The sequence below is a fragment of the Sorex araneus genome, chromosome 2 (genome assembly GCF_027595985.1).
Source record: "Sorex araneus isolate mSorAra2 chromosome 2, mSorAra2.pri, whole genome shotgun sequence".
Taxonomy (NCBI): domain Eukaryota; kingdom Metazoa; phylum Chordata; class Mammalia; order Eulipotyphla; family Soricidae; genus Sorex; species Sorex araneus.
The window spans coordinates 24,720,723-24,783,774 of NC_073303.1; the positions used below are offsets into that span (position 1 = coordinate 24,720,723).

The following is a 63,052-nucleotide window of genomic DNA, read 5'->3' on the forward strand; positions in this document are numbered from 1 at the left end:
AGAGAAGAACAAGATATAGCCCCTCTCTCTGGAGCTGTTCTCTGAGAGAAATAGACAAAACAAAGCATTTTATACCATACAGAAAAAAAAAAAACTAATAATGGGTCTGTGTCTAAATACAATGATTCATTGTCATGGGAGGGAGAAATTAGTTCTGAAAGGGCAAGGTGGGAAGCATGAGGGTTGTGTACAAGGATGCACAACAGAGTTGGTATTGAGTCTTGATTTGAAAGCCAGAGTGAAAAGCCAGCATCCTCCACAGAGGGTCCCATCCATGCTAAGTCAGGAAGATAGAGAGTCTGGGATAGGTGAGTCTCCTACAGCAGGTAATGTGGATTTGGGGGATGGTGGGAAATGCAACCTTACTTTAGAAATTTCATAGGTCATGGAAAATAAATGAGGACAGGAAGCTATTTCAGGCAGGGAAACTAATAAGAATGACTCAAATAGATGTGACAAGGGCTGCAGAGTGATAAACTAACACATTAATCTTTGATATGATTCGATCTGTGTATTGTAGTATTCTTCCAATGCCAGAAGCACAATTCAGAGCGTTCTCTCTTCTCTGAGGGACAGCACCTGGTGATTTTTGAGGGTATTTCTTGTGCATATATTTCTACCTTGCCCATACTCTTAGAAAGTAATCACATGGTGTATTCCAGGTTGTGGATTGATGAACCTTTCTCTAACAATCCTGATTTTTCACTGTACTTGTGTCAGTGCTCAGGGGCAACTGGAAAATCATTGTAATAGAAAAATGCTACTTGATACCACTATAAAATAATATATAATAAATAGTCATATTAATGGTGATTAATATGACTAATATTAAATGGTACAAGCAGCTACCATTTAAGTTTTTATTACTTGCCAAGTACTATCATTAACATGTATCTGTATTTTCTAACTTAATCTTCATGATAACCTTAGCAGTAGCTATTATTATTTTCTTTATTTATACTTCAGAATACTTAACTAAAAACTTAAGAAATCTATTGAGATTCTAACAGACTCAAACAGGGCCGAGATAAACCTCAGTGGTTGAGCACCTGCCTTCCATACGTGAGGCCTTGGTACCAGAGAGACAGAGGGAGAGAGAGATTCTATAAATCTTATTGATTCAAATAATTTTCAACTTCAGGTAGATTTAAAGTATCTTCATGTACAGAACAGAAAGAGGAAAGCAAAGAGGTTATCCTGGTGTGAACTGAGTTTTCTAGCTAGTGAATGAAATCACATAAACACTAGCATAATTTGGGGAACATGGAAGAATTAAAAGGCGGTGGGATAGTGTTGACCTACTCAGTGGTACTCATCACACAACACAGCAGCAAAGGGGGTGTTACTGAGACCTCCTGAGCTACGAGATTTCTCTACAAAAGGAAGACCCTTCACTTACCTAGACTGACACCAAAATCAATTTCCTATCAATTAATAACTCTCCTAAGGTCTGTGGGACTGTTAGGAATATTCTGAAAGTACACTATGCTGCCTGCTTAATTTGTGTCTAGAAAGACCTTGTGACCAAACATGATAACCTTTCAGTGTCTGTATTGCAAACCACAATGCCCAAAAGTACAGAGAGAGTATGGGGGAAATTGTCTGCCATGGAGGAAGGGGGAGGGTGGGAAAGGCAGGTTGTACTGGGGAGATTGTCAGTAGGGAATGAGCACTGGTGGAAGGATGGGTGTTTGATCATTGTATGATTGAAATTCAAACATGAACGCTTGTAGCTGAATGTCACGGTGCTTCAATGCACTGCACTGTAGCACTGTCGTCCCGTTGTTCATCTATTTGTGCAAGCGGGCACCAGTAACGTCTCCATTGTGAGACTTGTTGTTACTGTTTTTGGCATATCAAATACGCCAGGGATAGCTTGCCCATCTCTGGCTGGAGCGATAGCACAGTGGGTAGGGTGTTTGCCTTGCACACGGCCAACCCAGGTTCAATTCCTCCATCCCTCTCGGAGAGCCCGGCAAGCTACAGAGAGTATCCCGCCTGCATGGCAGAGCCCGGTGATTAAATAAAATAAAAAAATAAAAATAAATAAAAAGAGAGAGAGACCTTCTACAAGCACTTGGGGTCATTTTCACTCTAAGAGTAAATGAGGAAAAGCAAGGCCAAGTGGAGGCCTGAACAAGTGTCTTACCCTGGCTTTGACTATTTGTCTACATGGTCACATGTCAGGGAACCAGCGCCGTGAAGCGAAACAAATCTCTATCTGGAGAACACTCTGTAAATAGCCGCGTGCTATTTATGCTTAGATCACAGAAGTAGTTTTAAACCTTTGGTACTTGGGGGCTGGGAGGAGGCAATGAAACTGATTCAGATACAACTCCATCAGAAAAATATCCAAGGCTGAATTCTTCTGTCCAAGTTGTGTAGACTGGTTGCACTACCCAGGGACAGAGATTGCCTGCATTCATCAAGTCTCAATTCTGAGATCCAGCGAGGAGGAATTTTACTTCTCCTCACTTAATCCTTGAGAGGAGTTGCCAGTTCCGTCAGTTTCTGGTTCATCTCTCATACTCTCTCTCGTTTAAAACCATGACTGAGCCTAATGGTGTGTGCCACTGAAGACAGACTGGCCTTTTAAATCAGATTCATCAAACAGTGGCCACTGTTTTTTGTTCCTCTGGATAATAAGTGTTGATAGGTTAACGGGTCATCTTCAGAGAGAGAGAGAGAGGGGTCAGCAGCAAAAACTATGACCGCTCAAAGCTGGACCTAGTAGAGGGATGCTCCCACCCCAGTACTGCCCAGTGGACAGCGCTGATGTGCGGGATGTGCACTGACCAGGCCTGTTTCAGGCATTCACAGGAAAACCTATGTCCTAGCAAGGCTCGAGAAGGTCGCGGAATGTGGCTAACTCCCCACGCCATGAGGCCCCGGGAGAGCTCAGCCAGCGGAACCCTGGTGCCCGCGCATTGGAGTTCTCACTAAGGGCGAATTGTATTCTGGTTCCTGGCAGACTGACCTTGCAAGTACTTTGAACATTGAAAAGAAAAGGGGGAGGAGGGGGAAAAAAGAAAAAAAAAAAGCAAACAGCCACACAAAAAGGGGAGGGGTGGGGAAAGAGAAGGGAGAGAAAGAAAGCCATCAGCAGGGGCAGTTGGTAAAAAAAAAAAAGGGGGGGGTGCCTGGAGACAGAAAACCTTTTGTTCCCCCGAGTTCCTTTCATGACTGTGAGGTGAATGACTTTGAAATGAAATGGGTTTATGAAGGAGTTGCTAGGTCACAGGAAGCCCGAAGTCAGCTTACTGAATTAGACCTCTTTAAAATTTAGATTACTCCAAAAAAAAAAAATTACGATGAAATACTCCTAGAATAATATGTAGAGGGATGGTATTAAATTGATGTCAAAAATTTTTAAGTGGATGACTCTTTCAAAGATTTCTCTCCTTTTCGGCTTAGTTTTGGTGGACGGAGTGAGCTTCTGAGCCGTTGATCGGCCCCGCTCCTTTGTTTTATTTCCCACCCCTTCTGATAACGTAAGAAATGATCACGTTACAAGTTCTTTGTCAGTTTCCGAAGGCCGGGAGTGGGCGGGGCAACCCTAGTACCTTGGCTCGCTAGCCAATAGCGGGGCGGTATGTAAATCGGCCCGTGAGCTGCGGCGATCAAAACAGCCTGCTCGGCGCGTCTGCGGCCGCTCGGGGACCCTGGACCCGCCGTTCTCACTCCGGGCTGGCGCAGTGCTCCATGGAGGGGCGGCCACGCCGGTGCTCACTGCAGTCCAACTAGTGCAGCAGAAGAGGCCAGTGACCGCTGCCGCCGAGATGAAGTATAAGGTAGGGGAGAGGTTTTCCTATCAGGTTTGCGCGCGCGCATTTGTGTGTGTGTGTGTGTGTGTGTGTGTTCTTCTGTAACATTGCTACAGAGCCAGTTTGTGTGTGTGTGAGTTCCTCTGTAACATTGCTACAGAGCCAGTGTGTGTGTGTGTGTGTGTGTGTGTGTGTGTGTGTGTGTGTGTGTGTGTGTGCGTGCGTGCGTGTGTTCACTGAAACATAGCTGCAGAGACCGTCTCTGCGCTCCAGAGGGTACCTTGATGCGTCTCAGTCACTGCGGCTGGCACCTAGTGACCAGCAGGCAGGCTCTGCGAGCTCACAGTCCCCTCCTGGGTCCTCCTCTCCGCTGTAATTTGGTGGTGGTGGTGGGGGGGGGGGTCGGTCTGTTCCCCGTGATCCCTGTAGACCGGCCGGTGTCTAACCTGAAACGGAGTCTGCGTTGGCTCTGACCCCGCGGCTCCCTGAGTCCTGGCCTCTTGGGTTCTGACCCACTTTCAGAGGGGGGCAGCAGGCTGCAGAGGCTCCCAGGCTCGTTCTGGGAAGCAGTCTGCCATATGTGCTTTTGCTGGAGACGCCAAGTCAAAGATACTATTATTATGCTGACACTGGAGACTTTTGACATCCTTAAAGGATGTTGGATGAAGAACAAATGGGGTTTTGCCACTTCTTGAAAATAACTTTTATTGGTGTTTGAAAGAATTAAGAGTCTAAAGGCTCCGAGGAGTTTACACTGTCCTGATACATCATTTTCCCATGCACCATGGCTGGTGTGTTTATTCTGGGCCAAAATATTATCACTTTGTTTAGCATATTCTTTATCATTTATGTTACCCCCATCTCACTAGGCAAATCAATTCCAAGGACACTGTACAAAAGCAAATGATTGGGTGTGAATTCCCTTGGATGATAAGTAATTCTGTTTTTGAATAAATGGTGACTCCTGCTTTCAAACAAACGTGATGTTTTGGCAAGGTGGCAGTGCTCCGGGATTGTGAGTTACCTGTCTTTAAGATTATGTTAGCTGGATGCTACTTTTCTTTTAGAAATTATCTGGGCCATTCTTTAATGTGAAGCTATAAATACTCAGTTTTGGCTAACAGCCACTAGCTAGGCTGAGCAATAGATCTTACATCTTTTGTTCAAAGTCATAAATCTTGGTCAAAAGTTCCAAATCTTCTGTCGAAAGTCTTGGTTGTAATGCATGAGTTATACTTCTCCTTGAAAAAGTTACAACTGTTTGAAGACACAGATACCAGGTATCACTGTATTGTAAACTTTTCAGATTACTCCTCAATAATAAAGACTAGAAGAAAAGATAACCTTGAAGATTCTTATTATTATGTATAGGATGTAACCAAAAACAAATCCTTCTAATAGAAAAACTCTTTCTTGCAGAGGTTTGCCCTGTTTTTCCAGTTCCCTTATTTAGAACAGTAATAAGACATAATATTACATAATATTACTTAGCCTGCAGTGATTGTTTTTGCCCCACCTCTTCTCATTGCTTAATACCTTTCTTTTCTTAAAAACTGATTGGAGGGGCTGGAGCGATAGCACAGTGGGTAGGGTGTTTGCCTTGCACTCGGCCGACCCGGGTTTGATTCCCAGCATCCCATATGGTCTCCCAAGCAGGAATTACTCCAGGAGTAATTCCTGAGTGCAGAGCCAGGAGTAACCCCTGAGCATCACCGGATGTGACCCAAAAAGCCAAAAAGAAAAAAAAAACTGTTTGGAAATGGGGGAGTATTTTATGCACTTATTATTGGAAAGTATAAATGGCCAGAATTAACATTGAGTGCTGTAATCTAGAAAAATCTGAAGCAGTGATTTCCAAAGTAGGAGATTCTGGCTCCCAAGAGTGCAGACTTGTAACAGGGAGGTGGTTGTCACCTCTCCTGCACTTGGAGAACACTTTCTCTTTATTTCCAGAAGTTTGCTGAGTGCTTCTCCCCCCCCACCCCAAAGGGAGGCAGTAAGCCAACTGAGGTTAGGAACCTCTGGTAAACTCACTTTTATTCAGTGACCTCATCAAATTTAGCCTTACTTAAATGGAAAAAAAAGCATCATGGCTACTGGCAATGTAAATATTGACTGGCATTCATGGAGAAAAACTGCCCTTTTACTGGATCTCATCAGTGTTGAATTCTGTGCTAACTGATATACCAGCATGACTTTTATTAGCTTATTGACACCACCATCAGCAAAAACTATTAACTCCTGCTATGGAATAAATGACAGTCTGTATCTTACAGTGAATATATTGTTCAATCTACTTGAACACTTACTGTAACAATACAGGATTGACGTTTTTAAGTCTCCCCAAACTGTGAGGTGGTTGTTATTTCAAATGTGGAAATTATAGAGCAAAGACACTAAGCAATTTATACAAAGCCAAAGAGATTTTAAAAACAGTAGGGTTGGAATTTCTACTAAGAATGGCTCCAGAATTTGTGACTTAAGCCACTATGAACGATAAAAAAAAAAAAACAGTTGGATCCCCTTGAATGATCTTTGTAAAGGGTATTTTCTTTTCCCAGGAAGTTTTAAACTTTTAAAAATATATATTTATATTTTACAGTTATAACTTATAATTATGTTGCATTTAATACAAATTTTATGTGTATTGTATTATATGGAATGTAATTATAGGTTGAGTTTTGGGGAGTGACATCTCCCAAGCAGTGGTCAGAGGATCCAGGGTTACATGTGGCAATATTTGGGGGATAAGGATGAAATTCAAGACTGCATATGCAACCCAGGTTCCATCACCAAGCTCTCTTCCCCTTGCAATCAGACTCTGTTTTATCCTGTGTGTTCTTGAAGGTTCAAAGACAGTAACTCTATATAGCAAATTGAAATGTATGCTTCGAAGTTATTTGTGTCATTTGAGCCTTTTAGGTAGTAAAAGCCAGATACACATTATATTGTAAAACTCTGGAGTCAAAAGTTATCATTTAATCTCTAAAAATTTAGCACAGTTAGACTTAAAATGTTCACTGAGAGAATTATAATCCTGGTACCAGAAGGTGTTTTCTAACCAGATTATCTGGTTTGACTACTTCACAATCGGAACCAGAGAACAGCCAACCCTTCACTCATTAAGTACTTATTATATACAGCTTCAGGTCCGCCAGCTATGTATTTATATATTTACTTATAATAATCTTGAGAACTGTGGAATGTAAGCTATTACTTTGGATAAACTGTTTTGGTTAGAACATGTGCAGTCTAATTTTTGTTTCCTTTTTCTTTTCTTCATGGAACTATTGCATATCATTCCTTGTGTGTACTTAGTTTTCTTATAAAGGGTTCAAACTAGGACTCGGAAAGATAGTGCAGCAGGCAAGGCCTAGCCTTGCACTCAACCAACCCAGGTTCGATCCTCTGTACCCTCTATGGTCCCCTCCCCACCCTCTATGGTCCCTTGCAGCCCACCAGGAGCCATCTGTGAGCACAGGGGCAGAAGCAAATCTGTCAGTTATGAATATAGTCAGGTGTGACACAGAAACAAGAAAAAAAATTAAGGATTCAATCTAATATTAGGAGATACTAAAAACTTGAGGATATTCACTAATAATTTTTTTTGTCTGATTATACTGAACATGAGATTGAGGGTGTGGTTTGCTTAATGACTAGCTCCAGTAAGGGCTCCTCTCCTTAGATTCTATAAGTAGTATGTTGCTTCTTTTCTGCCAGGAGGATGACCAGAGATTTCCTGCTCAATAATGTTAAAATGAAGACCCCATCCATCCTCTTTGTCAGGCACATGTCTAATGAGTGCTCGTCACATGCTGCCTATTATATCTCTAATAGCTAAGCAGCTTGTGTGGCATTGTCAAGTTTCCAAACTTATGTGCCTATTACCTAGTCCACAATTCCAAAAACTCATAAATGTTTTGGTTGAAGAAAAATCACAATACAGTTCAGAAAACTACATGAGGGGCTGGAGCAATAGCACAGCGGGTAGGGTGTTTGCCTTGCATGCGGTCGACCGGGTTCGATTCCCAGCATCCCATATGGTCCCCCAAGCACTGCCAGGAGTAATTCCTGAGTGCATGAGCCAGGAGTAACCCCTGTGCATCGCCGGGTGTGACCCAAAAAGCAAAAAGAAAAAAAAAAAAGAAAACTACATGGGAGGAGGTGAAATAGGTGAAGAGACACAAACATTCAGTTATAAAACTAAGTCATGCTGGTTAAGCCCTTTTGGAAAACAGTGTGGACATTTCTCAAAAAATTAGAAATTGATCTCCCATTTGACCAGCAATACCACTTCTAGGAATATATCCAGAAGATGCAAAAAAATATAGTAGAAATTATATCTGCACTTGTATGTTCATTGCAGCACTGTTCACAATAGCCAAAATCTGGAAAAAAATAACCCGAGTGCCCGAGAACAGATGATTGGTTAAAGAAAATTTGGTACATTTACACAATGGAATACTATGCAGCTCTTAGAAAAGATGAAGTCAAGAAAATTGCATATAAATGAATCAACATTGAGAATATCATGTTCAGTGAAATGAGTAAGAAAGAGAGGGACAGACATAGGAAGATTTCACTCATTTGTGGAATATAAAGTAACAAAATGGAAGACTAACACCCAAGGATAGTAGAGAGATAAGGACCAGGAGGATTGCTCCACGGCTTGGAAGCTGGCCTCACATGCTGGGGGAAAAGGCAGCTCAGATGGAAAGGAAATCATCATGTAAAGGATGCTTGGAGAGCCCACTCGGGATGGGAGATGTGTCCTGAAAGAAGACTAGTGACCAAACATGATGGCCACTTAATACCTGTATTGCAAACCACAACACCCAAAAGGAGAGAGAGAGAGAGAGAGAGAGAGAGAGAGAGAGAGAGAGAGAGAGAGAGGATTGGATCTGCTACAGAAGCAGGGGTGGTGGGGGTGATTGGAGGGATACTGGGAATATTGGTGGTGGAGAATGGGCACTGGTAGAGGGATGGGTACTCAATCATTGTATAACTGAAAAGTAAAAGCACGAAAGTTTGTAAGTCTGTAACTCTACCTCATGGTGTCATGGTGATACATTAAAAAAATAATAACAAAACTAAGTCATGGAGATATCATATACATTAGAAGGACATAGTCACTAATATTGCTGCGAATTTGAAAATTGTTAAAATGACAAGTAGACATGGTGATCTTTTCCCAGTGCACACAAATGTCAAATTATGCTATTGTTTGCCTAAAACTAATATAATGTATGCCTATTATATTTCAATTTTTAAAAAGGAAGAGAAACTAAAGGAACAGAAAAGAACAAAAACTGCAGTTCTTATGTGTTGGTTAAATATAGGTAAGGTAGTTTGGAGAACAGAAACATGTTGGTGGTTTAGTGAATGTGATCCTTTATAACCTATAAAATTTCTAATTCTTTGTTTACGTTGACATTTTGGTTCTACATTATTTATTCTTTTTTCAATTATTTGTTGCACTCACTCCAAATGAAGAGATTTGTAACCTCCTTAAAAATATGCAATATGAATTTAAACAAAAGCACCCAAAGGTGCTTTGCAAACATTAATTTTTTTCACTTCTAAATTGATTCCTTTATTGAGCAAAACCATTTTCAGAGCTAATTGTCTTACCTACATAAAAGTGAAAGTCTTTATATAACTGAAGACCCTTGATAATACCAAATTTAGCAAGTTGCACATACCAAGTATAACATACCAAGGATTCCTTTAGCATTCATCCTTCCTTGCAGGAATACTCATCAGTCCACTTCTCAAAATTTATCGGTAACTTCCTGCCTGCCTTCCCAGACTTCTAAAAAAGAAAACAAAGAGAGAAAAAGCTTTTTTATTACTTTTCAAACCCTTCCCTTTTTATGTCTTCATGGTCCCTCCATTTTTCATTCAAAAATCCTGTTTATTTAATACCAGACCTTTTGCAGGACCGTCTGTAGACCAACCATACAAATTTGACACCCATGTAGAACAACCCCTGTCTCTCATCCCTCTTCTTGATTCTGCTGTGGGAAATCTTGGTCCCTTGACGCTCCCATTTATTTGTCCCATTTTCTCTGTGCCACTATATCTAGGTTAGTCTGTCACTTTTCTTTTCTTTTTTTTGTTATAATTTATTTATTTTTTAATTAGTGAATCACAGTGAGGGTACAGTTACAGATTCACACATTTTCGTGCTTGTTTTACCCTCATGCAATGTTCGAGAGAGTCTGTCACTTTTCATAGGTCAAATTTACTCTATAAATCAATCAAAAGCCCAGACCTTTGCCTCCTTGTCTGTTTTTCCACCCTTAAAATTGATTTTGCTTTTCACGTTCACCCTACTTTGTTACCAGTACCTTATTTTGCTTATTAATCTCTTTTGATCAAGTCACTACCTAAATGATATATACCTGTAACTTGCATAGTTACACGTATGTTACCCATGGAAGCTGCCCAGTTCTAAGTAAACTTTATTCAATTCAGAAGACCCATGGTGGGTCGGGGGAGAGGGGAGGGGGGGGAGCCAGTTAGATGACCCCCTGCGATGACCAGGGGTTACTCCTGCATCCATACTTAGAAATTACTCCTAGCTTGTGCTCAGGGGGCCGTATGCTGGACATTGAACCTGGGTCAGCTGCATGCAAAGCAAATGTCCTACCCACTGTATTGTCCCTCTGGCCCTGTTTTTGTTGTTGGTGGTGGTGGTGGTGGTGGTTTGATTGATTTTGTTTGTTTGGGGGGAATATTTTTGTCACACTGGGCTGTACTTAGGGCTTACTTCTGGCTCTCCCTGCCATGCTTAGAAGATCACCTGGGATGCCTGAGATCAAACTTGGGTTGGCCACGTGCAAGGCAATCACCTCACCCTCTGTATTATCTCTTTGGCTTCTAAAAGACCTATTTCTTACCTGTATGTCAAAACAGACTGTTGGCCAACTCTTAGGATAAAGAGTATTATCCATCATCAGTTAGGACTCTGAAGGAGCAGGGACTTGGTCTTATATGTCTTGTAGTAGGAACAAGTTATAATGGGGACTCTGAAGAAAGACATTTCTGTTTTGTAGGATTTAATGCTCTGTAACTTTGGACAAGTTAGGCTGAGTTTCCATTTCTTAACTGTAAATTAAGGATAATAATTATTCATTTGATTGCCTGTAGACCTAAACAAGATAGTGAGTACAAAATATTTATAATGACTCCCAACATAAAAATAAGATTATGCTAGTCAACTCAGTTCCCCTTGTATAGTAAAAACCCCAGTAAATATTCAGAGGATAGTATGGACTCAAGGCAGTGACAAAATTATGTTAAAAACCCAGTTACTAGGGCCAAGCAATAGTACAGCATGTAAGACGCTTGCCTCGCATGTGGCTCACCCAGGTTTGATTCCCAGCATCCCATATGGTCCCCAAGCACACCAAGAGTAATTTCTGAGTGGGATTATTCTAGGAGTAACCCCTGAGCATCACTTGGTGTGACTCTAAAGCCCAAACACACAAAAATTTTAAAAAAAACAAGCCCATTACTAAGTTCAAAGGGTTGAATAGTGCTGGGTTTCCCATGGATCGAGATGAGTATTATAGAACTGCAAGACTCAAACTTAGGGATTTACCAATTACTACTATATTGATGATTTATTATCTTTTTTTATTATTATTTGCAGCCACACTACATCTTATAGCCTACTTCTCCCTCTTGGAGAACCTGACAAGCTACTGAGAGTTTCCTGCCCACATGGGAGAGCCTCACAAACTCCCCATGGTGTATTCATATGCCAAAACCAGTAACAATGCTGGGTCTCGTTTCCCTGACCCTGAAAGAGCCTCCAATGCTCATCGTTTGGAAGGACGAGTAAAGAGAGGCTTCTAAAATCTCAGGGCTAGGACAAATGGAGATGTTACTGAGACCGCTTGAGAAATTCAACGATGATGATGATGATGATGATGATGATGATGATGATGATGATGATGATGATGATTTATTCATTTTAATATTATTTATGTCATTGCAGGACCTTACTTTTTGAAAGTACTCAATAGATATTGAACTGAATCTTGAAATACATGAATATGTACACAGAGCCACTAAAAATGTTTTAATGCTATTAGCATATTATAAAGTATATGGGTTTGTTTCAAACCCACTTGTATTACTTTATAGAACTCTCTTTCCATTTTCTTCAGCTATTAAGTAGCTTTCTCCAGCACAGCTAGTAGGGCGTTTGGCTTGCACGCAGCCAACCTGGGTTCAATTCCCAGTATCCCATATGGTCCCCCAAGTCACCGCCAGTGCATGAGGCGGGAGTAGCCCTTGTACATTGCTGGGTGTGACCCAAAAAGAAGAGAGAGTGAGAGAGAGAGAGAGAGACAGAGAGAGAGAGATAACACCAGTGAGAAAGCTGAGAAAGCTACATGAGACCTGGACATAGGATATTTGGGAGACCAAAACCCACCTTCTTTTTCTATATTTTAAAAGGTGAAAAAATAATCCTGTCTTATCAGATAATTTAAGGATATATTATTATTATAATCGACAGTTTTTAGAGCATAGTAATTTTTTAATGGCAGCTTCAAGATGATTCACACATATATAGATATAGAAGCATTATATAGATACAAATTTAAGATGAAATCTTCAATAGAATTGTTTCCCCAAGGAAGAACAATCATTGAGAAAAAGATAAAGTTTCAATTTTAAAGAAGTCTAAGGTGAATACAAAGGTGGTGAGTTGGAAAGGATACAGCTGAGGTGCCCTATCAATTATATCTTCTATTCTATGTAATTCAGTGAGAGGTCCATAGAAGAGAGCCATAGAAGTCTCCGTTATGTATTTTAAGTTATTTTAGAATTTGAAAGAAACCTATACAAATTGGTTTACAATGCCAGTCACTAAGACTATGACATTACTTTGCAGGAACTATTGACTTAATTACCAAGTCCGTATGCCAGAATAAACAAAACAGGACCACTGGAAAGAAATATTATATTTCCAACTTAAAATGCCAGAGACTAGCTATTGGTTTCCTAGGCAACGGATGATAGCAAAGATTCCAGGCTTAGAAGAGAGCAAAACAAAACAAAACAAAACCTATTTATTCTTGGTCAACAACACCCCCCTTCATTTTATTTACTTTGAACATTCCAGTCATGTTCCTGTGGTAATTCTTACTGGCTAATGAGGACTCTCAGAGCCTGGAGAACATTACAGCTTGCTTATAGAAGGCGATCTCCCTGAGGAATCTGCTTTTCAAGATAAATTGTCCTCGTGGGTGACCTTTTCCACCCTCCACTGGAAGGAATTTTAGTTGATATTGCAAATAGTTTCAGTTGATGTTGTAATCTAGGTGAATCCAATCAGATTCTTTAAGGAACAGAATAAACACTCCAGATAATACAAGTGATAATATACTCTAGACTTTTTGTGATTGAGTTAAGGGTGGGACCACTGATCATAAAGATAATAAAGTTGCCAATGCAATATTTTCAAATGCATTTGCTAGGACCCTATACCACGAATAGAAAATTCCTGTCTATTCTTATAAAAAACTAATCCTTCCCACCCATCTATTAATGGTACTAAATAGTGTTTAAGTAGATAGCTTGAGGTCATTAATCAAAGGATATAGTCTTTCTTTGCACATCCTGTATGTATTGCAAGAGAATTCCTCCGGTTACTTCTAATATGTCAGGTATTGGTTAAATTTCTCAAAATGTTCCTTAAGCAGAATGTTGATATTTATGTTTACCAGGAACAAAAATTTGCAAGCCTGAGTATTTAGAAACACAAGCACTGAATTAAAATACACTTTGTTGTTCCTTTTTAGTTGGAACATAACTCCTTTCTCTACTCTTTATGAGTGTGTGCATCTGTTGGAGGAGTACTATTTATGAAACTCTAGAAAGTTTTAGCAATGAGATATCTTATAAGGTTAATATTTCAACCATATCTATTTTCTATTTAATAAAACAGTACGTATTTTGACAGTACAATATGACATGAAGAGCTTTCTAATTTTTTTTGTGGAAGCCCTATGTATTCACTTAATAATTATTAATTAACCTTACTCTTATTGGTTTATGCTTGTTTATTGCCTTTACTTTAGAACTTCATTCCCAAAAGAGATGTGGCTATCACAGAGCTAGTCTGCGCTTCTCTTTCCTCAGACTCTGTTCTCTATTAAAAGAATGAGCAGGATTCAATTCCGCTCCTCTCCCTTAGACGTCAATAACTGAAAACACAAAGTTAGGAAACTGGCAAGGCACTGGAGTCAACTTCTAGATACAATATGCCTTCTGCAGTTCAGTCTTTAGTATCTAACAGAGTAAGTCATTCATCTGTCAGGGAAATTTTTGAGGGACAGTGGGGGTGAGTTATTTAAAATTTGTGGCAAGATTTAAACTTTGGCAGGAAATGGGTTTGTGGGCCAGAAATATTTAATTCCTAGCACAGCATCATTGACAAAAACGAAAACAATTTAAAGTCTTCTTTCCCGTGAGCATTCCTCTGGGATAGAACTTCCATAATAACCTCTTATCCTTCAACATTTTTAGGTTCAGTGTAATGATCATAACCTTACATGGTGGTGTGGGAAAGGAATAGAAATAGGTATTTCAATAGAATTCTTTCTTTTAATAATCTCATCAACTATGAAGCTGAATTTCTAGACTGTCTCACAGAGCTAAAGAGATGCCTTTAGAATATACGTAGTTCCCTTTTAAAAATCATATTGCCCAGTAGAAAACATATTTATTTACTGTATCAAACTTTCATTTACACTTATTTTTTTAGTCTCCAAAACTCTCAATTCAAGCAAGATATATACTTCATGCCTGTCTTTTATTTTCATTTAAATTCTTATATAAGAATTTATATAGAATTTGCAAGATACATACTTTATGCCTCTCCTTTATTTTCATTTAAGTTCTATATAATTTCTTTATGTGTATAGCAAAGTCAAACCCTAAATGTTTGACAACTTCTTGGAAAGTTCAAGAACACAGTGATCACTCTAGACAGTCAGTAGAACTGCTCTAGCGATCAAGACATTGCTGTAACCTTGGCAGAAAACTTTCTAAAAGATTTTTTTAAGTGCATTCAGACAAATTTTTCACTGTCATAAACAACAGTCACTTGAAATAATAAAATTGTGCTTTTTTTCTTGAAGAAATATGCTTCTTTAGAAATGAAGACTGCATTTTGAAATCTCTGCTTGTATAGAACACCTAAGAACCTTAGCAGAGAGGATGATTGGATTTCAATTGTTCTTGCATGAAACCTGGCAAGATAGTTCTGTATGTCATAGCCTGCAGCACCTGCATCAAGCCTCCTGCCTCCCTTATTAAGCTCTTAATTACAGACAAAGCTTACTTCATTGCTGGAGGGAAAGAATTTTGTTTCTCTGAACTATGTCTGTTTTTTGGTGTGGCAGGTGTAATCATGATGAGATCATTCCTAGTTTGTTTTCTTCTCCTGGAGGAATTATATTTTAAAGGGAGGAGTACAGTTCTTCAGACACAACTTCATGAGCTCATACTAGTGCAGAAATAATAACCGAGCTTTGGTTTTATAGTGAAACTTTTTTTCAGAAGAAATAACTATTTTTCATAGACATTATGATGACTCCTCAGAATATTATGATAAAGAACATGCTCATTATCCTAACTGTGGTAGGAAAACAGAGGCACGGAACACAATGATTTCTTTGCCAATTTCTTAAAGTGTCAGAACTCAAACTAGAGTCTGCTAATTCAGTCTGATGTCCGTTCCTTTATCCAGAGTTCTTCCTCGGCATTATTGATATTTAGGGCTGGGTAATTCTTTGATGTGGAGGCTGTCCCATCCATTAATAGACTTTTAGTAGCATCTGTGACCTCTACCCACTAGTAGCACATGAGTGTATGTACACATGCACCAAAAAAAGTCTCCATTGTCATATGTCATCGGAAGAAATAGAATTTCCCCTACTTTAAAACCACCGCCTAATCTCCCCTATTTCCTTCTGCTTAAAAATAATTTCCTTACTTTTTATGTGATGGGAGTAGGAATATATAACCATAATGCTGCTTGCTATAATTTTATCTTGACCTGGGTTAAACATAGTTTAACAAACCCTAACAGAAAGGAAATTTCCTATTATAAGTATGGCACCAGTTGTTCAAGAGAATGCTATAAAATAACTAAGAAGCACGCGGTCTCACTCAGGTCACATGTAAAATCAGCAGACTGTCTCTTAGACAACTTCAACTTTTCAACATGCACTTAGAACTGGACCTAAAAGAAAGATATTGTATTTTCATAAAATGGCATATAATATAAAAGTAGATACATTGAAGACTTCTATTCAAGATTTTCTTCTATTCCATTTGCCTCCCTTCTAGCTAAAAAGCCACAACACAAAAAGATTCTTCTTGAGATGACTTTGCATCCGCAATTCAGACATTAAATGTTTCAGCCAAGTGTATGGAGGTGTTTTGAAAACTCTTTGTAGCCCTCAAAAAGTTAAGCGGAGGGACTGTAGCGATAGCACAGTGGATAGGGCATTTGCCTTGCACACGGCCGACCTGGGTTCGATTCCCAGCATCCCATATGGTCCCCCGAGCACTGCCAGGAGTAATTCCTGAGTGCATGAGCCAGGAGTAACCCCTGAGCATCGCTGGGTGTGACCCAAAAAGCAAAAAAATAAAGTTAAGCGGACTAATAGCAATCATCTCCAAACCTAGGTCAGATGAGATAGAAAAAAAATGTCAATTTAAGGTTTGCATTGAAGAAAGAGAAGATCATCAGTATGTATAGCACTTATACTGGTCACTTTAGATATAACTTCATACCTATGAGGTTGCATACCTTTGTGAAGGGATGGGCATATAACAAAATATATATCTTTTTAAAAAATACTTCATTAGAGGTTCTAACTTTTGTGTTTGACTTCATAAATGATACTATATTAAGACATATATTGTAATATCATGAACTGGAGTCTCCTCCTCCTTTATAACTTAATTCTTATTTTGCTTACCTGCATGCTAGAAGGATTTGTCTAGACAGGCAGATAGATGTAATCTGGTGCCAGTACTGCAGTGCTGGCTGCAATCCAATTGGTCGTTTTATTGTTAATAAAACCTATCTTGTGGGTGAGTGGGTGTTGAGGCTTCATCATTATATGGCGCCTGTATGGTTTATCTAGGGGCAGAACCCTGAAAAAAAAGTATGTGCCTGCCACATGTTTTTGATCCTATGCCAGCATGCTATGCACTTGAATCTATCAAAGCCAGGAAATCTGGGACAAAAGCTTATAAATTCCAAGGCATAGTGATACTAAATTTTAAGATTGAACCAATTCTCAGGAAGTACATCATGGTCCAATGGAAAAAGTCCTAGATTAAGAGGAAAACCAGATGCTAGTTTTGGCTGTACTGCTAATCTAATAGGAGAGACCTTCTGGTTAAAAAAAAAAAAAAAAAAACAAGATGAGGGGGGCTGGAGATAATATAGTGGATAGGGTGCTTGCCTTGCATGCTGCAGGCCTGGGTTCAATCCCCACAGACCATCTGGCCCCCTGAGCCCCACCAGGACTCCTGAGTGCAAAGCCAAGAATAGCCCCTGAGTACTTAATACCCATATAAGCCAAGGTTTTCTTCCCCCTTCTTTAAGATAGTCTGGGGTTGCATGGGTCTCAAAGAGAATAGAATTTTTTTAAAAAAAAAAACAAGCTTTTAAATGCATATGTATTATGTTTGTGTTACCCAGACTTGAAAAAAAATCAAAATAATTTTTTGAAATATGTATTTGATATGCCAAAAACAGTAACAACAAGTCTCAAAATGGAGATATTACTGGTGCCTGCTCGAGCAAATTGATGAGCAATGAGATGACAGTGATATAGTGATACTAACAATAATCAAATTCATCTTCCACAATTTACCTAGAAATAATAGTTGACTGTGAAGACACACACATACACACACACACATACAACTTTCTGACTAACTAACACATTTATAATTTTTCATATATGGAACAAGGGATTTGTTCTAGACTTCTGTAGAACAAAAGAATTGTAGAACAAAAATTTTTTCTAAGGCTTTTATTAGACATACTGGTAAATCAATCCCAGCATATGAATATGTCTGACCTGTAACAACCTTAAATCAAGAAGAATTTTAGATGGCATTGATTTGATATAATGAAGGAAATAAACCCAGAGTTTTGAAGTAATGCTTTTTAAAATCTTACAACTATGTTTCTTATATATTTTACCAAATCTGGTCAAATATAGAATTCTTTCAGAGATGTAGAAATTCAAATTTAAGCATTGTTCATAGCATCAGATCTTCTCACCAAATCTCAAAAGAAGTTCCATTGGGCTATACATAACAAATCACAAAACAAAAAACTGCTGGGGAAATTATCCTCTGATCAATAAAAAAAAGGCCAATGTATAAGGAGAATTAAGATTCCCAAATTTGGGAGCCTTATGAGTAATGACATACTTAACAAAGCATCTTGGTAGATCTCCCTGTCAAAGAATGACTTTGAGAGACCGAGTGTCTGAAATCATATTTCTTTTTTTTGTTTGTTTGTTTTTTGGGTCACACCCGGTGATGCACAGGGGTTACTCCTGGCTAAAACACTTAGTAATTACTCCTAGCAGTGCTCAGGGGACCATATGGCTTCTCTACAAAGTGCCTCTAAGTTTGATGATAATTATGAAGCTTCAATATCTTGGGTCTTCCAAATGTATCTCTGTATAGTTTCCTCTGCCCTAAATCCTCATATTTTCTTAGATTTTTCCAGCCTTGTGAACAATAATCAATGGCATTATATTTTGAGAAGTAATGAAAGGTGCTTTAAGAAATATGATTTCACGGGCTGGAGCAGTAGCACAGTGGGTAGGACGTTTGCCTTGCACTCGGCAGACCCAGGTTGAAATCCCAAGATTCGAAGGTAGGAATGGGGACTAGCAGGCCTGGTAGGATCCTGCTGCTACCGTTTTGTGGCTAGTTCAGATTATATAAGGAAAGGGGCTGGAGCAATAGCACATCGGGTAGAACATTTGCCTTGCACACGGCCGACCCGGATCCGATTCCCAGCATCCCATATGGTCCCCCAAGCACCACCAGGAATAATTCCTGAGTGCAGAGCCAGGAGTAACCCCTGTGCATCGCCAGGTGTGACGCAAAAAAAAAAAAAAAAAAAAAAAAAAAAAGATTATATAAGGAAAAGTGTGTCAGATTGCAGTCAACAAACATTTCTAAGGGGGAAAAAAATGTGTTAGACATTTTATCTTCTAATTCCAAAGGCTGAAGCTTTATGTCTGCACTTTACAACCTTCACATGATCTTACTCTTTCTTATAAGGATTCGTGCTCCAAATCACCCAATGAAAGAGCCCAGGTAATCCAAAAATTTTAAAAGCAGACATTGTAGATATTCATGTTTAATGTTGGCAGGGTTTTTTTGGGGGTGGGGAAGGGGAAACCTACATCCCATTATTCAAAAGGAAATTGAGAGGGGACGTTAAGTGGCTTAAGGATCCTCAGACTCAAACTGATTTTGTTCAGTGGGCATGAAAGCATAGGAACATTTTTAATCTTCTCTTTGTGTTCAATGATTGACCTTGATGGTGTTCATCCCGTAGCATTTCCTTTAGGACATATTTCCTTGACAATGGCTATTTGTCCTCTGTGTGTGTGTGTGTGTGTGTGTGTGTGTGTGTGTGTGTGTGAGACAGACAGACAGACAGACAGACAGACATAGAAAGAGACAGACAAACAGAGAGAGATTGCACACCTGGGCATATGCCATAATCCTAGGCTTGGATACAAGAAAACTCATGTTGCTGAGAATGTGGCAACCCCGAGGCCTTGGCAGGAGATCCTACTTGATAAATATAGAATGAAGTAAAAATAATAAGAGGAAGTTGGCGCATTGTGAAGTGACACACCAACCATTGTGCCTCTCTACTCTTCAAAGACCAGCATGAATGAACGGTCATGGAAATTGCAAGTCACACCTCTCCATATTTATAGCAGATGTTTCCCTGGCAGTAGGAGTAATAAGCTTTCTTGACATTTTGATAGCACTGTGGGGGAAGGTGGGGAGGAAGACAGAGAAGAGTGGAGGGAAGGCAACATGAGAGCTGTTACATGACTTAGTGTTACTAGAACCTACTGTTCGGGACAGTAATAAAGTATTTTCTCCCCATTTCTCAGCATAATTTGAGAACCTGGAAAACAGTAGAACATAATTTTTTAGGCAAAGTATGCTTTCCTTCTTGTTTTGTCCCATTTTCTATACAATGCTTCTGTGTGATGGGAACAAAGTAATAGTACAGCAGGTAAGGTGTTTGCCTTGTTTGCAACAGATTAGGATTTATGACCGACATCCCAGAATGGTCCCTCAAGCATCACCAGGAGTGATCCCTGAGCACAGAGCCAGGAGTCCTGAGCACAAATAAGCGTGGCCCCAAAACAAACAAACAAAAGAAGACTTACGTGACTTGGACCACCATTTTCCTTTAAGATTTTGTTAGCTCATCATCCCTTGTCCATTCAAAATTTTTAACTGACTTCTTTAAAAAAAAATTTTGGCACTCTCTTAGAGAACTAAGAAATCAGAGTCAAAATTAAAGTCAACAAATATTTAATGAATATGTATGCATTTGCTTTAGACAAAAGGCTAAAGTTCTGGAAATACCAAATAAATCAGTCAGCCTCCGTTAAGTTGCTCACCATCTTAATTTGTATGATACAAGCCATACTGTAAGAAATACTGTTATAGGGGCTGGAGTGATAGTACAGTGGGTAGGGCATTTGCCTTGCACGCGGCCGACCCGGGTTTGATTCCCAGCATCCCATATGGTCCCCTGAGCACTGCCAGGAGTAATTCCTGAGTGCAGAGCCAGGAGTAACCCCTGAGCATTGCCAGGTGTGATGAAGAAAGAAGGAAAGAAAGAAAGAAAGAAAGAAAGAAAGAAAGAAAGAAAGAAAGAAAGAAAGAAAGAAAGAAAGAAAGAAAGAAAGAAAGAAAGAAAGAAAGAAAGAAAGAAAGAGAGAGAGAGAGAAAGAGAGAGAGAAAGAGAGAGAAAGAAGGAAAGAAAGAGAGAGAAAGAAGGAAAGAAAGTGAAATACTGTTATAGAGATCTGGGATAGAAAATAATCGTAAAAGTTTTGGAAATATAGTAGGGTATTTTGGTTTTGGCAATATAAAAGATTTTGGTTTATACAGAAGTTTTGGTTATATAGAAGGTGGGCTTTGAAATAAAAAAATTGTTAGATTTAGGAAAAGCAATTGGGAGGCAGTTAACATACTCCTAAGAAAAAGCTTTTGACTTTGAACAGGTTTTTGAAATGAAGAAGAAACTGTTTCGTTTTCATGTTATGAAGACACTCAGCAAACATCAGTAGCTCCCATTTGAATTCCTATGTAATACTATTACTGTAGCACTGTAGCACTGTCATCCTGTTGTTGATCAATTTGCTCGAGTGGGCACCAGTAATATCTCCATTGTGAGACTTGTTATTACTGTTTTTGGCATATCCAATATGCCAAATTGCCAGGCTCTGCCATGCAGATGGGATACTCTCAGTAGCTTTCCAGGCTCTCAGAGAGGGACAGAGGAATTGAACCCAGGTCGGCCACATGTAAGGCAAACACCCTACCCGCTGTGCTCTCGCTCCAGTCCAATATTATTACTAAGAGAAGTAAATCAAGAAAAAGGGGTCTTAGCAATTATTGAAATGGAGGTGAAGAAACCCATTAGACATATGGAAATAGAGCAGTCCAGAAGAAATATCTAGATGCAGTTATGGATTTGCATATTAGCTAAGTGTTTTGATGTCATCTGTTATAGATGAGATTTCCTGTAGAGGATGCACATCTAGGGCACTGAAGCAATAGTACAGCAGGTAGAGCGTTTGCCTTGTGCACGGAATGACCTGGGTTTGATCTCCAAGTACCACAGGAGCAATACCCCTGAGCATCGCCAGGTTCGACAAAAAAAGCAAAAAATAAAATAAAATAGAATCACATGTAGATAATAGGAAAGTACATAGGAGATATTCTTTTAGAACATGATCACTTAAGGTATGGTTCAAAAATTATAATCTTGACAGAGAAGGAAGATGAGTGTTCGCGAGAGCAAGGGAAAAGGGGGGACAGGAAAGCACAGTCAGAGAAGCCAAACAATTTCAAGAAATCTGGGAATGGGAGTAAATGCTATAGGCTGCCAGAATTAGATCCTCATATAGTATTTTTGACCCTACGTGCCAATTTTCAACCTCGTCTAAAATCACAGCTTTTTGAATTAGTAGGAATTATGAACTAACAGCTAAACATTCGGGTCGGAGCAATAGCACAGTGGGCAGGGCGTTTGCCTTGCACGTGGCTCACCCTAGTTTAATCCCCAGCATCCTATTTGGTCCCCCAAGCACCGCCAGGAGTAAATCCTGAGTGCAAAGCCGGGAGTAACCCCTGAGCATTGCTGGGTGTCACCCAAAAATCCAAAAAGAAAAAAAAATAGCTAAACACTCATTCGAAGATACTGGTACTTGATACCCAGTTCCCAAAAAATTTGTCTCCAAATTGTAAAGTGGAAAGTCAGTGGTCACTGGATACTGCTTAGAAAAGAATCACAACTCCATGGTTTTTCAGATTCTTGGTACATGCATTAAAAATTGTGTACAAATTGAAATGTCTGTGTACTGATCTCAAACAAACCAATAGAATCTTAGGAAAGAAAAAAAATCACAGCTTTTGGACAATATGCATTTGACTTTGTTAACTACGATTCTAACTCTGGAAGTGAAGAGAGTTGTACCAGCTCTATAATCTTCTTGCCAGATGCCGTGAGAAATGAATAGCTTCTGCAGCCTCGAATTTCTCCTTTGTTAAGTTCAAGAAATTGACCAGGATTGTTTTAAGTTCCTCTTTCAACTATTCTGTTCCTTAATTGTGTTTTTTGTTTCACCAAGCTATTGCTGTGTTGGTTGATTCTAATTGTCCATCATTGTAGGCCAATCATAGATCAGGAGTTCCTTACCTCTCATCTTTCCTCAATTTGTGTTGAACTTCCCTGCTCTTGAGATACATATCCCAGGGTGAACGCAAGAAAATGTAGATTTTTGACTAGGAGAACTGCTTACCCTGTTTTTTTCTAAATCATTCAAATTATTATTCTCTAACTTTATGGTCTGAGGAAACATACCTTTGTTCCGAATGGGAAGGTCTCTCTCCATCTTCTTCCCTAAAGAATTAACTCTTGGGGCTGGAGTGATAGCACAGCGGGTAGGGCGTTTGCCTTGCACGCGGCCGACCCGGGTTCGATCCCCAGCATCCCATATGGTCCCCTGAGCACCGCCAGGAGTGATTCCTGAGTGCAGAGCCTGGAGTAACCCCTGTGCATCGCCAGGTGTGACCCAAAAAGCAAAAAAAAAAAAAAAAAAAAAAACAAGAATTAACTCTTGGGGCTAGAGCAATAGCACAACAGGTAGGGCGTTTGCCTTGCATGCGGCTGACCCGGGTTCAAATCCCAGCATCCCATATGGTCCCCTGAGCATCGCCAGGAGTAATTCCTGAGTGCATGAGCCAGGAGTAACCCCTGTGCATCGCCGGGTGTGACCCCAAAATCGAAAAAAAAACATTAAAAAAAAATTAACTCTTGCTTTGACTATTTATAAATTGGATGTACATTTTTCCTATTTTATTTTGTTTCTTTGGGGGCCATATGCAGTGGTTTTCAGGGCTTGTCTGTGCTCAAGGATCACTCCTGGTGATACTCAGGATCATATGGGTGCTGGGGGTCTGCCACATGAAAGTCAAGCATCTTAATCCCTATACAAATAAGATCATTTGCATTTGACAGAAGTTAATTTGGCTGCTATCTTGTTATTGTTGTTGTTGTTGTTTTGTTGTTGTTGTTATTGTTGTTATCATTATTATTGTTGTTATTTGGTTTGGGAACCACACATGGTTGTGCTCAAGACTTACTCCTAACTCTGCATTTAAGAATCACTCTTGGTATTGTTCAGGGAACCATTTGGGGTGTCAGGGATCAAACGTAGGTCAGCTGTGTTCAAGGCAAATGCCCTAACCACAGTTATCTTATGAACTAATGTGTCAACACTTCAAATGCTTTTAAATCCCCTTACCCATTGCTTTCAAATTTTCTGATTGTACAGGACTAGAATCGAATGTGATTTATCAATAGTTTGTTCAGATTTTACTATCATTATTTTATTTTAGATCTCTTGAAATTTCTAGTAGTTTCATTTATTGTTGTCAGCAAATACTCAACTTGAGATCACCGTAACCAGAACTCTATTAATTCTGAGACATATTGCTTCAAGAGTTAGCTTTTCTAAACTGTACTATAGCATTAATAGTACCGACCCTTGAATGGGAACTGAAAGGAGTTCTGGGAAGCCTACAGACAAAACATCATCCAGCAAATTAGTCATAATAGTTTTCTAATTCTCCATAATGTCACAGTTCCTGACTTGAATTAACTCATTTAACCTTAGGGAAAACACATGAGGTTAATGCCATTGTCCTCATTTTTACTTTACCGGAAGCTGAGGCACAAAGGGGAAAGTAATCTGCCCCAGCCACACTGAGTTAAGTCCCAAAGACCAAGAATATACTTATTCTATAAAAATACCAAGAAGAATAGGCTGTCTTCAAAACTTTCTTTTATTTTTTTTTGGGGGGGGGTCACACCTGGCAATGCACAGGGGTCATTCCTGGCTTATGCACTCAGGAATTACCCCTGGCGGTGTTCAAGGGACCATATGGGATGCTGGGATTTGAACCCGGGTCGGCCGCGTGCAAGGCAAACGCCCTACCCGCTGTGCTATCACTCCAGCCCTTCAGAACTTTCTCATATAGTAAAACTGAGTTCAATTAAAAGAGCTTTGCATAGTAGAAGCAGGGTGTCTTAGAGTTCTGGAAAGAGAACTGAACTTAGAGACCCTTCTTCGACATCAGTCGTAATAGCATCAAACAATTGATAAACTGGCTTCATCTATCAGATAGAATATTTGAATCCAGGTCTCGGGTTGTAATCTTCCCTATGTGAGAGACTGGTTATCAATATTGGCGTTTGTTGATTTGCAAATATGTTAAATAATTCTTACTCAGCTAAGGCTGAGAATATCTACCAGTATTTGAGGTATCAAGCGAGTACTGACTGCCTCTAAGTGCAGTGCCAAGTTCTCTTTCTAAATCCTATTCTCTGGGGGCAGCAGGGAGGGCTTCAAGGAATCAATGGGTAACCAGTTATGAGCAGTTTTCCCCAGAGAAGAAGCTATTGAAACTAGAAATGTTATTTTCAACTAGAAACATTAGCATGCTGCTTGCTAGGTGGTGGGAAGGTCACTGGGATTGGAGACAAAGAATTTCTTTCTCAGCACAACTCTTTCTCGGGGATTTTGATCTGCCTCTAATCAAGCATTACTTCAGTGCTCCACCTCTGTGCTTCATGGAATTCCATGGTAGCGATGGCGCTCCATAAACTTTGAGTTTATTTATGCTTGATTAGGTCTATAGTGCTTAGCCTTTCTATTGGTTTTTGTTTCTTTTCTCCCTTTTTTGTAGCAAATACAATTGCACAGCAATCTATTTTCTACTCTCATAGAATTCTCTCTGAATCTTCAGCTCCTGATTTCATGTTAAGGCTCCAGCCATTCTCAGTTGTTTAATGGGTCCCTAAAGGGACAATGATAAAAACTCTATCTCTATCTCTCTCTCTATCTCTCTCTCTCTGCCCTATAATCTTAATCCTCAAGAGTCATTTTCTTATTATTGTTGTGGCACAAAGGACCAAAGTTTCATCTTCTGTATGACTTCTTTTAAATCACAGAGCAAAAAATAAAATAAAATAAATTGCAGAGCAAAAGTAAAAGAGAAACAGGAGAGATTTCACACTCTACACTCATCACTCATCCTTAAATGGTTCCTCAACCATAATAGGAACTTAGGGTTCTGATAGGAACAACGTCATGATCTTATCTTTATGTAACGTGAACTCTCAGTTGTCAGAAGGAACCCAGAGCTTCCTAGAATACAAATACTAAGTAAAAGCTTCACTCGGAAGCCCTCACAAACCACTTCCTTTTCCTTTATCCTCTTTTTACCACTCACCTCTCTAGCCATGGACTTGTTGGATTCCACCATTATCAAGAGCACAGACTTCAACCTAATTTTTAAAGAGCATCACAAGTCTATCAAGTACTGACCTTCTATTACTTTATCTCTTTTCTTCCATTAAGTAGTTGCATTGACTAAAAGAAACTTGATAAGTAAACCAAGTACTCCTTCCTGATCACTGACCAGAAAGGAGGTCCAATACCCAGAATACTTGTACAATAGCAGAAGACAGGAACACCGTGCAGGGTCTATAGTTACTGGGTACAATACAGGTGATTAATATATGTCACTTATAAGGGCCATGAAGTTACAAAGGAATGAAAAGCATGAGACTGAAAGATCAAGTACACTTTTAGAGAACAGAGGGGCCAAATTCCAAATGACAGACAAAAATTGAATGAATATGTAAAGTCACCCACATGCTTCATCCCACGGGCATTCTTTCCTGTTACAAACGATCATCATTGCTTTGACATCAAAGTGCATCCAAATATTTTAGTGAAGCATCAGAAAGATCACTTCTAGTTTTCTAAGTGCTTCTGGCACATTTACAATGCTCCCCAACTTCTCCGTCTGCTGGGAAGGAGCAAGCATGTGGTCATGGCAGCCATCGTGCTGTGAAACATTAATAATGCCAAGAAATGAAATCTTCAGAGCCTTTGAAAGGTTTCCAAGAATGTCAGCACTTACTGCCTGCCCACTCTCTGCTGACTTTGACTTTGGCTCTCTGCTCAGGACTGAATGTGCCAGACAGGACTTCATACAAAGAAAAAGTGTTTTGGGCCCATGAAAGGGGGAAGCTGAGTTTCTGATGTGAATGGTGAGATTCAAAGCATGTAATAAAGTGGCAGGATGAGGAAGGGGGCTTAAGAAAATGTATGAGTCAAAGACCAAAGAGAAAGATGTGTCATTTATCTACACCGTATAAATTCATTGTGGGTCCACACCATCAACTCGAAAAAGCTGTCATACCATGCTCTATGCCTGATTATCACGGGAGAAATATTTCCTTAGAGTTTTTCCTCTATATCCAAGGATAAACTAAAAGAATTTTAAAGTTCTGTCAAGGCACATATAAAGCGTACTATTGTTTCTAATTTAATACTGAGTATGAATGACATTATACTGTTTGGGTTTGGGGATTTTCTTGAACACTTTTTGCGTGAAAAAAATTGAGAAACCTTCATTGTATATCTGAATGTCTTGGAATATTTTAGCTAGCTTCAAGAAGTGAAGAAAAATTTAAAAAAATAAAATATTCTCTAACTTTAATGGTGCTGCTCATAGTTCTTTGGCACAGCCTCTAGTGCTAGGGGAAAAAACTTTTGTGGTCTGAGTTTTTCCAAGGAGACAGCCCGACGTCATTAGTGGCACAAACAGTCTGTATGTATCTGTCTTTTGTTTGCACCATCTGTTTTACTCCTTACAGGTTTCTGTAAGGATTTACTCTTCTTTCCAGGAAGTCTGTCTATCCATGAGAGTATGGGATTGGGGGGTTAAAGAGACTGAACTAATACTCTAACATTATTTCCCTTTGTTTTTGCCTTCCCAGAATCTTATGGCAAGAGCCTTATATGACAATGTCCCAGAGTGCGCTGAGGAATTGGCCTTTCGCAAGGGAGACATCCTAACTGTCATAGAACAGAACACAGGAGGTCTGGAGGGATGGTGGCTCTGCTCCTTACACGGTCGTCAAGGCATTGTCCCTGGCAACAGGGTGAAGCTTCTGATTGGCCCGGTGCAGGAACCCTCCATTCAAGACCAGCCTTCTTCGGGACCGTTGCAACAGAGTTTTGGCCAACAGAAGCTCTATCAAGTTCCAAACCCACAGGGTGCTCAAGACACTGTCTACCAAGTGCCACCTTCTTACCAGAACCAGGGGATTTATCAAGTACCTGTTGGCCATAGTGCCCAAGAACAAGATGTCTATCAAGTGCCACCATCCGTGCAGAGGGGCACTGGCGGAGCTAACAGTTCCTACTTAAGCAAAAAGGTAAGTGTGAAACTGACTTTTTATTTGTGCTCCCCCTCCCCCCACATTTTGCTGGGAAGCAATAGAAATGTCCCCAAAATTTGGGCTGGAGTCATAGTCCAGGGAGGAGGGTGTTTGCCTTGCATGTGCCTGACCCGGGTTCAATCCCCAGCATCCCATATGGTTCCCCCAAGCACTGCAAGAGTAATTCCTGAGTGGAGAACCACAAGTAACCCCTGAGTGTCACCGGGTGTGACCCCAAAAAAAACAGAAAACAAGCAAAAAAAAGAAGCTGGCCTCTGAGCACCCCCAGATGCGTCCCAAACACAAAATTAAACGTAAAAAAGAAATGTCCCCAAAATAAGATCTTAAGGCTTATAAGTAAATATATCTAGTATCCATTTTTTTTATTTCAATGAGCAAAATGTTCTTGAAGCCCTATCATATGGCAGACATGGTCGATCCATGGCCATTGTAAGTTCATTCTGAGCCATATGGATAATTACTTCATTTCTTTCCATCTTTTTGATAGATATCTTTGGATCTAAGGTCTGTGCTGTTTTTGTTTGTATTTTTAATGTTTAAGTGGTGCAAGGCACCAAATTTTGTTAAGCACAGTCATACAGCAAGGAACCCATCTTTCTCTCAAAGCTGAATCATGACCTCATTGACTTATTTACAGAGAGAACCCACCATAAGTAGAGGGAACAAGGAATTTGGGAGTGGCTCATTCCAACCAACTTGTTCTGTGAAGTTATTAGTTTAATGTTTAACTCATTTAAAATATATAGATACAAGTGAATTTATAAAGGAACTATCCTCTTGACATTCCAGTAAGTACAATAATAATGCCTAAGGAGCAAGTAAAAATACCAGCACTAAGATATTTAAGAAGTCATGTTTGGGCCAGAGTGATAGTATAGTGGATAAGATGTTTGTCTTGCAACCTGGATTCAATTCCCAGCATCCCATATGGTTCCCTGAGCACCTCCAGGAGTAATTCCTGAGTGCAGAGCCAGGACTAACCCCTGAGCACTGCCAGGAGTGACCCAAAAAAACACCCCCCCCAAAAAAAAGTCATGTTGGGGACTGGGATGTGTCTACATTGCATGCAGGAGATTTGGATTTGATTCCTGCTACTGCAACCTGAAAAACGAACAAAAGGAGAAAAACAAAGACAAAAGAACAAAGTAAAATAAAAAGAAAGTAAAATAGAATTAGAACAGTTACAAAGGCTTCATGTTGGAACACGGCAGGTGAGGGGAGTTTCTTCAGTATAATTACAAATGTGAAGAATAGAAATTCCTTAATGGACTGAATTTGAAGCATTTAGTATGTGTTTGATTATTGTAGTAAGATGATCAGAGTAGACAAAGCCATCCTGTTGCTTATGTAGTCCTGAGATGACATATGCAAACATTGTATGGGGATGTGTGCTTGGAAATAAAAATCACTAAACTTATGAGAATGATGATCAACCTTTGTGAGCATCACGTGACAGGGCTTTACTCTTGCTTACCAAAAAGTCCCAAGGGTTTCTACCCTGGGACCTGCTTGGGTATTAAGCATGAGCGGATTTCAGTACCATAAATGCTAAAATTATTATAACCACATTACCCACACTCTAATGATATTTTTAATTTAAGGAAACAATTAATGAATTTTACAGTACAAAAAAATAAATCCCTGAGTTACAAAAGGAAAGATAGAGGGGTCTCCAAAAGACCTAATTACTCTTTGAATACTACATATACATTCACCTAATTCAAGAAACAAAGTGTAGGGGCTGGAGCGATAGCACAGCGGGTAGGGCATTTGCCTTGCATGGGGCCAGCCTGGGTTTGGTTCCCAGCATCCCATATGGTCCTCCGAGCACCACCTGAGTGCAGAGTCCAGAGTAACCCCTGTGCATTGCCGGGTGTGTCCCAAAAAGAAAAAAGAAAGAAAAGAAAAGGAAAGAAAAGAAAAGAAAGAAAAGGAAAGAAAAGAAAAAAGAAAAGAAAAGAAAAGAAAAGAAAAGAAAAGAAAAGAAAAGAAAAGAAAAGAAAAGAAAAGAAAAGAAAAGAAACAAGGTCTAGGGCATGTTGGTGGTAGTAAAGTGAGAAAACAGTGTGCACCAAAGCATAAATGTCAGGCAGAAAACAGTAGGAGAATGAGGGAAGCAAAGGAATATTGGAACAGAGATGATGTAAGAACATAGGATGAGGTAGAAGGTCATAGGCATGTCTTTGGTGGTTGTGTGCTTTGAACCACTGGAGTCTATGAAGCTTGAAGCACTGGAGTCTATGCTATGCAATGCAGAGTTCCTGGCGTCACGTGGTCTGAACACTTCCTCACGTGAGCCTCTCACCAAAAGAAAACCTACTTCAAAGTCTGAATTTACAACCCTTGTCTAAATCAGGAAATACCTATTTGCATGATACTTCTCTGCGGGATGAAGGAGATTTCTTTCCTAACAGAGCCGCAAATACATTCTCAAATCTTTAGTCTGAAAAGGTGCATTTTACAAAGCACTTCTCAAAGGTGTTGCTTAAGGGAGTAATAATGCTTTCGGAGGAATTTCTCAAGAAGTGGTGGCCGGTTTTTCAACTTGCTTTGGGGAGGAGGCTGCTCCTGGTCTAGGAACTACAACTGGATCATTCCCTTTCAATGTCTTTCCTAGCCAGGGATTTTAAATGCAGAGAGAAAGCTAAACCCAGCCTCTGTCTCCAATGGGAGAAAGAACAGTTGAAAAATATAACTATAAATAAATCATGCCTCTGTTCTTAGTCCTAGTTATTTGCACCTTAAAAATAGCACTTCCTCATCTGAGCTGGTGAGAGGCCAACAAGGGAACCAGAACAGGGAATGCTGAGCTCAAAGGTGGAGGGGTCTAACCTTTTATTCACAGTTTATTTTGGCAGGAAGGCGACGTGCTTTCCTTTTAGGAGTCAATCTTTTTCATTTCAAGTCTAAATAGTCTTAGACTTCATATTTGCTTCCATGTTATTTGCTTTAGCAGATGGCAGGTTTGCTTCTAGTTTTTCCATCCTTTTGGAGACTAGAAGGCAGCAGCCATAGCTCCTGGTTGACCTTGGCATTGCTGGGGTCTGGTGTTCAGACTCAATTTTAGTTGTTTGTTTCATTAATTCTAATACCGGTGGAACGTTTGTGGGTTAGCAAAACAAGAGTGCCTACTGTAGGAGGCTTCTGAAATAGACCTCTGCCAGCTTTCACGAGTGCTGCGACCAGACCTAGGGGCTCCATACTCATGAGAAAACAAATCTGAGCACTAAGTTGGGACAGAAGTCTTAAGGATAGGAAAGGATGGGGACATTGGTCCTGACTTTTCCGGTCAGATCTTCTATAGGGTATCCTGATCTCCTCACCTGGAAAGTCATTTCAGGACCACTGAGTCTCTGAATTGTCCACCTCTTTCCTGACTATGGGACCATTTCACTGTCTTTCCTCTCCCTTCTCTCCCTTCTGTGCTAGTGTTTTTCTTCTCTCCCCACTTTCCTTTCCTTCAACTACTCCCTCTCTACTTTCCTCTCTCCTTTCCTTCCATGCATCCTCCGTCCCATCCTCTCATCCTCCCATCCTCCCTCCCTCCCACCCTCCCACCCACCCTTCCTCTCTTCCTCTCTTCCTTCCTTCCTTCCTTCCTTCCTTCCTTCCTTCCTTCCTTCCTTCCTCCTTCCTTCCTTCCATAGTTTGGCTTTTAAGACATGATTTAACCTCTAGATAATAGCAGCTATTTTAAAAAATTATCAGTCCCCTCACTGTGGGTTTCTGACTCAAGCAATTTCCAGTGTGTGAGTACCAACCAGTACTTAAACCAAAGCCTGAAGGTTAATCCCAGTACAGTGGGGATCAGTTGGGTTTTTCTTTTGGAGTTCTTGTTTTAGCAATGTTATTGACTTACTAAATGGCCTTTCACCTGTGTTTCTCTTTTAATTTCCCATCTGTTAAATGATTGAGAACCTGGAAGTAGATAATATTGATAGTTTAGACTGTGATCCATATATACAAATAGGAAAAAAATAGGAGCTAGTGGAATCTTCCTCTGAACAACTTAAAGTATAGTTTTAACTTTTTAGGGAATATTAATAATCACGTGAAGAGGTAGGGTAGGGAAGGTGAATTGAGATTCCAAACCCAAGGCCGTTCTCTGCAAAAAATTTGACCCGAAGATTCAGGCATCTGCATTTGAGTAATCTCTCCTTGTATGGTCAAGTACAATCTTCCTTGTATAGCCGTGGATGGTGATCCTGAGTGAAAGGGTCATGAATGAGGTCGGATATGCTTTAATCTGATTGTGATTAGAGACTTTTCATGGTAAAATATTCCCTTGATGTTGCTACAGAATGCAAGCCTCAGAAATTTTGTTCATCACTTTTTTCTGTGAATAAATCACTTAAGAAAAAAATAATCATGGGGCTGGATCGATAGCACAGTGGGTAGGGCGTTTGCCTTGCATGCAGTCTACCGGGTTCAATTCCCAGCATCCCATATGGTCCCCTGAGCACCATAAGGAGTAATTCCTGAGTGCAGGGCCAGGTGTGACCCAAAAAGCAAAGAAAAAAAAATTGTCACAATGAATTTTGCCTCTCTTACCTCAACTATATTTTCCTGAAAACTCTGGCCTCTACCTTCCTTCTCACAAGTCATCCACATTATATACCTTCGTCATATGATGATGAAATATTATAGAAAGAAACATTATCATGGGGGCAGAGAGATAATACAGCAGACAGGGCGTTTGCCTTGCTGGTGACCAACAGGTTGAATCCTCTGCACCCCACAGGGTCTCCTGAGCACTGCCAGGAGTGGTCCTTGAGTGCAAAGTCAGAAGTAAGCATTGAGTACCACCATGTCTGTGACCCCAAAATAAAAACAAAAAATAAATGATATATAATTGCCATCCTTTTATGAGAGAAGAAGACAGCATGCCTATAACGAAAAGGCTGTTTCTTTGTGGCTGAATATTCTTTAGCAATTTACCAAAATTTTCTAAACTTTCTTCATTCATAAAATGAAAAGGATTATAACTAATAGACTTCTTGTGAGAATTAAATAAAGTAATACAGTGTTTAACACATCAGAGACTTTGAAATATATATATACTAGTTTTGTTTACTTGATTTTTCTTTCCTTTTTCAGCTTGTTTTGACCTGAAATTGGGAACCCAGCCCAATTTATGTTTTTTATGACTCACTAAATATATAAATACTTTCATTGCTAGCACATATGCTAGTGCCTTTGATTCTCTCTTTCTCTCTCTCTATCTCTCTCCCTCTCTCTCTCTCTTTCTCTCTTTCTCTCTTTCTCTCTCCCTCTCTGAGTGCATAGATATCTGTAGGAATTTTGCAAAAAGTGGAAAGAAATGCTCAAAGTTACCTGGAAACCCTATACTGACACCCTTACTTTATTTCTTTGGTCTTTTGCATTCTGAGTTTTGTGCATCTTATGCATTAGACATTGTGGGCAGAATGCTTAGGACCTGTGAGGATGTTTGAAAACTAGAATAAAGCATTTGATATAATAAAGCTCTATGATATGAAATACAAAAATACAAAATACAAAATAAAAATTAATTAAAAGTTAGACAAATATATAGGAAAGAACATGAGATGGACCTAATTTATTTTTACATATAGGACTCAACTATTTCATTATATTTGAAAGTGCTTTTGTATAGATTTCTTACTTTACAAATATTTCTAAATATGGACTATAATTGCAAAGAACTCAGAATAAAAGTTACTCCTGGCTCAATAATTTAAAAGCCTGAGATAATATTTTTAAATATTCTCAAATTTTAAAAGCAAAATAACGGCAAGATGAGAATGTGGCCTTACTTATCTGTTTCAGAATCAATAAGCTATACTCAAGAGTTCTGTCAGTTCATGCTTGATATACTTGGGGAATTATCTGTGTTTGTTTGATTTTCTTTTCAACATATTGCTTTTATTGTAACTCTTGGAACTAGATTGGTTTTGTATGTGCAGTTTTGAGTGATTTTGTATGTTCTACTTAAGACAGACAGAGCCTATGCCTCTCTTTACTGCTGTAGCCCAAGCTCATAGAAAAACATAATCAATGAAAGAATGAGCAAGGCAGAAATAAGGAATGAAAGGTTTAGGTCCAGAGAGAACATCTAGAATAATTACTTTGCATGTGAGAGCCCTGGGATTTATCTGGCACCACATGACGCCCTGAGCACCACTGGGAATGACACTTTGCTAAAACAGTTCCCAACACACACACACACACACACACACCCCACACACACACAAAATACCAGAGGGACTCAAACCTCAGTTATTTTTACTTAAATTCTCAATGAAGTGCAACCATGCTCCAAAATTACACATTTATATATATAAAATCATCCCCATTTAAATAGTGCTTTTCTCAGTACATGGTGAGGCTTTGAAATTCAGAGAAATGATCTTTCATTTAAAATATCTACTCTCAAAGTTAAAAATGACTTAATTCTTACACAAAATTGGAATTTCTTGAGCACTTCAAGGGCAGGGCTTTATGAGATCATTTTGAAAATGAGGTCTATCTTTTGCCAGTAGAGTCCTCCCGACCAGTGGAATGCGCAAACTGTTCACTCCTTAAAAACGAACAAAGGTTCTTTTTCTCCAGTCACTGGCAAGGTCTTCCTACTCAATTGCAATTTGTTAGAGAGCTCATAGATGGTGCATACTCTTTAGAGTACATTAAGTAACTTCTTATGATCCCACATCATGGACAACAAAGCTAGGTAATCTTCCTTCTCTTTACAGTGATTTTACCCTGAATCACCATGCTTATCAGTGTGAAGAGATTAGATACCCTGTGTAGAATACAAAGAGTCTAAGAGGAGAATGGTCTGTTTGTGATGAAGAGGAAACAGTATATTATTTGCTTTGATCACTAAACTGAGTCTTAAAATTGTCAAATTTTTAAAAGCATACTTGCTTTGAGAGGCTTGTGAAAAAAAATGCTGAACTAGAGAGCAGCAGAAATGTCCTTGGTTCTAAGCACTTAGATCATAAGCTTAATCATCAGATTCACTTCTAGGGACCTGTGCTATTCCTGACAAAGGAGGTTGGATGCGACTCCCCTAGCACTGTGTGACTTCCCTGTTAGTAACTGTGCAACTTCAGTAACATTTGAAGATTACCAGGAGTTGTCCTTTTAAAGGAATTCTACAGTAGCTCTATTGTTGAAGTGAAGAATGCATTAGCAGTGCTATAATCCTAGCTGATTTATTTGAATGTTTGCTTTTCGGGAAGCCTATGGTAATGCTGAAACCAGTATTTATCAGAATAGCTATCTGATTTCAGAACAGATTAGTCACCAATTTTCGGTGTTGTTGTTAGCAAGCTATTATTTTACTCACTCATTTCAAGAAAGCTTAAGGACTGAAGCTGGTGTGACCTGAAGATGTCTTTGAGTCTTGACTTTATTTGGGGAATTATATGTGTGTGTATATGTATAATTTTATATGTATGTAAAAAATTTCAGAACATATATGTTACAATCTTCACTTTATGCAGCATTTCTGAGAAGCAAGTGACTTGCTAAAAGACATACCTCTGTTATGGTTGGATTGATAGGATTGGCACTTGATAGAATGTATGTATTCATTCATTCTTCCCTCTCTCCATTATTGTTGACAGGACTACAGGGCTGGGTATCTGCTTGCTTGTGAGGCTTGAGTGTCAGGTTGTATCACTCCCACGCTCAGTTGCGCTTCTTGGCTAACTTAAGACGTTCACACATGTGAGCACTAGAGGCCCCATTCCCTTTGTGGTGGTGCTTGTGCCTATTCTGGTGCTTGCCAGGTATCACTGCGATGCTCACACACATGTTCACTGGGGGTCAAACTTCCTGGCCATGGTGGTTGCATTTCATTCTCTGTTGCAGTGCACACCTGGCTGTGGTGCGACCAGAAACCACTTGTGGTGTGGGGATCACAGACAGAATAATTGCTAAGCTCAAACAGCAGAGTTGCTGAGATCCTGTTTAGTTCATGGGACAGTGCCCAGGATCAAACTCACAGTCTTATTCCTGCAAGGGAGGTTATCCACTGAGCAGCTCCCCAGACCCCTTGGTATTTGTTATGAATGTCTGACTGACTCTGGAAGTGATGACATCTATATCTCAGCTAATTCTTGAGGTTGCCGAGTCATAAAATAAGAGGATGTAGTTCACCAGCCCACCAGGATCCTAGTCACTAAAATGAATCTTGTTGTTGTTGTTTTTTGGGTCACATGTGACTGTGTTTCTGATTCTGTGCTCAGGGACTACCTCTGGTGGGGCTTGGGGGACCATATGGGATGGCAGGTGTTGAACCCAGGTCACCTGCGTGCAAAACAAATGCCCTACCCACTGTTCACTCTGGCCCCCAAAATGCATCCTTTTGTTAATAAGATGGACACTGGTGAAGGGATTGGTGTCAGAATATTGTATGCCTGAAACTCAATCCTGAATAACTGTAACTCATGGTGGCCCAATTTAAATAATGTACTTATTTCTGAGTCACTTCTCAGAGCCCTAGCCTCCAATTCAGAGAGAAAGCAGACTCTATGCTGTGGGAATGTGAGTTCAGGAAAAACTTTCCTGCTACCTGGCTGCAATGATCAGCTTTAGGGCAGACTAATCCAGAATCTGTGAGTAGGTCGTAAGGTGATATACAGACTAAGAACATAGCTTGCTTGTCTATCTTTGCCATTGAAAGATACTGTTCATGTGAAAGACTTCAAATTGTCCCAAATCTATTGCCTCATTTAATCAAATATAGTTAAGTATCTCCGAATGGGTTTGCCAATGAGAAGGTAATAGAATACCCAGATTTCACGTTTCGCTCAAGGATGAGGTTCTCCTTATTGTAAATTAAAGCAATACATTCCTAATCTCTGTTAGTGTTGTAGGCAGTAGGCATTAAGGAAAACACATCGATCCCAGCTTACAGGTCTTTAGGCACTCCTGTCAGTTAACCAGAACTTATTTTAGTGCCCCACCTGTAAAATAAGAGAATAGGGCTGAATTATTGCTAATGGTCTCTGCTGAAGTTTTATCATCTAGATATCCTTCTCTGAGTCTTTCCCAGAATCACTTGAAAAGTTGAAGAATGCAACGTGGCCTCAAGATTCCTTTTAAAAGAGAAGTCCCTCAGGCATTGATAATCAATTTCAAATTGATCCCTCAGTGGCTTTTGTTTGTTTGTTTGTTTTTGTTTTTTCCTTTTTGCGTCACACCCAGTGATGCTCAGGGGTTACTCCTGGCTCTGCACTCAGGAATTACTCCTGGCAGTTCTTGGGGGACCATATGGGATGCAGAGATTAAACCCGGGTCGGCCGCATACAAGGTTCACGATTAGATTTCAGTCATAGAACGTTCCAAGACCCATCCCTTCACCAGTGTACATTTCCCACCCACTGTATTGTTGCTCCAGCCCCTGATCCCTCAGTTTTGACAAGTCCCTTCTTACCTTTCCTTTAGAACTCAGCCTTCCTTCCCACCTAGAAACCAGAGAGAGAGAGAGAGAGAGAGAGAGAGAGTCAAAAGAAAGCATGAAACATGCAACACAAGAAAGACAGTGAGACAGTGAGGTTTGTTGAGCTAAAGAAAATTGGTTTGCAGACCACTTCCAGAGAGCATCTCATTAGGAACTCATCACTGCTTTGATACCAGGAGTTATGAAAGTACGCTGTCCTGATATGCATTATTTCCCTCTGTTTAATCATACAATTTGGCAGAGGCCTTCAGTGAGTCTCTTCTCTCTTTTCCAAACCACCCTGCCACAAGTTAGGTCCCTTCAGAGCTGGCCCCAAGTTCTGTCACAGGACCTGTTTGCCTTATCACATCTTCTGGTCAAGCCCCAAGAGGTCTCTTTTTATAAGAGGAAAGTAAAGTCACAGGAATTTGGGTCCAGAATTGCTCATTCTTTTTTGGAAAGTGTGGGGGACTGTTTGGACTGTACCTGGCAGTGCTCAGGGCTTACTTCTATCTCTGAAATCAGGGACCACTCCTGGCTGAGGAGTGATCAGGGGACCATATGCAGTGACAGGGATGTCAACTGGAGTTGACACTGTGCAAGAAAAACACCTAAACCCCTAGACTCTCTCTCCAACATCTGAAATTCTCATCCACTTTTCCATATTGTGCCTATGGGTATCTCTCCAAAAGCCATTCCACAGTCTAGATGTAGTGTCCTATTGAATGCATCTGGATTTTCTCAGACAAGCCGAAATAACAGTGTCTTTTTATAGTTTTCATTTGAAAAGCATTTTAATTAGGGCAGTATTTTTTTAAAGCCTTTATTTATCTCTGGACTGGAGTGATAGCACAGTGGGTAGAGCATTTGCCTTGCATGAGGCCAACCTGGGTTCGATTCCTCTGTCCCTCTCGGAGAGCCCGGCAAGCTACCGAGAGTATCCCGCCCATAGGACAGAGCCTGACAAACTCCCCGTGGCGTATTCAATATGCCAAAAACAGTAACAAGAAGTCTCACAGTGGAGACATTACTGGTGCCTGCTCAAGCAAATCGATGAACAAGGGGACGATAGTGCTTATTTATCTCTAGCTCTTCCATAGGTTGAGCTCTGTTCAGCTTTGTCTAGAGAAAGACCTCAACCACTTGAGAAACCTTGGCACCCTTTCCCATCATGCCCTTGCACATTATTTCTAGCTGCTCTTGTTGCTCCATAACTAAATATTGCTTTAACACTCACAATACAAAGAGCTTCCTGAAAGCAGCAGGGAGATGTGCTCAGGAACTAACAATCGGGGCACTGTTTCCATCAAGTGGTTCACAGCCCAAATGCTATGTCAAATGAAAGTGACCCCAGAGTCCTATTCGACTTCTGAGTTTACAGTGTAGCTTTTCTTGTTTGAGAAGAGACTGTCCCTGGCTGAGGGCTGAGTAGCAAAAAAAAAAAAAAAAAAAAGCTTAGTTCTTGCTTTAAATGAGACAACAAAATGTCTCTGAAGGGAAACAATTACCCAAAACTGTCTCAAACAAAGAGAGGTGAAGCTTGATTTGGAAACATCTAGAAGAGTTAACCAAGGATGTGTCTTGCAGGGATGTATTTTTAAGGCCAGACTCAGTTCTCATTATATTGTTGCTATGCAAGGAAATAAATGAGCTCACTGCTACACCCAGACTGGGCAGAAAGAATTTCTAGAGAATTAATAAATCCAGTGTAGGCAACATGCAGCTTTTCCTCTCGTCATAAAAAAAATCAACTAATAATCTTGGATTTTAAACAGAAACGCCTCTGTAACTTTGCAGTTTCCAAACACTAGATGCAAGTTCGAAGGTGCCGTCAATGATAATGACGTTTCTTCAGATTTTCTTTGGGAGAAAAAGCTTAAACAGCTCATGAGCTTTAAGACAAAGAGGTTATTATAAGATCATTAAATACCGTGGCGACTCTGCTAATGCTTTCAAGGGCATTTCAGGGCAATAAGCACCTTACAATAGGCAGCTTAGAAATTTAAATGTTCTTGTTTCCACATAAAACCCAGAGATAGCATAAATAAAACATGAGACTGGAAGTGAAGGGATTAAAGATATAAAATACAGAAAACAACCTAATCTTAGTTTCCCCATTGCCAAGAAAATGCAAATAGATTACTGCTGATTGGTGAAACATACTTTTAAGTTCCATTTTAGATACTATTAATGATGAACTTTTCAATCTACCTTGTAATTATTGTGGTACTCTGGCACTTTTTAACTTCTTATCGATTACCTATTATATTTCCTGGCCACTCTCTGGGTTGCCTAGTTCCAGACTAGACCTTGAGGAAGAATGCAAGGACTTGATGACACATTCCTGTTCTGTTAGATTCTTGAGTAAGCTCCTCTAATCAATCATCAAGTCATAGGATACATATTAGAAGCAAAAGATTGTATAATGCAGCTCATTCCTACTGCTGCTTTGCATTGTGTTCTTAAACACACAATAACAGGACACCAAAAATAGACCCATTAGACTCCTCTCAGCCCTTGTGAGTACGATTTCTCATAGCACTATAATACTGTCATCCCCTTATTCACCGATTTGCTTGAGCGGGCACCAGTAATGTCTCCATTGTGAGACTTCTTGTTACTGTTTTTGGCATATTGAATATGCCACGGTAGCTTGCCAGGCTCTGCCGTGCGGGCGGGATACTCTCGGTAGCTTGCCGGGCTCTCCGAGAGGAATGGAGGAATCGAACCCGGGTCGGCCTTGTGCAAGGTAAACACCTTACCCGCTGTGCTATCACTCCAGTCCGTGCTATCGCTCCAGCCCAGTTATGAGGATTTCTCATAACTTTTAAAATAATTATAACATTGATTTTTGTGATTGTGATTTTTAAATATTTGACATGCACAGAGAAAAATACATAAATGCAAAACTATAACAGCAATATTAATAAGGCACCAAGTTAGATCAGTGCTGATCAACTTGTTGCACTCCTCTCTCTGCCAACTCGGTCTCATTTGTTTTACTCAATTCTTCCTATTCAACAGGATTTTTCTGCTTCCTTTTTAATATGTTTTGCTTGCAATTTTATTTTAACCACCTTTGTTTACAGTGCTAGTAGGGCTTACAATTACTATTAGGATTTCATGGCCACAATGTTCCAATCCATACTCTCCACTAATGTGTCTATTTTCTTCCACCATCTTTCGACTCCCTCCATTCTCATCTGACCCCTCACCTCCAAGCCCAGTTCTGAGACCAGTTCTCAGGTTCTATTGCCCTTGGACATTTATTATTTATTTATTATGTCTCTTTATAACCCTCTTATGATTGAGAGAGAGAGGAAGAGGGAGAGAGAGAGATGATTCTGTGTCTGTTTCTCTGCTTCTGGCCATGGCCATTAGGTATATGAACAATGGTCTGTAGCAAGGAAGCACAGATGAAAGCAATAAGATATCACCTCACATCCGTGAGATCAACACACATCAAGAAGAACAAAAGCAACTAGTGTTGTCAAGGATGTGGAGGGGAAAGTCACTTTCTTCCACTGCTCGTGGAAATATTCACTAGTTCAACCCTTTTGTAAAACAATGTGGACACCTCTCAAGAAACTAACAATTGAGCTTCTATATGACTCAGCAATTCTACTTCTTAGTATCTACCCTAAGTCCCAAAAATTCTACGTAAAAAAAGACCTTAGCATGGGACTAGAGAGATAGTATAGCTGTCAGGATGATTGCCTTGTATGTGGCCGACCTGGGTTCTATCATTGATATCTTATATCCTATATCCTATATCCCTGGGTCCCATCAGGAGTGATCCCTGAGCACAGAGCCAGGATTAAGTCCTGAGAACAACTAGGTGTGGGCCAAAAGCAAAACAAAACAAAGCAAAACAGAAAAAGACCCCTGTACTCCTATATTAATTGTAGCACTATTTACAGTAGCCAAAATCTGAAAACAACCCAGAAATGTCAAGAACAGATAACTATATAAAGAAATCGCGGTGTATATATACACAACGAAATACTATTAGACTACAAGAAAAGATAAAATCATGCAATTTTCTCTTCACCATCCGGATACCCAGGAGTTCTACTACAAGGTAGTGAATTATTAAGTAAAAGAGTATTCCCCCAGAGACTTGCAATCTTGTAGACATTTGTACAGTGCAAGAAGTTGTCTCAAAGGAAAAGGTTTTGCTTCTGCGAGCTGGAGAGACAGCTCAGTGAGTCAAACATATCAAACATATGCTTTACATGCAGAAAGCACAACACCGCATCATTTCCTGAGTACTGCCATGGCAGTGACCAAGCCCGGAGCACTGCAGGATGTGGCCCCCAAACAAAAGAGAACAAGAGGAAACAAATATTTTGCTTCTAGACCTTCTGGGTGGGTGTGCACCCTATTTTTTGATGAGATGCTCTTGACAAACCTAGCTTGTAATCTTCCACTAAAAGTTGAATAAAATGTCTGAAGTTTGGGACCTTTTCTTCTTCTTTTTCTTTTTTTAATAAAATATCTTTATAAGTAGATCTTAGAAGTAAATTTTCTCCTGGGAGTGTTATGACTGTAGTGTTACAGATGTTGTGGTTAAGTATGGAAATAACCAAGCTAACGTGACCAAAGTGACCAAAGTAACTTGTTACTTTGGTAACTAATAATCCAACTAAATTTTCTGTGGGTCTCTGAGCGCCAAAGACAAATGTTTACTGCTTTGATTTGAAATCACATTTCCTCATAAACCTCACTGGGAACACATTTATAAGTTGATTTCTTCCTATCTGACTGAAATCTAAATAGGATTAGATTTTGTTTCCTGCCAATGTTTAAACTCAGTTTTGCTATAATCATTAAAATATAAAACATTCTTCATGTTAGAAAGGAAGAATTGGCTATTTATCTTTTTCCATTGTCATGTTTCCTGTGTTTCTAATTATCTTTGGTGGTGTATGGACATTGTAGCACTGCACTGTAGCACTGTCATCCCGTAGTTCATCGATTTGTTCAAGCGGGCACCAGTAACGTCTCCATTGTGAGACTTAATTGTTACTGTTTTTAGCATATCGAATACGCCACAGGTAGCTAAGCAGGCTCTGCCGTGTGGGTCAGATACTCTCGGTAGATGGACATTGTATTTATAAAAATAGTTGTAGAGGGGCTGGAAAGATAGTACTTTGGGCAAGGCATTTGCCTTGCATGCAACAACTCAAGTTCAATTCAGCACCTCATGTGGCGCTTGAACTCCACCAGGAGTGATCCTCGAGCACAGAGCGAGGAGTAAGCTCTAAGCACAGCCTGATGTGACCTAAAAGCAAAAAATGAATTAATTAACTAATTAAATGGTGGTAGAAATAACTTAGGCCTATAAAAAACATTCTCTATCTCCTATGGGTTTTGTGTTTCCTCCTGCCAGCCTTTTATGCACACATAGATCTAGTTGTGGCTCTGAGATATTCTGTCCACTTTGATGATTTAAAGCCTGAATTCAGCCTATGTTAAGGTAGTTTTATTTCCAGCTAATTGTTAGATTTTGCTATAGTCCTTGGGGTACCAACTCAAAGGGAAAGGTGTTTATCAGGGCCCCTACCTTGGTGAGCCCTAGAGTCCAATGTTTTCTCTTACCCAAAGAAGCTATTAAAAAAATATCACAGGGCTGGAGCGATAACACAGCGGGTAGGGCGTTTGCCTTGCACGCGGCCGACCCGGGTTCTAATCCCAGCATCCCATATGGTCCCCTGAGCACCACCAGGGGTAATTCCTGAGTGAAGAGCCAGGAGTAACCCCTGTGCATCGCCGGGTGTAACCCAAAAACCAAAAAAAAATAAAATATATATATATATATATATATCGCCTACATGTTTTCTCAGATTTTATATCAGCAAGTACCCCCAGTAAAAGTAGCCTCAAATTTTGGACTTTTTTCCCCCCACAACCAATTTCTTTTTAATTGAATCACAATGAAACACACAGTTACAAAGTTGTTCATGGTTGGATTTCAGTCATAGAACGTTCCAACATCCATCCCTTCACCAGTGTACATTTCCCACCACCAGTGTCCCCAGTTTCCCTCCTACCACCCCCCCTACCTCCTACCCCACCCCCATAGCGGGCACTTTTGTTCTACCACTCTCTTTCTTCCCTTCTGGGCTTTATGGTTTGCAATACAATACTGAAAGCCACTACCAAAATTTGAACTGGTAATTTTTTTACTGTATTTTAGTTCTTTAAGATTGTCAAGATCTTTATTGTCTATTTTTACTTCTATTTTTCAAAGCCCTCTTTAGCATTTTGGTTTTTCTGAATGACAGTTTGAGTGCAAAAGTAAAATCTGTTTAACTTACATAACAATTACAAACAAAATGGCTAATACTTAAGGATTTCTGCCCAGAATTCTGTGTACCTGATCTCATTTAATACTTATAATTGTCAAAAGTGCTATCATTTCCATTTTACTAGTGAAGCTTAAAATGGGCAAATGCTTGATCATGTTCTCACAGCTGTGAGTGACAGAACCATGATTTAGATTCAGTTCTACTTGAGTCCCAACTCATTAGCAGCTCTAGTCAGACCTAATCTTTCCAAAAATCTAAAGACTCAGTGAGACTATGAACTCTGTACGTAGCTTCTTGTGACAGGACTTTATCACCTGTCTTCAGAACTAGAGAAAATCTAATTTCTAATCCTTTGTCGCGAAAGCGCCCCATACATTTCTGACTTGTGACTGAGAGGAACACAGGTGTTCATGGTACATACAGTCTCTAGTTTGTTAAATGTAAACTGCCCAGTGATCCTTCTTGGTCCCCTGATTATTTGTACGAGAAAGTGGTTCACATGATCAGTCTTCCATGACTCTTTGATGTTTCAAACTTCTGTAACATTCACTTTGTTTTCTTAACTCCCTCACTTGCTGATGCTTTCATGCATGGTTGATAAAAGACAGTCTCTTTTATTTCATAAGTTCCACTCAACCTGGAGTTGACTCCATTAAAAATTAAACTTATACTCTATAGGTAACCCTTGCTTAGTATTCTTTTCAGTCCCACACTGCTCTTCTAAAGACTACTTTTGAATTTTTCTTTGGTTCATTATGCATTCAGCCAAGACAGTGTCTACAACATACTCAAAGCAATATGTTAGGTCCTGATGTTTATATACAAATGCCTAAGACATGGTCTCTGTCCCCATTATGCTGAGATGAGATGCGGTGAAACAGTCAAAGCATTTTTGCACTTAGGGTGTATTAGAAATGTATGCCACAGACGCAATTAAAAATGTGTGGAAAGCATGTTTGAAGAATAGAAGATAACATATATGTCTGGGGAAGTCTTTGTAGGAGAAAGACAATCAGCTTAGCCTTGAATATTGAATAATATATGAATGAGGAAAAAAGAGAACCAGAAACAAAGATATAGGATGAGTAAAGTCGTAGAGAAATGGCATATATGAGGAATGAATACAGGGATTGGATACCTCTCTATGCTTTGTATGTGGGAGGCCCAGATTCACTGTCTCCTGAGAAACAATGGGAGGTGATTCCAGAGTACTGAGTATTGGGAATAGTTAGCAAATAATATTGGACATGGCTCAGAAATCAGGAGGGGAAAAAAAAGTTTGTATAGTTTAGTTCTGCCAAGACAGTTGGTAAAGAGTCCTGCTGTTAGAGTCTTTCGAAGCATTACAGGAGAAAGGCAGACATAGACAGATGGAAGGTAAAGATTGTTAGTCTGGGCACCAAAGACATGTTTTGTTTGACCTAGAATATTAGAGTCAGTTTTGAAGATCATATCTCACATAACAGTCATATTTCTGGCTTCTGAAAATTTGAAAAGATCTGGCAATTCAAGGCATATCTTCCCAAGACAACAGTTAACTTAGAGCCAAGAAACGGTTGCATTCTTTCAAGAGGGTGTTAATTTTGTCTCCACAACACAGAAACCGTGCTTTATCTCCTACCTTTACGCCACTGCTCAGTCCCAAGTATATCTTTTTTTTTTGGGGGGGGGGGGAGGGTCACACCTGGCGATGCACAGGGTTTACTCCTGGCTCTGCACTCAGGAATTCCTCCTGGCGGTGCTCAGGGGACCATATGGGATGCTGGGAATTGAACCCGGGTTGGCTGCGTGAAAGGCAAACGCCCTACTCGCTGTGCTATCGCTCCAGCCCCAGTCCCAAGTATATCTTAAGTGATCTCACTGCTACAGATGCAACCTCAGGTCAACAAGGAATACCAAATGCCAGAGTCCTCTCTTCCAACTTGTTGACTCACACTTAGGTTGGTTTTTGGTGTTCCTTAGCCTTCATTGCTAAACACAAACTCCTCAAAATTATGAGGCATGGAAATATTTGAAACATTTTTGGGGTTTGGAGGCCACACCCAGCTGTGCTCAGGGTTTACTTCTGGTTCTGCACTCAGAGCCTGGCAAGCTCGTGAGACCACATGGGTTCAAGGGATAGAACCCAGGTCAGCCACTTACAAAACAAGCACCTTACCCACTGTACTCTCTGGCCCCTAAAACATCACTTATTAACATCTCGTGCATGAACCAAACACATTGAAGTTTGGAGTCGGGCAGCTTGTCTGTTTCCACGCAGCAGGTTAATTAGAATGCTAACAGAATCCTACTTTATGGACTTATGCTACTCTCTGTCAAGGACTCAGCCTTGGAAAATTTTTAGATGGATTATTCCTTTTCCAAACGTCTACATTGTGCTCTTCTATGCTGTGTAGTTCATCTGAAAGTGACACCTGTAGGCTTCTGTGTGTTGACAAGAAGGGTATACAAACATCTCTGAATAATCAAATTCTAATTGGGACAGAAAAATCAACATTTGGATAATGTACCTGCTTTTTCACAGAGTCCCAGAAGACCTCAAAATGTAGCGCCCTTTTTGGCAACAGTAATGAATTAAGTTGTCAATTTGGTAAGTCTTAAGGCCAAACCTTATAGATATGATAGGAAGGAAGGAAGGAAGGAAGGAAGGAAGGAAGGAAGGAAGGAAGGAAGGAAGGAAGGAAGGAAGGAAGGAAGGAAGGAAGGAAGGAAGGAAGGAAGGAAGGAAGGAAGGAAGGAAAGATATAGAGAGAAATACACCAAATAAAAGAAATGCAGAGAGGGGCCTGAGCGATAGCACAGTGGGTAGGGCGTTTGCCTTGCATACGGCCGACCTGGGTTCGATCCCCGGCATCCCATAGGGTCCCCCAAGCACCGCCAGGAGTGGATCCTGAGTGCAAAGCCAGGAGTGACCCCTGAGCATCGCTGAGTGTAACCCAAAAAGCAAAAAAGAAAGAAAGAAAGAAAGAAAGAAAGAAAGAAAGAAAGAAAGAAAGAAAGAAAGAAAGAAAGAAAGAAAGAAAGAAAGAAAGAAAGAAAGAAAGAAAGAAAGAAAGAAAGAAAGAAATGCAGAGAAGAAAAAGTTAAAAGGGGAAAAAAGAAATAAAAACCTGACTTAATTTCATTTAGAAAATTAGATTTGAAATGCCCTGTGTAGGTCCATCAGTGCCCTTCCCGAACAAATACCCAGAAGGATTCCTTCGTCTTTCATGTTCTCTTAGCTAGATGTTGGTGTTCCTATAGGTTGAGGTTCAATAATTCTAGGATATTAGAAACGTTTTTATGTACTATGTCAAGCAGGAAGAAAATGAACCACAAAATTGGATACTCTGTGCAGAACAGTCAGCACTTTCCCCCAAGGAGAGAACACACAATTGGCATGAAAGCGATCCAAGCAATGGGTTGAGTGTGAGAATGTCCAAAAAAGTCAGGAACTTCGAGCTTCTCATCTTCTCGGGCATCACAGAGTGTCTGTCTTTATGCAGCATTCGTGCTTGACCAGATGCAAATCACTGGCTCATTTAAATGCCATTTGTGGACCAGTGGGAATGGGAGGGTAATGCATTTAAAGCTCAAATCCAGAGGGTTTTTTGTTTTGTTGGCTTTTCCACCGTGTGGTTTTCACCATCTGTTTCTTTTAGTGAATAAACGAGGAAAATGGTTGGTTTGCAATGCAGAATTTTAAAAGATCAGATGACCACTGGCATCCTCTAAATGAGAAGGAGCAAGCTAGTTGGGGTTTGGTGACATTTGTCAGGAAGTGAGACGTTAAGTACCAGGAAGCATTATTATTTTGTGCCAGGAAAATCCACAAAGGCAAGGAACAGTGCTGACTGTGGCCACACCTTCTGTGTGTTCCAAGCCAGCGAGCCCTAAAGTAATGGATTCCTTTTCTAAAACTGAGGCAGTGGAGAGATTTGACAGTATGGTGACTCTAGGCTAATCTTTATTTATTTATTTATTTGTTTGTTTGTTTATTGAGATACAGTTACAAAACTTTCATGATTGGGTTTCAGTCATACAATGATCAAATACCCCATCCCTCCACCAGTGCACATTTTCCACCACCAATGTCCCCAGTATCCCTCCCACCACCCCCACCTCATCCCACCCCCTGCCTCTGTGGCAGGCACCTTCCTTCTTACTCTCTCTCTTTACTTTGTGCATCATGGTTTGCAATACAGATACTGAGAAGCCAAACTATTTGGTCCTTAGTCTATTTTCAGCACACATCTCCCATCCCGAGTGATCCCTCCAACCATCATTGACTTAGTGGTCCCTTCTCCATCCTAACTGCCTTCTCCCCCAGCACATGATGCAGGCTTCCAAACCATGGTATATACTAATCTCTTTTACATTCCCTACAAGAACTGATCAGCTGCAAGTAACAGGATTTAAATAAAACTGAGCTTCAGGCATTTTTGAGTTTCAGGAGGAAAAGGTATCAACGTGTTTGACTCCATTCCATTTCAACATAAGATGAACAGGAAGGTTTTTCACATAGGCAATTGACACCAGAGTTTTCACACTAGAGGAGAGAAAAATCATGACAGTTTCTGAAAAACAGCCACTTGTTCCTAGTTTTTGATTGTCTACCCTAAAAATTTCATGAGAAATACTTTACTTAGGCAGTGATGTGGGAGTGAAGGACAAGAATTCTATAGAATCCAGACCCCGATAATGTAAAAGCAGAATTAAATATATTTCAAAATGAGTTGAAATTCAAGGAATGCATTGCCCATGTTTAAGATAACAATGACGTTTGTAGATATGAAAATATTTGCTTGCTGATATTGTAGATTGACATTGGTTCCAGATGCCAAAGTTGTGATGTGTGTTTGGCTTTTTTGACATCTCTTCCACATCGGAGGCTGTCTTCTCTAGTAATTAGAGTCCTGGATTTTGTTACTGGGATTCCTGACTTGGTATCAAATTGTGTGTGTGTGTGTGTGTGTGTGTTTGGGGGACCACATGAGAAGCTGGCAAGCCCCTCACCCACTGTACTACCTCTCAGATTTTTTTTAAGAGCATTTACTTTGTTAAAGTACTCAACTGACTTACGGAGTTTTATCTATTCCCATAAGTTGAGTGAAGAGGCACCCTAGACAGCCAGCAGAAGGTATAAAAGGGATTTTAAGTATTGGAACTCTGTATTATTCACTTTACAAATGGTTTTGTCACCTTTATTTATTTATTTATTTATTTGTTTATTTATGTATGTATAGTACAGTATGCTTTTGATGCTCCAAAGCCATGGTCTAGTTACCTTCACAATTTAAAAGTGATTCTTCAGCTCAGTCAATGCTGAATAAATAGCATACTCCTACATTAAAAATTAAAAATAAAAAAAATAAAATAAAAGTGATTCTTCTGGGGCCCCCAAGACAGCACGCAGTGGGCAAGGTCCTTGTCTTTCACACAGAAGATCCAGAGTCGATCCCAGGCACACCACATGGTTTCCCACGCACCGCCAGAACTGACCCTCAGTGCAGAGCCAGGAGTGAGCTCTGAGCATAGCCAGGTGTGGCTGAAAAACCAAAACATAAAATTAAAAGTGAATAAATAAATGTTTTCCCTAAAAGTGTGTTCTCCCTTTAAAGCTTTGACCAACTTTGAGATGATTTGTTACCATGAGAAAGGGGAATGGAGATATTTTAGAGACGTATACTGACTTGATGTCTATCTGATCTTTCCTTTTCTCTCTTACATTCTTTCTTTTTCTCTTATTTTTTCTCCGTCCATTCCTCCTTCCTTTCTCCTCTCTTCTCCTTGCTTTCTTTCTTTCTTTCTTATTTTCTTTCCTTCTTTCCTTCTTTCTTTCTTTCTTCCTTTCTTTCTTTCTTCTTTCTTCTTTCTTTCCTTTTCTTTTTCATGGGAAAGGTGTCTTATTAAGGTTAGAAAATTCATTCAGGACTTGGGATTGGAATTTTAATGTCTTCTCTTTTCCACAGGTGATAACCCCAGTGAGAACAAACCTTGGCTATGTATACGAGTACCCAACCAGATACCAAAAGGACACCTATGACATCCCTCCTTCCCATGCCACTCAAGGGGTATGTAGTGAGAACTGGTCACCAGAGACAAACACACATCACAACTTTGGCATCTGGAACCAATGTCAATCTACAGAGAGAAGAATAGCTCTTCACAAGAGCGTCTCTTTAAAGCTACAAAAGAAAAAGAATTATAGATTGTATTATATGTGATTCTTTACTTTAGTTGTCTTTCAAAGCCATTTTAGCCAATGCCACTTATAGTTTTCTGGATTTTCTCTGTCAGGAAATCAAGTTTTTAAAAACCTAGGAAGCTTCTACATCTATCATTGTATTTCAGGAAGTATAACTTTTAAATAATAGGTTTAAGTGCATACAGTGTGGCCATTTCACTTAGAATCTTTTTATATTCAATGTAACAAAAGAATAAAAATTGTAAAATTAAAACTTACATCATCTGCTTATTACACTGGTATTAATATGTCAATATTTCAAAATAATATTTTATTAATACAAAATAATAAAAACACATGCATCATATTACCCATTAAAATACTCTTTAAAATATATAAAAATATACATAATGCATACTATATACTGTGTATTACTATATAGTATATATGCTATATAATACTAAATATAGTATATATAATATGCTATATAGTATATAAGCCAAAGAAGAATATATATATAGCCTAGTAAATAAATCCATAATTCAAGCTTAGTATAAAAAATGACAATAGAACACGTCCATCCTAAGTGACTCAAGTATTTCTCTTTAGGTATATGACATCCCTCCATCATCAGTGAAAAACTCTGCATTCTCAGTTCCAGTGGGAGAGATGAAACCTCAAGGGGTATATGACATCCTTCCTACCAAAGGGGTAAGTGAATACAGTGCAGCATAAAAATGTGTGCGTGTGTGCACGTGCGTGCACGCATGCATACATGCACAGATGTGCAAACAAGAGGAAGGAAAGAAAATCAATAATTAAAGAAAACTTTGGGGATTGCATATTGAGGAACCCTCTCTTAATAAGTGGAAAACTCACAAAAGAAGAGCCAATAGATAACAAGGTGAAATAATTTTGTTTGGCAGGCAACTCATACATCTCATATAGAGAGAGGTTTCATTATTTACTCATCCATGCATATATAGGTTAGTATATCTTATTCTGTTGCCCTGGTATGTTTGCATAGGAAGTACAGTTATCCTTGTTTTAGAGATGAAGGAACTGTCTCATATTTAAACAATTTATTCAGCATCACACTGCTAGTAGACGAGGGAGAAACCTCAGGTCCTCTGACTCCCAGTTTGGTGTGTTAATGCATCATCTGCTTCTCAGATGAATCTTCCAAGGAAAGAAGTGCAGCAGGCGTGTCATATAGGATTCAGAATGACATGAGGAGTGTTCTATACCCAAAACAGTATTGGAGGCCCTCGGAAGCGTGCACTTTCAAAGAATAAGGGAAGTGAGAACAGAGCTGAGCCTAGCCCTGGGAAATAGTTGCTAGTAGTGGGTGAAATAGCAGGATGAAAGAGAAGCAACACACAGAACTAAGAATGCTGGACTTCATTTTAATGTCCTGTTCAGGCCTTTGCGTGATCCAGCTGAATAAGTAACTTTGGTTCCTCCTTACTTTTCAGGTATATGGTATTCCATCTTCTTCCAGCCAAGAGGAAGCAGGACTCAGGGGAAAAGAGTATGATTTTCCACCTCCAGTAAGACAAGCTGGAGGGTTAAAAGCCAGACCTGAGGGTGTTTATGATATCCCCCCAACTAGCACCAAGACAGGGGAAAAGGACGTTCATATAAAATACCACTGTGATGCTATAGGAGTTTCTGAAGAGGCCGCACAAAAACACCCAGGTGCGTCCCCAAGCCATATACCCCGACAGCTGGGACAGTCAGCAGGCACTCGGAACGATGCTTATGATGTCCCCCGAGGGGTTCAATTTCTTGAGCCACCAGCAGAGACCAGTGAGAAAGCCAACTCTGAAGAAAGATATGGAGTTTACGATGTTCCTCTACACAACTCATCTGACACCCAAGGCTCTCAAGATGTGGTAGATGGGATCAACAGGTTGTCTTTCTCCAGTACAGGCAGTACCAGGAGTAATATGTCCACGTCTTCCACAACCTCAAAGGAATCTGCATTGTCAGCGTCCCCTTCTCAGGACAAAAGACTTTTACTGGATCCAGACACCGCCATTGAGAATCTTCATCGGCTCCAACATACCCTAGAGATGGGCGTCGCCAACCTAATGGCATTGGTCACCACCGACTGGCGATGCTATGGATACATGGAACGAAACATCAATGAGATACGCACCTCAATTGACAAGGTGGAACTGTCCCTGAGAGACTACCTTCATTTTGCCAAGGGAGCTGTAGCAAATGCTGCCTGCTTCCCAGAACTCATCCTCCACAATAAAATGAAGCGGGAGCTCCAAAGAGTAGAAGACTCCTACCAGATTCTCAGTCAAATTAGCCATGATCTAAATGAGTGCAACTGGTCCCTGAATATCCTAGTCATCAGCAAGCCCCAAAACAAGCGTGATGATCTGGACCGGTTTGTGATGGTGGCAAAGACAGTGCCAGATGATGCCAAGCAGCTCACCACAACCATCAATACCAATGCGGAGTCTCTCTTCAGACCAGGTCCTGGCAGCTCACAAGGGATGAATGGACCCGAGAGCATCATGAACTCTGTCGAGCACCACCCTGGGCCCCAGCTGCTGCATCCTGGGGAACACAAGAACCAAGCCCTCAATAAGCCGTTGACCTCAAACCTAAGAAAGGACCAAGCCCCTGAATGTAGTAGCAGTGACGGCTCTGAAAGAAGCTGGATGGATGATTATGACTATGTCCACCTACAGGTACAAAACTAAATTGATAAGATTGATAAGGCACCTACATTTATATTTGCGGAGTCAGAAATTCAATGCTCATAAGGCAGTTCAATTAGACTATGAGGCAAGGGTGATTAATGCTAATACAAATCAGTCGCAAATTGAAAGTGGAAGTAGGAAGTCTGGACTGAGACCCGTTTTTGGCACTAACATTTTCTTTTTTTATATTTTTTTTATTGAATCACCATGACAAAAGTTACAAAGCTTTAAGGTTTAAGTCTCAGTCATATAATGATCAAACCCCCATCCCTTCACCAGTGCCCCTGTTCCCCCACCAAGAACCCCAATATACCCCCTCTCAACTCCCCCACTCCCCGCAACTGAGTGGCCAATGATCTTCACTTTATTCTCTCTATACTTTGGATACATTCAATATTTCAACAGAGAACTGACTATTATTATTCGGAATTTTCCCCCAACAATCAAACCTGCTGAAAAGGCATCATTTGGTAGTTTGTTTTCCATGGCTGAGAATGAAGATTATAGGAGCTCGCGCAGCCGCAACAGCAGCCGCGCGGTTTTGGATTTCTATTGTTTTAGCTCAGTTTACAGTCTAGATGCATTTCTATAAGTCTCTGGGTGCCAAAATGGGTTAGTAGAACCTTCCAGATCATCGTCTTTAAGAAGCAGAGGGGCCGTGTCATGCACAGCTGCTCCGGATCTCATCTGGGCCGAGGGTGTGCCAGTAACACCCCCATCCCATGATCTCTTGCAAGGCACTGAACATTTTCTGACACTGTGTGACCAACTTATATAATATCCCTGTGTCTTTTTTTCCCTCATTTGCAAACTAAATATAAGGTTGGATTTTATCCCATTGATATACCTCAGACAAGTAGGAAAGAAACTTTCCCAATTCGAGTGTATAGTAGGATCACAGATGCCAGCTCTACTTCTGTTTGTACCTTATGATAGGGTTTTAAATTAGACTGCACTGTAGCACTGTCATTGATTTGCTCGAGCAGGCACCAGTAACGTCTCCATTGTGAGACTTGTTACTGTTCCTGGCATATTGAATCCACCACAGGTAGCTTGCTAGGCTCTGCTGTGCGGGCAGGATACTCTCGGTAGCTTGCCAGGCTCTCCAAGAGGGGCGGGAGAATCGAACCCAGGTCGGCTTCGTGCAATGCAAACACCCAACCCGCTGTGCTACTTGACAGAATTGGCACCTCACTGCTAGAGAAAAAGGAAAATGTTTATACTAGAGAATGAATTTGACAGTGTCTTGATGTGTGTCATTGTGCGTGTGCAGAGAAACTTAATCATGCTTCACACCTTGAGAATCACTGACTATGAACATGACCTATAATTCACGCTGCAGGTGGGAAATTGAGCAGTCACAAGTCTGCCTCCAAAAAGGAGAAATTACAAGCTACCCTGCAATCCTGACAGGCTTCCTTTCCGCTTTCCAGTTAAACAGTTTACCAAAGTCCATTATTTAGAATTGTTTAGTATCATAGTGATATTATTTAGAATTGTATAGTATCATATTCTTCCATTGTTTTAACTTGACCTGAAACCATGGATTCTCCTGAGAATACTAATAACTCCAAATCCCTTCAGGATAAGAGAATGAAGAAGGAAAGCTGAGCCAGGCGAGAAACAATGGAGGCTTTCACATTCACTTTGCTAGTTGTCAGCTGTGTATGTCAACTGTGTATGTACTAAGTTGATGCAGAGTGGCAGACAATTAGAAGAAACTAGAAATAGAATGTGAAGAACATTTAGAATTTAAAAATATTTATGGTCGCTCATATGATCTATTTGAATAAACTCTGAGAAATAGAATGGCTTGCAACAGTTTGAAAGGGCATGAACTCTGAAAATGCTGAAGTGAAGCACAGCCTGGTGCCTCCCATGGGTTTTGGTTTTCAGTACTAACCAATGGAGCGATAGCACAGAGGGTAGGGTGTATGCCTTGCACGCAGCCGACCTGGGTTTTATTCCTCTGCCCCTCTCAGAGAGCCCGGCAAGCTACAAGAGTATCCCGCCCGCACAGCAGAGCCTGGCAAGTACCTGTGGCGTAGTCGATATGCCAAAAACAGTAACAACAAGTCTCACAATGGAGACGTTACTGGTGCCCGCTCGAGCAAATCGATGAGCAATGGAATGACAGTGACAGTGACAGTGACAGGACCTTATCGAGCTCATGGTAAATTGCCAAGGCAGTAAAATATAGAAGAATATTTAAACATCTGTCAATGAAATCCTTATAAGTGAATCAAAGTGGTGATATAATGTTTTATTTATATTGAAAAATAATAGGGAAAGGAGGAGTTTGAGAAACAACAGAAAGAACTATTGGAAAAAGAAAATATCATCAAACAGAACAAGATGCAATTGGAACATCATCAGGTAAGTTCAAATAGAACAAAAACTGTTAAAAATATTTTTCCACTCAGTACGGAAGGCACAGCTTCAAAAGATCATGATTTTGATCTTTTTAGCACACTTTGGCAAGAACAAACTTTAAGGCATATAATAGGGTAGAAGAACAAAAAGAAAGTTTATTGCTTTACTGATCCAGCTAGGTAAATCTGAATTCATCCAAATATCAGTTTTTCCAGACTAAGATATTAGAATTAAGCGTTTGGGGTTAAAGCTGTTAGTCACAAGGAGCAGAACCCACTCAGGCTAGCCCAAACATGTTTAATAGTAGGGGAATTTGAGGAGAGAAAATAAAAACATACTCAAGCCCAGTGACTCCCATTCTTGATCCTTCTTCCTTGGCTTCTTTCCAAAACTCCAAAACTGCTTCCTATCCTCCTATTTTCTAACTTTTCTCTACCTAACCACTCATTTGGCTACCCTATGACATCTCAGAACCTACAACTACTCAAAGCGCTTTTTTTTTCTTTTTGGGTCACACCTGGCGATGCACAGGGGTTACTGCTGGCTTTGCACTCAGGAATTACTCCTGGCAGTGCCCAGGGGACCATATGGGATGCTGGGAATCGAACCCGGGTCAGCCACGTGCAAGGCAAAGGCCCTACCTGCTGTGCTATCGCTCCAGCCCCCTCAAAGCGCTTTTTTTTTTTTTGCCTTTTGGGTCACACTCGGCGATGCACAGGGGTCACTCCTGGCTCATGCACTCAGGAATCACCCCTGGCGGTGCTGGGATTCGAATCTGAGTCGGCCGCATGCAAGGCAAACGCCCTACCCGCTGTGCTATCGCTCCAGCCCTCAAAGCGCTTTTAATGAATGACTTTTCATCTAGTTTCTTCAACTGATAGTCAACTCCTTCTTTATGTTCATCAAAATCTCAATGGATATTGTACCTTCTGAGTTCTGTTGGGTGTGGCTGAAAATAGAAAAGCAAACTTATCTATCTCTATCCATTTACCTACCCATCCCTCTCTTACCAGACATCTGTGTAGATCTGTCTACACAAGCCTGCAGTGTGGCTGTCTTTGGTCCAATCTAAGGGAAGGAGGGAAGAATTCACTATTTTCCAAATACTCACAGGACCATATTCTAAGAATTTTAAGAAAACTAAAATTGGGTGTGTGTAGGTCAAATAATTACGGGTATTATATTGTCAGTGCAGAGGCATAAAAAATAAAGATAAATGGATTGGGAATGTATAAAACTTATGATTCAAAAATCTCCTTAAGAAGGAATAAGTTGTCAGTGATTTACATGGTAAAGAAATTGCTATATTTAGTTTTCCCTACCAGCACTTACTATTTAAGAAGCAGTTACAGTGGGCCAGCAAGATGGTGCAGTGGCACTTGTCTCACACACAGCTGGCCCAGATTCAATCTCTGGCACCATTTATAATCCCTCATCACAGAAGTCAATAGTAAGCCTGAAGCACATTTGGGTGTAGGCCAAAAACCAAAAATAAATAAACAAACATTTACGTGGACCCTACAATAGGTCAAACAGTCTTGTAAGCATTTAAAAAAAATTAATTCGGGGCTGGAGTGATAGCACAGCGGGTAGGGCATTTGCCTTGCACTCGGCAGACCCAGGTTCGAATCCCAGCATCCCATATGGTCCCCCGAGCACCGCCAGGAGTAATTCCTGAGTGCATGAGCCAGGAGTAACCCCTGTGCATCGCCGGGAGTGACCCAAAAACCAAAATAAATAAATAAATAAATAAATAAAATTAATTCATGCAACTCTCATAATGGTGTAAGATATCCTCAGTGTTTTTATTCGATGCTGTTTTCCAACCTGAGGGCAGAAGCGAGCAGTCATAATCTAATCGTAGAAGAACGAAGCTGAAGGATTGATTGCTCAGGATTCTTTCTCTGCCACTACATTTTGCAATTTAAGAAAGCAGGGCAACCTGGCCAAGAGGCCGTGTCTAATAAGCCACCGATGCTGATTTGAAATGTAAAATCTCTCTCTTAACTCCTGGTTAATTTTTCATACCACACATACTTCCCCTTAACGAAAAACATTGTCTTCCTCATTGCAGTTAAGTCAGTTCCAGTTGTTGGAACAAGAGATTACAAAACCTGTGGAGAATGACATCTCCAAGTGGAAGCCCTCGCAGAGTCTCACAACCACAACCAGCAACGTGAGTGCTCAAGACCGGCAGTTGCTCTGCTTCTACTATGACCAGTGTGAGACCCACTACATCTCTCTTCTCAACGCCATTGACGCTCTCTTCAGTTGTGTCAGCTCAGCCCAGCCCCCACGGATCTTTGTGGCCCACAGCAAGTTTGTCATCCTAAGTGCACACAAACTGGTGTTCATTGGAGATACCCTGACAAGGCAAGTTGCTTCCCAGGACATTCGCAACAAAGTCATGAACTCCAGCAACCAGCTCTGTGAACAGCTCAAAACCATCGTCACCGCCACCAAGACTGCTGCTCTCCACTATCCCAGTACTACCGCTTTGCAGGAAATGGTCCACCAGGTCACAGACCTTTCCAGAAGCACTCAGCTTTTCAAACGCTCTTTGCTGGAGATGGCAACGTTCTAAGAAGGAAAGGGAGGGTCCACACGGGTGACTAGGGAAAACTGGAAATACTGTCTGGTTTTTGTAAATGTTATCTATTTTTGTAGATATTTTATTATGAAAATAAACTATTTTAACATTTTATGAGCTAAGCAACATTCATAAATTCAGGGAGTTTGATGGGGAACGATATTTTTTGTCTGGTTCTTCTGTATAAATAAGCATTTTAAAGATGTTAAACAAAGACTTGCATTTGTATGTCTATGTATTCATGTTTGTTGGTAGATGTTTTATAAACATTCTGTACTATTAGCTTAAAAGGCTAATAAGCACCTTAGTAAGGATCTCCAGTGCTGCATTTTTTTTAAAGAAAATATATCAGCTGGTTGTAATATTGCTCTCCCTATGTTGAGTGATTATTCTGAGTCTGTCACTTGCAAGTGTTGGAAGCAGAGAATGTGTGCCAGCTTCCATCTCCCAAAAATGAGGCAGGTTGCGGATTGTCTTGATTTCTCAATTCCTTCAAAGAGTGATTGTTCTGGGGACATTGTGAGAAGAAGTCTCTCTCCTTGTTAAAAACCAAAACACCCCTTTTAGCAAGTTTCAGGAAGCATATATTCATTCAAGTTTCAAAATTTTAAGGGCTCTGAAAGAGAAGTGTTTCTGTCATTGGATGCCCTGTCTTCAGTTCAGACGGGTTTCACCCCAAAGAGGCGGCCCCAGGTACACAGGAGCCTGGATTTCCCCAGAAACTTTCCCAGAATTTTTTATTATCTTCATTTATGCAGTTTTCCATTGTATGCTTATAGATTTGCACAAAAATTTATTGTTTGCAACAGGAATTTATATTTGAGAAAAAGCATAGCTGGCTGTGATCATCCACAAAGTGAAAGGATGGTTCCTTCTGCCTGTTGCAAGCAGAGGCCTTTCTGAGCCTCAGCATTTAGCTAGGTGCTGCTGCCATCGTTACCTGAATGGAAAGGTCAGTTCTTTGATCATATATATCTGATTGGAGTCACATCCGACTCTATAAGAATGCATTGTGTTAGCACAAGAGACAGGACCACATGCTCTGTGTGCACCAGGCTTGGTTTGATCCCAGGCACTAAATGGTCCTCTGAGCACTGTTAGGTATAGTCCTGGAGGTCTACATTAGCCTAGGTGTGTCTCTAATAGCTGCTAAGCACTGGGGTGGCTGTGGTGGTCCCAGACATTCATTATAGGACTAAGCAGCGCAGCATTCGTGAGTCCTACCATTGAGCCATTCAACCCAGTTGGCTAAATATTGCTGAAAGTAGCACACAGGTACCCTGAGCACTTCTTGGATGCCTTCCTCAAAAATACAATTCAGCAACAAGGAGCCTTTGCAATGTTTGTGGCCCAAGTCTGTGCACTCGCCTGTACAGAGACCGCTGCATCTCTCAATTCCTTGTCACATTATCTGAAGCATGGTGTGTTCCCTCGCACCTGCTGATGTTGGCAGAGTACAAACACTATCGCCACCAGATTCAAAACAGAGCAAATGAAGTACTTCCCAACCAATGCGTTGCTATAGCCACATATTCTGGAAATTAAAAGGAATATTATCTAGGGTCTTTTGGTTTCGTTAATATTTAATGATTTTATTCTACCCTCATTCACAGTGGTTTTATTTGCAACCTATGCCTTGACTTGATTAACCTTGCCCATTTTAGGTGACCAAATGATTAGAATATGAAAGGATTTAAATCAAGATAAGAGGGCGGGGCAAGAGCAATAGCACAGGGGGTAGGGCATTTGCCTTGCACACAGCTGACCTGGGTTCGAGTTCCAGCATCCCATATGGTCCCCTGAGCACCGTCAGGAGTAATTCCTGAGTGTAGAACCAGGAGTAACCCCTGTGCATCACCGGGTGTGACCCAAAAAGCAAAATAAATAAATAAATAAGAAATAAGAGGGCATAATCTCAGTATGACGAAAAAAAAATCAGTGTGGGATCTGGGAGATAACTCAAAGGGCTAAAGCATATGCCTTGCATGCATGAGGTCCTGATTTTGATTCCCAGCGCTGCATCCTGCCCCTCCCTCACCCCATCCATGCTCATACCCAGCATTGCCAGGTATAGTCATAGGAGCTCCCTCATACTTACCCTGGTACCTACCACCATATCACTGGGCCTAGCATTGAACCCACACTGCTCAACTGAATATTGATGGGGGTGGTTACTATATTCCCAGCACTGGAGAGCCAGTCCCCTACTCCCCTGGAAAATCAATGAAGTTTATGACAGATGGTGGCTGTCATAAAAAAAAAGTAGATCTCATAGGTAGTTCTGCTCTATCAAAAGAAGAGAAAATGATGTATAGAATGTATGGGAGAGAATGGGGACTGCTAAGAACATGCTTTGAGCAAAAAGCATGTTCTTTTATGTGTGTATTTCTTAGAAGATAACAGACTTACTCACTACTTCAGTTTCAAAAATGTTTGTTTAATCTGTATTACTTTGCCAATTTGAGGCCATTAAATGTTAGAAATCTTTTTGTATAGCCATTGGTCTTCCTTTTTCATATTTCATCACAGAATTAAACATTGGCTTATTTGGGGATCCCTATTAAGAAAAACAAATTTAAATGGCTTGTTGACAAGATCTGAACTTGCTAGGAAAATTGAATATTTGTTTTGGTTTCTAGTTTGTACACATCAAAGTCTACTTGCACTTAAAGAAAATCTTGGAAATATTACCAAACAATTTAAAACACGAATCTACAAAATAATGTTTTTCAATAGGAAGGCTACAGAGTGAAGTAATGGGTGGGATGCTGGGAAGATATGTCAAGGGGTCATGGCACAGGTCTTGTATGTGTGAGGCCTGGAGTTCAAGCTCCCGCATTGAGTGATACTCCTGGGGAAGAGAGGAAATTTGGGAACACAGTGGAAGGAAATTGACATTGGTGGTGAGATCAGTGATGGAACGTTGTATGTCCAAAATCCAACTATGAATAACTTTGAAACTCACACTTCTCTAATAAAATAAAATTTGGGGTAAGAAGAAGAATGGTGAAAATGTGAGTCCCAGTAACTCCCAAAGGCTTTGATCTCTCCAGCAGCACAAATTTGAGGAGTCAGGTCATTGGCCAGCAAGAACTCAGAAGAGGACGGGAAAGGTTGCTGAGACTGTGAAAATTATACTGGGATTTTAGGCAGAGGCTTCTGACACAAGTTAATACCAGAAAATTATAAAATTATAAAAGATACAGTACCACCCTCACTCCCTGAGCTCAGAAACATGGGGTGGCAGAATAGATCAGAAAACTGAACCCAATTTTCTGCTGCCTACATCTGGACAGTTATGGTCAACATAGGTCCAAAATAAAAAGCTGAAAAACAGTTGTACAGGCAAATAGATAAACAAAGGGTTGTGATGAATAGCCTTATATCAGATAATACAGACTTCAAATTTTAAAAAGTTATAAGAAACATGGATGGTTATTCGGTAATAATCAAGAGATCTATACATCAAGAACTTACACTCCTAAACATGTACATACCTAATGATTGATTATCAAGATATTTAAAACAATAGCTAAGAGACAGAACACAATCATTATAGAAGATTCTTACATACCTCACTCACTGCTGAAAGATCAACTAGGCAAAAACTCATTAAAGAAATTTTAGCCAGAAAGAAATTAAATAAATGAGCCTAACAAACATGGACAGGGACCTTCACCCCAAAAAGTTGGATATACATTCTTCTCCAACGTTCATAGGAGAAGGAATCTCTAAAAAAGACTACATATTGGAATACAAAATTAGTCAATATACAAAGGGAGCCCTAAAGATTTCACAAAACAAAACCCTCCTAGAAACAACAAACACTTATAGTAAAGTTACAAACAAGAAAATTAACTCGCATAAATCCATGTCATTTACATACACCAACAGTGAAGAGAAGAAGGAGAAATTAAAAAAAAATAATGTCATTACTATGATGCCTCAAAAATCAAGTACTGGTTATCAGATGAAAGACATACAAGGGGCAAAGGGATAGTACAGTGGGTAGGGTATTTGTCTTGCACATGGCATAACAGGTTTGATCCCTGGTATCCCATATGGTTCCTCAGCACTGCCAGGAGTGATTCCTAAATGCAGAACCAGGAGTAACTCCTGAGCATCGCTGGCTGTGACCCAACCAAAAAAAAAAAAAAAAAGAAAAGAAAAGAAAAAAGTGTATGGCACTACTGAAAGAAATAGAAGACGAAATGAAGAAATGGAAACATACCCACTGTTTGGGGCCAGAATAGTACAGGGGTAGGACATTTGCCTTGCATATGACCAACCCGGTTCAATACCCAGCATCCCCAAACCCACCAGGACTGATCCCTCAGCACAGAACCAGGAGTAAATCCTGAGCACTGTTGAGTGTATCCATTCCAAAAAATAAATAAAACAAAAAAAGAAATACATCCCCTGTTCTTGAGTGGGAAGGATTAGTATTGTCAAAATTACCATTCTTCCTAAAACACTATACAAATTCAATGCAGTCTCTCTAGGAATACCATGATATTTTTTAGAAAAATAAATGAATGCTGTTAAAATTTACATGGAGTAATAAAAACCCCAAATATCCAAAACACTACTTAGTGGGGGAAAAGACGGGAGGTTCTTTTCCCCAAAACTTTAAATTATAATAAAAAGCCATAGTAATCAAGACAGTGTGATACTGGAATGAAGTGAGACACTCGTACAAATGAAATGGAATTGAGTAACCAGAGATAGACCCTCAAAAATATGAACAGCTAATTCAATAAAGATGTTAAGAGTCTTATGTGGTGCAAGGAAAGCCTCTTCAATAAAAGGTGCTGGGGAAAATAGCCACATGTAACTATAAAAGATAAAATTAAACCCCTATCTCACTCCTAACACAAAAGTCAAATCAAGACACTTAAAGACAATCATGATTCAGAGACTCACAAATGAATATTGAAAGAGAGCAGCACGCCACAGACATGTCTTTGAACCCCAGATATTTAAAAATTTTAGAATTCCAGAAGTGTACAGCCGCATAACACCTCATACTATTCATGGCAAGCAATACAAAATAAGTTATTTAGCATCTGCCTAAGGGGCAGGCTGGGGTGGTGGTGGGAAGATTCAAAGTAATGTTGGTAGAGAGGTGCAATAGTGGTGAGACTGGTGTTGAGATATCGAATGGAAGCAATATTGCAAACAATTTTATGATAATTTTTAATTTAAAAAAAGTAATGCGGAGTTCATCACTGTATCACTGTCATCACTGTCATCCCGTTGTTTGTCGATTTACTTGAGCAGGCACCAGTAATGTCTCTATTCTTCCCAGCCCTGAGATTTTGGCAGCCTCTCCTTACTCATCTTTCCCAACGATTGGAGGCTCTTTCAGGGTCAGGGAAATGAGAACTATCGTTACTGTTCTTGGCATATCGAATACGCCATGGGTAGCTTGCCAGGCTCTGCCCGTGTGGGCGGGATACTCTCGGTAGCTAGCTGGGCTCTTGAGAGGTATGTATATGTATATATATTACTCTCTGTGATTTGTTGCCTACTGTCTGAACTCCA

The 63,052-nt window shown here is 40.1% G+C and overlaps 1 protein-coding gene across 1 annotated transcript; it reads left to right on the forward strand.

The window, feature by feature from the left end:
* The first annotated feature begins 3,620 nt into the window (after nucleotides 1-3,620).
* Nucleotides 3,621-60,009, forward strand: NEDD9 (neural precursor cell expressed, developmentally down-regulated 9). The gene is made up of 7 exons (XM_012935352.2): nucleotides 3,621-3,791; nucleotides 27,454-27,894; nucleotides 49,611-49,712; nucleotides 50,435-50,536; nucleotides 51,301-52,533; nucleotides 54,832-54,921; nucleotides 56,993-60,009. Exons 1-7 carry the CDS (start codon nucleotides 3,780-3,782, stop codon nucleotides 57,500-57,502), a joined length of 2,490 nt encoding a protein of 829 aa, XP_012790806.2. The 5' UTR covers nucleotides 3,621-3,779; the 3' UTR covers nucleotides 57,503-60,009.
* Nucleotides 60,010-63,052: the final 3,043 nt, after the last annotated feature.

What these genes read in the sequence shown, in the direction of transcription:
- NEDD9 (XM_012935352.2), top strand. An exon ending in ATGACTATGTCCACCTACAG is followed by an intron (nt 52,534 to 54,831) that starts GTACAAAACTAA and finishes GAAAAATAATAG; the next exon opens with GGAAAGGAGGAGTTTGAGAA. An exon ending in TGCAATTGGAACATCATCAG is followed by an intron (nt 54,922 to 56,992) that starts GTAAGTTCAAAT and finishes TCCTCATTGCAG; the next exon opens with TTAAGTCAGTTCCAGTTGTT.